At 35.8% G+C, this 72089-nt stretch overlaps 3 protein-coding genes across 3 annotated transcripts; 1 reads left to right on the top strand and 2 right to left on the bottom strand.

Annotated features, from left to right (window-relative positions):
- Positions 1 to 16730: 16730 nt before the first annotated feature.
- On the top strand, positions 16731 to 18619 carry LOC142351184 (uncharacterized). Its single transcript, XM_075403306.1, has 3 exons — positions 16731 to 16923; positions 17546 to 17696; positions 18305 to 18619. The coding sequence occupies exons 1-3, from the start codon at positions 16816 to 16818 to the stop codon at positions 18400 to 18402; spliced, it is 357 nt and encodes a 118-aa protein (XP_075259421.1). The 5' UTR covers positions 16731 to 16815; the 3' UTR covers positions 18403 to 18619.
- A 7613-nt stretch (positions 18620 to 26232) lies between these two features.
- LOC142350475 (leucine-rich repeat-containing protein 45-like) lies at positions 26233 to 28251 on the bottom strand. Its single transcript, XM_075402326.1, has 3 exons — positions 28124 to 28251; positions 27116 to 27567; positions 26233 to 26653 (listed from the first exon to the last, which is right to left on the bottom strand). Exons 1-3 carry the CDS (start codon positions 28249 to 28251, stop codon positions 26505 to 26507), a joined length of 729 nt encoding a protein of 242 aa, XP_075258441.1. The 3' UTR covers positions 26233 to 26504.
- Positions 28252 to 29654: 1403 nt separating this feature from the next.
- Positions 29655 to 54724, bottom strand: LOC142351124 (leucine-rich repeat-containing protein 45-like). Its single transcript, XM_075403218.1, has 9 exons — positions 54395 to 54724; positions 53986 to 54056; positions 48759 to 48937; positions 43165 to 43293; positions 42537 to 42649; positions 39132 to 39594; positions 36205 to 36328; positions 30553 to 31007; positions 29655 to 30091 (listed from the first exon to the last, which is right to left on the bottom strand). Exons 1-9 carry the CDS (start codon positions 54707 to 54709, stop codon positions 29943 to 29945), a joined length of 1998 nt encoding a protein of 665 aa, XP_075259333.1. The 5' UTR covers positions 54710 to 54724; the 3' UTR covers positions 29655 to 29942.
- Positions 54725 to 72089: the final 17365 nt, after the last annotated feature.

Genomic DNA, 72089 nt, shown 5'->3' with positions numbered 1-72089 from the left:
AGAGTGAAATTAAATCTCTCTATCGTGAAGTTGCAGACCCGATTTTGAAGCTGCTTTCTGCAGCATGCATGAGGGAAGACTTAAAATATGTCTTTTGTATAGGCTGCTTTCAGGTAGTTTTAAAGCTTTCTCTGATTTTTGTCAATGGAAAGCGATCTTATCTTCTTGGGCGACTTCAACCTCCCACAATGCGTAGCGCTTGAAACGTTTTTCAATCAAACATTAATAACTCAGCTTATTCAAGAATCAACGAAACCAGGAGGTAATATTCTTTACCGATTAGTAACTAATCAGCGCTCTGCGATTTCAACAATCGAAATCAGAAATGTGAACTACAGTGATCAGAAAATAATCAAATTTTTCTCAAATTGATCTGTCACGAGAAAATGAAAAGACATCAAAAACAAGAATTTATAAAATCGTGGAAAAAACTGATAGAATAAAAATTGAAAACGAACTTATTCTAATGATGACCGTCAATCAGAGCCTAAATTGCCTTGAAATAAGCTGCGAATTACTGATAGATGTTTTCTGATAGCAGAACGAGAAACATTGCCAATCAATAGAAGAAATTCTAAAATCAGAATTTGTCCGTTCTTCGACAAAGAGTTACAAGAGCTCAAAAGGTATCGTCGTTAAATGAAAAATAAATTCAGGCAGCTACATACGTATCAAAACACAGAAAATTGCATTGAGTCAATTCAGAAAAGCACAACGATTTTTCGACAAATAAAACAGCGTTCTTTGAAAAGACCATTTAAAAATCTAGACTTGAAGAAAAAGTTCAATTGTTTCAATCAAATACCCGGAATGAGATTGCTGGAAGCGTTACTGTCAGGTTGGGGTACAGACAAAGAAGTCTAGATTTTTTATAGCCGAGAAGTTCAACATCTTTCTTAAAGACAAGAAAAGCAAGATCCGAAATCGCATAGTGAACAAAACTTTGATCACGTACGGGAGCCTATTCTCAACAGAAAGATTCAACTCAAACAACCGCACATTGCTTGACAGCTTTCACTCTATTGGCGTTAATCAACTAAATCAAGTCCCTAAGCAGACGCCTAATATTTTCTGCTATTTAGACCTAATACCGAAACACTCTGCAAGGCACTTGGACGGCCTACTTTTTAACTCTCATAAACAAAAGCCTTCATCAGGGTGTTTTCCCGAAAGGGTTCAAAAGATGAATCATAAGGCCAAAATTGAAAAACAAATCTCACTAGACACCGAAATCCCAAACAACTATAGGACCATTGCAAAATCATCTTTTCTTTCTAAAGTGTTAGAAAAAAATGTGTCGAAGCAGTTGAAAAAACACTTCTAAAAGTATAGTCTACTGGACCCTCAACAGTCCCCTTAGAGAAAACTCCACTCAACAGAAAGCTGACTTTTGAAAACAGTAAATGATTTTTGCTTTGAGCGCGATAAGAGAAAATCAGTCATTGTTATAGCCCTAGATCTAATGGCGGCTTTTGACACCAATGTTTTCGAAAGTCTAGATCAGATAATTGAGAAGCGATTCTTTATAACAAGCAAATGTACAGAGTGGTTTATGTCCTATGTTACCAGTCGAAAACAGCAAACACAAGTTAATAAAATTTTGTATTCTGATTCTGATGTTCGTTATTAAGTTCCTCAAGGCTCTATTCTCGGTCCTCTAGTTTTCTCAAGGTAGATAACACCAATTGGCAACCTCCTCAGAAAATTAGTTCTGAGATATCAAATGTATGCAGACGACACACTCTTATATGCAAACATGAGAATAAATCAAGAAGTAACTGCAATGTAAGACCTGAAATGGAAAGTACACAAAGTCTTTGAAACCTGCCTTGCTTTAAAACTCAAACTAGACACAGACAAGACTGAAGTGCCTTAGCTATCAACTAAAAAAAAACAATCCAACATTGGCAGTTTGGAACTCAACGACAGCGAAGTGAAATTGAAAAAAAAGTCTGTTAACTTTTGGAGTGACAGTCGATGACTTCTTTAATTTGGATATGCAAATAAATCAGGTCACGAGTTCTTGCAGAAACGAACTAAGAAAGTTGCACAGAGTTAAGCATTATCTCTCATTAGAGTCTCAAAAAATTGCAGTGCAAAACTTTATATTGTCGCGGCTGGAATACTGCGATTCTTTGTTGGGACAAACAAATCAAGCAAATCAAAGTTTCAACGATTACAAAACGCTGCCTGTCCTTTCATAACCAATTTATGGAAACAAGAATCGTGCAAAGAATCTTTATCGTGCAAGGTATAATCTTTATTGGCTACCTATTGCTCAGAGAACCGATTTTAACATCTCAACATTTGTTCACAAAATTTTCCATGATCTTGATATACCGAATTATCTCGAAGACCTGATTTTTGATCAAGGGAAAAACAGTAGTAAACGATCAGAATGAAAAAGAGAACTTTCAGCTTACGGTCCGCGAAAATGGAATGCAGTGCCGTCCTACCTAAGCAATATATCAGATCACAAACTCTCCTTCGCAAGCAGCTCAAGACTTTTCTTATTTCCAGTGGTTACTGAAACTACTTGTCAGAAGGAAAATGGAAAATAAACACAAAAAGGTCGAGCCAAATAAACGAAATTTAAAAAATCTCAGGAGAAGAGAGTGCTCTACTATTGAAAGAGAAGGTCTGTACGGTAATTTAATTGCTCCGCAAGTTTAAAAGAAAACTTATGAAACATGTATTCTGGGTTCATCGCTTGTGTTTCGAGTTTTCATTGAAAATGCACTGACTATATCGTGTCCAGGAGGATGCATCTCGACTCTATGTAGCGATAAAATTATTGACGACTTGAAAACTTACAATATTAAAAATGTAATGGTTATGGCCGGCACTAACAAATTATTTGACAAAAACGATCGCCCAATTGAAACATCTGACCAAATGAATTTTCGAATTGAAAAATTGAAATTTCACAACTTCAATGTGAGCATTATGGCCCTCATAAGTATAAATGACCGTTACCTATCAAAAAATAAATGACTGTTACCGTTATGTGGCATGGAATTACAGGATTCATTTCGCGGAATACAAGAAATTTAGATTCGGACAGGTCTCTGCTGGTTGAGTACATCCAAATTTCAGGGACATCAGAGAGTTAGCATCTGATTTCCGAAATGCTATAAGACAAAACAAAATATGGTACAGGTAATAGTGAGCTCGTTTTTAACATTTTAAGCATGTTTTATCCAAATCGTAATAGATTCATATAACAATTTTCATGCTTGATTAAAGCGGAACAAGGAACTATTTGTTTTGGTATTGCTCGGCTTTCAGCAGAAGGCAATAACGAAGTGTTGGGTTAGAGCAGAGGTATGCAGTTATGATAGAACAAAAGCTCGGTTAGAGCTGAAGTTTCTGCAGTGCGTACAATTGCCTAACAAATTTTTCAGTTTTTGCTCGGATAGAGCTGAAAGTATTCCGATATTTCTTAAAGTTTTGCTTATTAATTCTATTTCTTTTTGCCGTATGTTTTATTATTTTGGGTAACTATGTGTGCTGTTTCCTTTTCGGCTTTGAGAATTTCGAGGCGATGAGTTTATTACCTAGCTTTATCTTCTTATTAAAAAATGAATCTGAGAAGGTATGCCTCCAGTTTTTGTTTCTTCGCTAAAACTTCAGATTAGTAGTTTTTGCCGATTGTTTGGTGGGTCCTGTCCATAGTGGTTTTTGTAACTGAAGCGAGTGGGTTTGCTAAAACTTCGGAAATAGGGGTACATTGCTTAATAATTACATTTTTGGGTTGGTTTCGGTAGGTTTTTGGTACATGGTTTTAAATTTTATTGAGGGGTGATATTCAGGTCTAATTGAAAGGAGGACACCTTTAGTTCCTTTGAGGTTCGGTCTTCTCAGTCGAATATTTTCAAGCTTGTGTATGTCGTACAATTTGTGAATTGTTCTCTTTATCATGCCATTCACAGTTTGCACATATGATGTTACGCACTCTGGATTTATATAATTGACAGAGAAAAGTTTGTACCGTATGCTTTTAGAGCATCGGACAGAATCTTCCGACAGAAGCTAAATTCGGTTATTATTTTTTAAGTACAATTTATGGTTGATTATTTATTTTTGAGAAACTGTCCGCCTAGACTAGTAGGCGCTGTTTTTAGTTTCTGCAGTTTATCAGTCATAGAATCTTGTTTCGGTTCTTGGTAAAATAAAAAAAATGATTTAATTTGCCTATTTGTGTTGTTGGTATTACAGTTTTCAGTTCTGTGTGCTCTTTTTTCACCCTCGTGCTCAATGTTTGGCCAATAAGCTAATTTGGCGCCTTCTGTGGCTTTTATGTAAGATAACTATCTGCTAACATCACGATTCGCATTGCAGTTCCGAGTTAAATTTTGTTGGTCTTTTATGAAAGGAGTATATTGTCGGATTCTTCATCAATGATGGCTTGCCCCAGGTTTATAGCTCGTGCTCATCTCCGCTGATAAAGTCGTTCTTTCCAATAAACTTTGCAAGATATTTTCTTGAATTTTTTTTATTTGGGTAATATTGTAGCAGATGCAATTATATCTACCTCTATGCGGTCAAATATTCCAGAATGCATAGTCGTGGAAACGCATTTGATATTTTGGTCTCGTCCTATATAATGGTTTAGCAGGCTTTTGCTTCCTGTCGTGTGGATTTCGCTGTCCTTGTTTCTTATCATTATTGATGCTGAGCTTTCGCAACATTCGTAGGAATTTATATCAGCATAAAAACCGAGACAGTGAAAACTCTTTTTCAATTAGTTGTTCTTTAGTCATTGTAACAGTCCCAGTTTTATTTATAGTTACCAGTACAGTCATAGTCATGTGATGTAAAGAAAAAGATGGCAATAACACTAGCAACATATACAGACAACAATATTAGCCTTAGCAACTGGCGTTCTTCATATAATTCAGCAAAATATAGCAAAAAAATGTCTCGAGCAAAAATTAACAAGTTACCGTGTCTTGCGTTGTAAATTTTCTTGAGCAGTAAATTGTTAACCTCGTCTCGACTCGTATTGAAATTTATTGTTGAGCAGTAAATTGATTGGTACAGTGTCATGCATCTACAAATTATTGCAATTCAACTGTTACGAGCCCTATCTTGTGTTTTTCCAACTCGAGAGTACAAAATGCAAAACCAATTTAAATTTACGTTTAAGAACTTTTGTATAAACAGGTCTTGGAGATATTTCTTTGTCATCGATTTGTTTTCTATCGAAATGAACTGATATTCATTTAGTGATCCCGTATTTTATGATATGTAGCAAACCAGTGCGGTTCAGTATTTTAAAAAATAAGACTAGCAAATAGTAAAACATATTGAAAATTAACGGTAAGAACATCGCATATACAGTTAAAAAAGCGAAATATGAAATTTAAAAAAAACCCGGACAGATTTTGAACCACTGAAGCCAACTCGGCGGGGTAAATTTTCATCGTCGCAAACAATCAGGAAAGCAGCCGTTTCATTTGGTACGCCAACACGGACAATGGAAATCAAACTGCTGTCCAAACTGTTTAACGTAGTGTCAAAGTGTTTACCAGAGTGCGACTCCAAACATCAGTCGAGCTAATCAGCAACCGAGCGCCGATGAGTCAAATGGAACAGTCCAATTCAGTTGGAGGGTTGAAGTGCAAAACCCGACTCAAGCAAAAAAGCAACAGGAACCGGATCGATTGTTAGCAGAAAAACTTGACAAGAAAATACAAACTTTGATAGACGAAACTAAAGCCAAGGAGAGAGTTGGCTGCAGAGTAATCGAAGATTTAGACCAGCCAGATAACTCTATGTTTGTTTGAGAACAAACTAATCCCCTCTTAGAAAAGGAACTGCCCACGCAATTACAACGTCTTAACAAACTGAAAGCATATCCATAAAACCTTCTTGCAAAGCAGAGACGATCAGCGGCAGAGATCAGATAAACTATGGACAAATATTGGCTTGAATATGAAAAAAAGTGACGCAATCAAAAATGATTAACAATTCAGTCGAGGCAAATCAGGAAGCTAAGAACAACGAGGGTAACAACACTAATCCAACTGGATAATCTTTCTCACAACCTGATCAGAACAACGCACTAATGAACAATCGAGATACAGCGAAAGCCTCTGAGACTTCTTCAGCAAAACAAAAACAGGATGCAAAATTGAATAAAACTGACGTAGACTTTAAAACAGATCCGCAAATTCAGTGATATCATTCAATCGGAAAAAAGTCAGCGCTAGAGCCAAAGATAAAAGAGCTCGAAATGCAAAAACACCTTCTCGGAGAAATACGTGAGCTAGAGCGCGAAGTAAAAAAAACAGCACTAGAAACAATGACCTACGTTATCAGCCAGCCAGTTTGCCTGACAAAACACCTCTCAACTTGGAGTTAAGAAGGGAAAGTGTCTGAGATTGGGCCGTCTCAGACTGGGACGTCAAAACCGCACGTGATCGTTCATTTAGCTGCGAGAACCAAGAAGTTTCTCCCGAAATCGGATTCAGATACACTTATTGGCGATCCAAAATCAGTCAGCTCTCGATTGAAATTGAAGAGCTTCGATGGAAACCAGCTGCAGTGGCCTGAGTGGTCTAGCATGTACATAGAAACCGTAGACAAAAGCATGAAGCCTGATTCCGAGATAATGAGCCATTTGAAGACGCTACTAACAAGCAAAGCAAAATCTGCATTTTTGTGAATTGGGTATTCTGGAGAGCTGTAGAGTGCTGCCTGCAGCATTTTAGAACAAAAATCTGGGAGGCCGCATGTAACTGTAGATGCACAACTCAAAAGTCTGCAAAAAAAACAAATCCAGTGAAGCCTCACGACTAGCAAGCCTTATTCTATTTTCGGTTATTTCATTCATTTTTGTGAAAGATATCAAAGAGTACAAAGAAATTTGTGATCTGCAATCAAGTTCAACACTGTATCTGGCTGTTAACAAGCTACCACAGACATTTAAAGATGAATGGTGGTTCTATGTTGATTGAAAGGACAAGGACTGGTCTGATCTAATCATAATTGAAAAATGACTATCAAGAATGGGGCGTTGAGAATTCCCAGCGTTTAAAAGTGATCGCAAAGAGGACAGGCGAATTGCAAAGGGAGAAAAACAATTCTCGAAGACATCAAAATTCAATGCAGTTCAATGAGTTCCAATTCAACCAATTCAATGTGTTCCAAATTAAAAGAAGCGAATTCTACGCAAAGCATTCTGTCCGCTTGCTGATGGCACCCATCGCATTTTAGACTAAGCACTAGTGAAGAACACGAATAGAAACGACCGATACCTGGCAGTCAGGAAGCGACAATTATGTTATGAATTTCAGGGACATGCAGTCAAAGATTACACGGTCAACTCGTGCGGTATAAATGGATGAACCAAAAAGCACAACCAATTGCTACACTCAGATTACCAAATGGAAGAGGGCAATCACGCGGTCAATGTAAGCACTGCTACAAAAAATCAAAGTAACGAAGCTACAAGCTTTCTTCAGATACTTCCCGTCTCAATCAAGAGTGGACGCAACCAACTTAACACATATGTTTTCGTCTACAGTAGACCGACGGTATTATTCAGTAATCAAAGCGTTCAAAAAAATCTGAGTGGCCAAGGAACGGATTTAACGCTTAATATAGCAGGCACACACGAAGAGAGAGATCTGAGGACTTAAAAAGATCCTCAAGATTAGAAGGAATACATTCAAAGGTGTACGCTCCCGGGGTTTGAACATCCATCGCTTTAATTAGGAACTACAAAATATAATTACAACAAACACAAATAAAGTTTCAGCCACTTGGGTGTACTTCCAAACAGAAATTTCAATATGATGGAAGTTGGCATCTTTCTCGGTCAAGACGCCTATTAACTGCAGAATGTATTAGACGACAAGATAGAACACGAAGTGAATCTGTCGCTATCCTGATTGAACTATGATGTGTAGTCAGTGGGCCCATGAGTGGTAAAAGAGGACAAAATGTTTGTCATTTTGCGTGCATAAAAGGCGCAAAAATAGTTACAAAATATCAATCGTGTTGGGTCAGAGAAACCTACGCTTCCGAGATAAAGGTTGTCAGTCAATCAAAACACAGCAACCATCTCAAAAATTATTAGAGAGCACCACAAAGTTTACAAGCAAGAGGTACAAAGTGGGCATGCTCTGCAGTGAATCACAACCCATTGTCTTAATTAGTTCAGTTCAGCTCTATGCACTGAAACAAAGATTTCAACGACACCCAAAGTTTTGTATCAACAGTCAATTGATAGATGTTGAAAAAGCATTCGTGGAGATTCAGAAGTCAAAGGCACTTTCGGAAAGGAATCATAATCGCAAAACTATCCAGTAATGAGTCCAAAAAAGCCTGATAAAGGTCCCCGTGTTCGCAAAGCTGCGGCAAAAGTGGTTAGCCGTACCCGACCGACTGCAGAGAAAGATCGGAAAAATCTTCAAGAAATACCAATAGCGCTATCTGTGGATACTGAATCTCTGTTTTTGCAGGTGCAAGTTCCTGAACGAGATAAAAGCTGCTTCAGATTCTTTTCGCGACCAACAGGGACAAAACCCGAGAATCGAAAACTTCTGAGTATCAACGTCATGCTTTGGTGCGAAGTGTTCAATAACATGCGCAAATCACGCTCTGCAAGGAGTGGCAATCAACAACGAGGACGAGTATCAAATTGCAGCAACGGCAAAACAAAGAAACTTTTACATCGAGAAGATTTCATCAAGTCATGAAGATTTCATCAAGTCAGTTATGAAAGGTGCATCAAGTCATTCGACACTCCTGAAGAAGCCATCTATGTTTTCAAGAAACTACAAACTATTCTATCAAAACATGGATTTTAATTGACAAACTGGATCTCCAACAGCAGTACGTGGACCGAAGAAATCCCAGAGAACTTGTGATCAACCAGCAACGCAAAGCAAGTGGAAGTTGCACGTAGTAAGGTGGGTTCATCCGAACCTGAACTCAATTGACTGTTGCTGAAGATAGTCTGCAAGTTTGCAGAGGTATTAGCAAAGACGTTGAAAAATCAATTACCAATAAGAAGATCTTGTCGCTGGTTTCCTCAGTGTTTGATCTTCTTGTTTTGTTTGCACCTTTCAGTGTTCAAAGAGACGACTCTTGAAGAGAATCTGGTCGCAAAAGAGCAACATTGGGAGAACTCACTGAAACCTATTAAAGAAGAAGACTTCCGGAAATCAAAAAACCAGCTTCCAGAAGTTGAAGAAAACAGCATCGGTACATGATGCTTATGCACATCCAGGAGTAAAGTTGAATTTCATAATTCCGCTGACAGATCGGCAAACACAATTTGTGCAGTGGTCTATCTACGTTTGCAGACCAAGAGAAACTCAGAAAACTTGGCATTTGTAGTCGGACAATGCAGAGTCGCACCGATGGGACAGCTTTCGATACCACATTAGGAACTACAAGCGGCAGCGAGACTAGATGAACATATAGTAAAAGAACACGAATCGAAAGTTCAAAAGTATAACATTTGCAGACGCTCAACTAATGTTCTGCAATGGATACACAGCTCTCATGGCAGACAACAGGTACTCGTAGCGAACCGAGTTGCGGAGATATTGGATACAACTGAAGTTTCACACTGTAATCATGTGAGTGGTATCAACAATCCAGTCACAATCGCGACAAGAACCATTAGTATTAATGAACTCAAGAGAATTGATTGGCTCACTGGGCCGCCCTGATTGAAACAACCAGATAACGAATGGCCTGAGCGGGTGAATTCAAAATTCGATTGCCGCAAATGAAACGGAAAAATCGCCTTCAAATCCACAACTGAAGAAAAAACCAATCGTGCAATGAGAAAAATTCAGCAATTTCAACCGACTTGTAAATGCAGTTGCATTTGTTCAGCGAGCAATGAGCAAAACGAAACCGGAAACAAAGATAATTGTCACTAGGGAAAAAACATCAAGAAAACCATCTTCAAAATCCTACAGCAAGAACAGTTTGTGCGAAAGGAAGAATAAAGAAAATTAAATTAGATTTCAATGCAAAGCATTCCATATGGTTACATCGTAAACATCACGTTGTCAAGTTTTTCTTGCGTAATGAAGCAACGAGTCAGAGCACAAACAATGGATCCCGTGATGACAGAGCTACCTAGAGAAAATCTGAATGCTGCAACAACTTTGGCAAAAATTGGAAACAGCTGTTTTGGCCTTTTTACAGTAAAATTTGGCCGCAGAAACGAGACCTGAAGGTGTGGTTTGTTATGATGTCCAAAAGAAGGCGTTGTGCATATAGAAATAGATCCAAAACACAATACTGGCAGTTGTCGTAACGAAATTATGTGCTTCATAGCTCGAAGAGGCGAACCGGTACAAGGGTCACTGAAAACGGGACAACTTCGTCGAAGCACCACAACAACATTTCAAAGAGTATGTCGCACCAGTATGCTCTACAAACGATTGAAGAACATTTGGTTCAGCAAGGAAGGAATCAGATGGAAATTCAACCCACCTAGCTAACCTCACTTTGGAGGAGTGTGGGAGCGACTGATCAGAAGTTGTTGGAATGCAATGTATAGAAGGTTGGGAAACCGATGTAATAACTGAAGATGTTCTCTCAACCATGTGTCTTGTTGAGCGAACAACTAATACAAGACCATGGACACCACTCAGATCTGACGCAAATAGGTTTTGGAAGCTGTTATCCAAATTAACTTTTTGCTTGGTGACAAAAACCTTTGCGTACTCTATTTACCATGCGTAGAAGAATTCATACATCATCCAAAACTCTTCCCACAAAAACAAGCCTAATGGAACCTCATGTAGAACATATTCCGAAAGGAGTATCTGCCTACTTTAAACAATGGAAACACATGGAAATGTGAATCAGACAGAAATCTGCACCAAGGTGATCTCGTTTAGCTAAGGACAAACGAAGGTAATACAAAATTTGTTGTGTTACAGAAAAACCATAGATTCTGACAGAGCAATTCGGCCAGCCGATATACTAACAAAAGACGGAGTCGACTTGAGGCCGGTTGTGAAGCTCACTCCAAGACTATCAATTGACGAAGATGTTTTCACAAAAAAGGGGCCAGTGATGTTTAAGCTGAGCAATCAAAACATGCGCAAGAAAATAGATCAGCATGAAAATTGAAAAAGCGACAACTTTTTTGTATTGGTTTTTCATTAGCCATCTTTTTAGTCCTAGCTTTAGGTATTGTTGCCAGAACAGTGTTAGGCACGTGAAATAGAGATAAAGGGTGAAATAACACTAGCAACATAAACAGACGCAACAGTATTAGTCTTAGCAACCGGCTTTCTTCGAAATAAAGCAGAAATAAACTGTCTTGAGCAATAAATGGCGAGTTAATGTGTTTTGAGTTACTAATATTTTTGAGAGTAAATCGTTACTGTGTCTTGTATTGAAATTTACTCTTGAGCAGCATTTTATTTGTTACTGCATCCTGTATCTACAAATAATGGTTCCGCAATTCATCTGTTACAAACCCAATATCTGGTATTTTATCTCGCGAGTAAGGAGACAAAACCAACTTAAGTCTAAAATTAGTTTTTTTTGCATAAACAGGCCTTGGGCATTCATCTTTGTCTTCGATTTCGTTCTCTATTGGATTGAAGTGGTTTACAAATAGAGATCCCATATTGTGTGATCTGCAGCAATCCATTCGATATCTATAGAACTAAAATTAGCAGATAGCCAAACGAAGTGTAATGCAATGGTAAGAACATACCGGATATAGATTTACAAAAAGAAACTTCAAAAAATATATATCTGGACAGGTTTTGAACCGCTAAACCAAACTGAGCGGTGTAAAACTTTCCTGTCGCAAATGATTAGGAGAGCAGCCTTTACTAGTATCTTTTCTTGAATTTGGTTATTTCTTTTTGTTGTGCCGTAATTTTTCATTACTTCAATTGTGCCGTAATTTTTTCCATTAGTGTTTGCATAAAACATTGTTGATTGCAATGATTGGTCTTTGTTATAGATACACATTTATTACAATAAGCGTTCTTCGTTAATTAATTCTCCAGCCAGTGAAAATGAGGAATCTTCTTTTTCTAGACTGATTGTATCCTCCATTTCGGAGTCAGATTTTTCAATTTTCGGTTGGATATTGGTTGCTCACTTTCTTTTTGGTGCAAAACTTCCTTTGCTGCAATTTTCAGCCTCCGCAACTGGCATTTTTGAAGCTTGGTTAGCTCGTTTGAACACTCTAGCAAGTGACGCTGGTTTGATAATTGCACATTGGCATAAATGGAGGGACTTTGCATGCGAAGTTTTAGTGGAGAACTGTTTTGAAAGTGTGTCATAAAATTGTTCATTTTTTGTTTTATTAGCGTAATCCAGGAAACTGAATATGAATGTTTCGGGATGATTTTTTTCTCCGGCCTCTTGGTGGAATTCTCTGAGGAAAGGTCGGTTATTCCTATAATTGCCCTTAACAATAATTGATATCACATTGTAAATTAATAGCCGCTTTCCACCGTGTTAGTCAGTTGCTGTATGTCCTTGTCGGTTTATGCTTGTTCACACACAAATTGGTGCTTCCGGGTCTCATTCTCTCGACGATTTTGAGACGAAAAAATCAAGTATGCAGGTAAGAAGTTTTCAAATCCTAAAACGACGGACAAAATCTCGAATTCAACTATGATGCATTTTTTTTTGTTTTTTGTGGTTCCTGAGCAATTGCAGCAGAGCAGCTTGTTTTATTACGTTGTTTTCTCTACATTGTCGCACCTAATGCTATTACACAAGCTTCAACCAAAAATACGATTTTTTAGTTGACATCGTAGTTGCTCAAGTTTTTTATTTCATCGATTCGGTTTTTAATTCGTCCAGTTTTTTCGCTGTTCTGTCTCCCGCTCCCAACGTGTTGTGATTTTTTTTAGTATTTACAGGAGTGGATTTCTGTGGTTCATAATAAGATTTTCTAGGTTTTGAACTCATCCTAGAAACGACCAAATGTTTTTTAAACCAATTTGTTGAAGCTTGTCTGAGGATTGCTTCAATTTTCGCGGTTTTCCGGTTGAAGTCCGTATTCGTCTGTGTTATATCTCACCCAGTGTATACGTGGTTTAAGTAATTGTTTCTTTCGGCCGATGCACTTTGTCTTGCGTTTTTCAATCTCGTTAGTGTTATGGTGTTAAGAGCATATTGGTCGTGTTGTATTCTATGCGACTATTAGCATGATTCTTGCTAAGTGGCGGATTGAAGGTTCAACGTTCAATGCTTTTTGTCTTGGAAAAACGTGGGCATTACAGCTAAAAAATAAAATCTCTTCAAATATCTTACTAATTTTCTTTTGGTTAAACATACAATGCTTTGTGTTATCGGGGTGTAGTTGCATTTGTCACAATGCACTTTTTCATGTCTACTAAGGAAAATTTTTTTCAGAGATTTTGCCTGAAATTTGAGTTATGATGTCTTCTATGTTTGACATTTGTTCCTTCATTATACAATGTTATTATTCAGTTAAATTGCTATTATTATTCAGTTGCTATTTATGTTCCTCCTGCTGTTCTTTTAATTTTGTCATCAACTTTGAGGATTGTTACTACCGGAAGTTTGAATTGATTTTATTCAACCTAATTTTGTCATACAACTGGTTCTTAGTAAATAAGTTTTTCCAGTTGGGTTTTTATCATTGCGCTGTAAGTATAATGAGATGACGCCCCCTTTTTCGTTTTATTGGACTGTATTCATTTTTCAGCTTATTATTGTATTTAAAACCGTTAACTGTTTTGTGTTGAATAGGTTATAATATTTACTTAGCGATTTCTGCTAGAGGTCCAATGTGTCAGCTTTACCGTCATTAGATGGTTTAGGGCTTCCTTGCTTTTATTGAACACTTTACGGCATACTCCATTTTTCATTGTTGTCTGTACGTAGTAGGCTGTTGTGTTATACTCTATTACCGGCTTTTTATTAGGTTTATGCTTTTACTATACTTAGTATATAAGTTGTATTTATAATTTTAACTGGTTCGAGATTACATAAAAATATCTTTTTTCATGTTCGAGATGTGTTATTGGTTTGAGTATTTGTGTTATTGGTTTGGTTTTTCAGTTTCATCTTTGGGCAGTTCTGTGTCTGTTTCAATTTGATATGCCAAAACATGGCAAAACCTTTTCCACTGTTCTGGGTGATTTATTTTTGGCTCTTAGCTATGTCCACAAAGGAATTGAGCCTCTGTTAAGCGAGGTTAATTTCTGCTCGCCGTCACTGATCACCTTGTTTCCGTCCAATAGAACAGCCTTCACAAAGAACAGGCATTAGAATAGGTATCACAAACTCACAGCAAAATTTGAAGCTTTTCTGACTGACAGGGAGCAAACTGTGACCTGGACTACGAAGAACGGAAATTAAATCTAGTTGCTAACATAATACTTAGTTAAATTCGACTGATAATTATAGACTCTCAACAGCAGTTTCAAACCAAGTCCACCATTTGTTTTTCTCACTTTTGTTTTGAAAGTTTGAAAATGTTATGAAAAAATTTCATACATGGTGTTTTCTCTGTTTTGAGGACAAAAATAGCAAAATGAGTAACTTAGCGCACACTAGGAGAAGTTCCATCAAATTCCCAATTAAATTAATTTCTTTTCTGTTGCTAACGCAATAAAAAATTGGCCCTACTGGTGCACATTTATAAAAATAGGAGTCAAAGTCACTAGTTAAACAATAGCACAATAAGTTTTTTGTTCAACTAAAAAAATATTGCTTAAAAGCGCGTTGCAAAAAAGTTTTAGCCAATGTGTACCTTATCATTATCAAGCATGCAGAAAGATATGTTATAGTACAATAGAAAAGTTTCCACCAATAATAAAAGATTATCTCCACATAACCCATTCCTAGCAGGTACGCACTGAGCAAACCAACACAAACAAACACATGCCCGCTAACAAACACATACAAAGAATTAAATAAACAATTGTGCGAGTGTATGTGTTAGTTTGGGTCGCTTTGGTATATACTGGACAGGCACGGTGGGTAAACCGCGGTCCTTCCGCTAAGTCTAACTGCACTACCTACGTCTGGTAAGTCTGATCAGGGCTCCATCCTGAGTCTGCACAGTCTGATGAGCGCTATACCTACGCTCTGGAAGTTGTATCAGAGCCGCGCCCAGTCAATCTGATCACAGCATTGTCAAGAGCATTGATTAGAGCATTTTTTGGTGCTTTGGCCTGGATGGTCTGAACAGGACTCTTTCTAGAGTCTTTACGGTTTGCTCTGAACCCTTTCGAAATTCTGGATAGTCGGGCCAGAACCATGAGGTCCCGCCGCAGTCCCCCAAAACAGAAACTAACAGTTAATAAACCCCGAACAGATTGTTATTCCGGTCGATGAGTGTCGAAATAACGATAAAGAGTAAATCCTACTTAATGCTCTGGGGTCGAACATATTTGTTTGCGAGGAAATATTTTTTACTGAAGTACTCAGAAGCCACATATAGAGAGAGTAACGCTCCTTTGTCCAAAAAGAATGCATTTTACTCATAATTTCTGCTAAATTAATAATTAGAGATAGTCTTGGTACCTGCAGTACGCGATCCTGAGTGGTCTGGTCAGAGATACCTTGGATCGCAACTCAACCTGGATGTATATACGATTAGCAGAATCGAGAAAATAATTTCAGTTGATTATAGTTAAATATAAAATTCGAAATAAAATTCTATATTCTTTATAGTCGAATATATAAATACAGTCGATTATAAAATTCAAAAATTCGCATCGATCTTAAATTGGTATCGAACCAATGCGTTTTCGGATGTCATTTATTTCTGATCGCTCTATCAGAATATTTTCATGCCTTTCACTAATATCAAACTAAGTTCAGATTTTTTTACGTAGCTTATGTGCTTCAATAATAAACTTTGGCAGCGACTAACTTTGGTACCAAATTGCTATCGAATTATGTGTACGTGTTTGTAAAAACTATTCTTTTGCAGAATGGGACATCATTAATTTGCTATGTGAAAATTTTTCTTGTGGTGTATCAAATTATTGCGACGAAAAAACAATCATGAACTGTTGTGATCGCCGAAGATTTTTATCTTAGACTTTGAGAAACTTTAGAGATCGCCAGAAACGTTACCAAATCAACTTCAATGCTCTGTTTGTGTATATAAATCAACACCCCCCTTCCTTTTGTATTGTAATTACTTGAGCGAGAAAATAAAATTACAGACCATTTACTTTCTAACCATTTATAGATATTATTTTCAAAAATGCTACGCAAAAACACAAAATTAAAAACGTGGTTGTCAAAAAATCCAAAACAATTTACCGATAAAATCAATGTTTTATGGTTACGTTTGAAACTGCATAGTAAAAAGCTATCTAAAGTTTCTTTTTTTTGTAGATAAACTTTTGGTTTTGTTTTATAAAACAATGGTTAAAAATATAGATTGCTTATTATTATTAATGCATTCTGTAACTATGTGTATCGTCAAAACAAAAATCGCGCCGTAAGTTATACCAACTCAGGTAAAAGTATTTAAAATGATTGAAAAATTATGTATCCACGTTATAAATTAAAATCTCTACGTTTGAGTTTTTGAATAACAATCTAACGTTTATTGAATAACGAAGCAAAGAATGCTCACAAAACTTTATAATGACGCAAATGTAATACGTTTTCGAATCATGAAGTGCATTTTCAATTAACGTGAGTCCATATTACTACCACGTGCGTAACTAGCTTAGTAATCTTAATTAATGCACGTTTTACCATTTAGTAATAACCATTTATAACTTTTATCTATTAAAAGCGTCGAAAGCAGTTTGTTGATAGTCGAGTTGATTTTTGGTCAATAAAAAACGTGATAAAAATATTAAAATGGGTGAATTTTTTGGTCATTTGACAGATACAAAATGGCTTGAGTGGAAGGGATGGTTTTGTGCCTGTTGTTGCCCTGGATATGTTTGGGGAAAGGTAGCCTATGACGTAAGTACACCCCAACATTCCTATTATTTGGGTAAAGTAAATACTGTGTACCTTATTTCACAACAATTTTCAAAAGAAGGCGGAACAAATAATCAAATACAAACATCAATTTGTTCCTTTCGAGATTGAGGTTAATAATTTGCTTTTAAAAGTTTAAACCTAAAATTAAAACATTATTGGTCAGAGGTTCATTCCCCGAAAAAATTTTGTACCCGCCCTCTTTGATAAGTTTCTTTAATAATAACGAATATAGCAGCTAGCATAGCAATATATATATATATATATATATATATATATATATATATATATATATATATATATATATATATATATATTAAAACTCAATTGAAATATATCAAACATTTATCAAAGATTGAAAACAATTTAAAATACTCTCTTCAAGCTTTATTGGAACTATGGTTATTAAGATGAGCCTCCAGCTAGATAAAATATATATCGAATAGACTACTGAGATTTTTGTCCTTTTCATTGCCAATTGACCCCTAGAATAATCAGTCTTTTACTTCGAGACATTAGTCAATTTTGGCTCATTGAGCAATGAATTTTGCTACCTGTGTGATTTTCACCCAGCATCGTTATGATAAGTGATATTTGTTTTTAGAAAATCAAGGAGGATAGCTACAGGCTCCCGTACGTCTGCTGCCCGTGCGTGGGCGCATTCTGGTACATGAAGGCTGTGGAGAGACTCCCAGACCCCTGCATCAACAGAATCCTCGCATTCTTCTGGATCGGTCTTTGCAGCCCATGCGCAGGTAAACACCCACCCCGTCCTACCTCCTCCATCCCCCACACCAAAAAAGAGCTGTAAATTAATGCTCAGTTTGAGGATTCAAAATTCGAAAAATTTCCTCTCATATCCCGACATGGAATATGATGATGAAAACCATCAGTGAGAGAAAAGTAAAGCAGCATTGAGTTTTTTAAATGAAACAACCAATTGAGGCATCGGTTTCAGGAAAAAATTTTTGGAAGAAAAGAAGAAAAATGTCATACTAAAATTGGTTGAACCCCCACCCCCCCCCCCCCCATTTTCTCATAAAAACGTACATATAGACTGATTAAAACAGCATTATTTTGTGGGTGAAGGCTTCATTTATGTACGATTACATGAGCTACCCGAATCTTATAATCAATAAGGCAGCTTGATAATTGCGTCAATTTTATTTCGAAAGATTCCTTTCATTAGCAAAAAATCTTTAAGGTTGCGTATTAGAAGCAGGTAGCTAGAAAAGCCTGGCTAAAACCAAAATCATGCTAAACAAAACTCTTCCTTAAAAAAAGAAAGATTTGCATAACAAAACTTTATTCATATTTTTTATATGTTTTCGTTCAGTTGGTTGGAACTTTGCCCCCTTTTTAGTCTACGTTGCCGCAGTCGAAGACGGAATTGACCCTGGAACCGAATTTGGCGCCTGGTTCGAATTAATGAAGAAGGTCATATGCATAGACCGGAGCTAGACACGCTCTCAGCCCACCAATACCAGTCTAGCCCACCCGCCCATAAAGCAAGATCATCAATCCGCAAATGACCTCTAAATTTGTTTGTAGCAACAAACTCACTGCAACTAAATTTATAATTCTGACTGTTAAATATCTCTATCTCAGTGACAGAAAGGCTCTCTCGCATTTATTTGTGTGATCTTTTTTGTTTCTAATTCAATTAATTCTTCCTTAATGTTCCTTTTAATTGAGCTTCGAGGACATTTTTAAGATATATTCTCATTCAGCCCCCGCTTAGTTGGCATAAAACTTTAACGCTCTGAGTAGCACGTGTGATAATAGTAACGTGCCAGATAATAACAAATTATACATCAGTGGCATAAAAATTCAGCGGGGGCCGAACAGATACAATGTTTCTACTCAAAAAATATAAGGACCAAACGGAGAATGTACGCAATCATCAATATTGAGCACAGTCAGGCAAACGTTTCTCGCCCATCAAGTTTCTCGGACTCACAATGTGACAAGATATGTAAGTAAGTTTCTGCTAGCTTTGTTCAGAGTATCATTATTCTGCAGCACCCTATAAGCTGATCTTATTTAATTAACTAAATGTTTTTTTAACTACTATTCATAGCTATTAGGCTTGATGACTATCACGCAGGACCCATTGATCACATGGTGTTTCAAAATACAAAAGTAGAAAAAATGAAAAAAAACAAACCATGAAAAAACATAGTCGGCAGATTGCCGCAATAGCTGCGAAAGAATCGACGCCGCTCAAAAAGCTAGGTAAAAAACATTCAACAATGTTTTTTAACAAATTAATAAAGCATTCAACAAATTAATAAAGCTTCTTAAAATTCATTCCGCAGAAGCCTTTTATTAGGGACCTTCATTACACATATGAGGAGTTACTTTGACCTTAAACGAGTTAAAGAGCGTCAGACGACGAAACAAAAACATAGCAGGGCAAGTCCTGACGTACATTTCAAAGAATTTTCATTGACTAAACAAATAACTAGACCTAAAACGACTATGAGTGAATTGGATAACCATCTCTAAAAAAAATCAGAACAAAAAAAGAAAATCAATGTCAAAATGCCGCATGTGAATAAAAAACCACATGCGAGAAATGGACATTTGGTTCCAACAAAAAAACTAGGCCTACAAAGAACTATTAATGAATTGTGAAAACCTTTTAGAAAAAAAACCGATACAAAAATCGAAAAAAAAACAGTAAAAATCAAAGAGAAATTGCTTCATGTGAACAAAAAAAACCACTAGCGAGAAAGCGAATTTTTGTTCAAACACCGTTTTCTCACTCTACTTCAAAATTAGAGCCAAAAATTTTCACGCTGAAAAACCACTCGCTTCTTTGCTCCACTTCCTGTTTCGGCGTGAACAAAATCACTACTCCTATTTGACTTCAAAAATCAAAAAAAATGGTTGAACAGATCTCAAAAAAAAGACAGTGCCCCAATATAATTCAAATTCTTTGAATTGTAAAAAAAACAAGAGCACCGCAATATAGCTCCGCTCAGCCCACAGCTTCGCAGCTATAATAAAATATAATGATCAACAGAACAGTAACAGTTACACTCCAGAAAAACGTCATCAGATTTAATGGACATAATCTAAAGAAATAACGTCAGAATAACGACAAGGCATCTGAAACAAAAGAACCAGCACAGAACTTCAATGAGAAATTGGCTTCTAAAATTTCTAACACCAAAAACTAAGATTTTGTTCAAGTAATGCCTAAAAACAAAACAATAACCGAACAACTATCTTCAAAGAAAAGAAACAAGCCAAGTGACAGAGAGCGAAAAATTCGTTATTAGAACCAAAGACTTAGAACAACCTTCGACCTTGTGATGAACAATACAAAATGACAAAAAATGATTGTATAAGTGTCACATAAGCGTCGCTTTATCAGAACTTCGACAATTAAAAGCCGAAGAAAAATGAAAACAATTTAACAAAAGACAATCCGAAAACTGCTTGCTATCTGAAAAAAAAATAAAAAAATAATAAAGTTTCCTGCTGCTCATGATTGCTCTGAACTCATGAAACGAGGGAAGGATTTCTGTTCCAGTTCAACTTCTTTACTAACTATTTTGACCTTACAGAAAGACATGACTGGTGTTATTTGCAAACCATTGCTGAGCATTTTCTCAAAAGTTGTGTTCTAATTTTTATTTCTCGTAGAATATTTTTTTTGCTAAACTACGTGCTTCAAAAATCAGACAAAGGTTGAAATCAATTGATGATTATTTTAGACTTCAATCGAAAAAGATTATGATTATGGATTTTATCGTCTGTTAAGTGCTGCGTTAACATTATAATGCGCTTCTTTTTTAAAATCTAATGAGACAGAATGCCGCGCTTTTTGTTCGTGAGACGTTTTAATTCAATTTGAAGGTAAATTCCATCTGATACGGGTTAAAAATTAGATCTCTGAAGTTAAGAATAAATGACTCTTCAGGTTGTACACGCACGCTTTTAGTCAGATAGTTCTTTTGCCTTCAAAGCAAAATCTTCCAAATCTTCAAATCTTCAAATCCCGGTTATTAGCTTGTAATTCTAGATCATCTTTGTTCTCAAAACTGCCTTTTAAATGTCATTTTTTTGCAACTGCAACATAATTTATTAAACTGAACGTACCACTTTCATTGTATTGAACAAATTGCTTTTAACAGCGCTTATAAGCAAAAACTTTTGCAAGTTTTTTTTAGTTCGACCCAGTTTTTATTTTTTCATTTTTTAAGTTCGAACATTGAAATTAAAAAGGAAAAAGTTAACATTTATCTAACGATGTAAATTTCTAATGCATTGAAAAAAACAGCTATTAGATTTTGACGCATTGAAAACACAATTTCGAGAAATGGAGCGAAAGCTGGTCTTCTGGCGACTTAATTGCTCTTTCTTCACTTTTCAAAAATTCATGCTATAAAAACTCAAGATTCGATTATGTTTAATTTCAAATTCTTTTAGTTCCTGGAATGGAAAATCCTTGAATCCGCAAAATATTTGTTTTTCTTACATTGAAACACTCAATTTTTAATTTTTACTGAATTCCTCGTTTTCCCCCGAAATTCTTGCTTTTTTCACTCTGTCATTTTTTGTAATCATCGTAAATATACACAAAATCTTAAAGATGAATGGCTCAGAATATTAAAGTTGCAGCCTACAAGTGGAACAATATTCTGAAATTGTGACGATCTCCTCACTTTACCACCTTTAATTGCAATTTTTTATAATTGCAGTTCATACTTGAATTAAAAGAATGCATGATACTTAATCATGCTTATTTTGAATCGCTGTGCAGTTTTATTGAACAGCTTTTGATGATGATAACTTTGAAAAAATTTACTTCAAAATTTGGGCTCTGCCACTTTTGACATTTGCTGGTTTGACTATTTTAGGATTTTGTAAAGCTTTGAACATCTAAGGTTCAAAAAATAGCTATTGAGCATAATGACTTGTAGAAAAAGGTAGAACAAATTTTCAAAATTGGCATTTGACATTGACTTCCTTTCTGGCTGTCCTTGTTACTTTTACAATGCATTCTAATGTTATCATATTGTTTGAGTCATTTATTATTGCCTTATTTTTTTGGTTGACCTGTTTGATGTAAATTCTATTACTCCACTTGATTTCATACTAACCGAACTGCTCAACAATCACTCAAAGAAAATAAATATGAAAATCGGTCAAATTTCCACCATAAAACAATTTCACAGAAAGCAGTACATTGTCAAAACTAACATTGAAATATATATCACCGCCGCACTTCGATAACACAGATGAAGAACTAAGTAAAAAAGAAACACGAGGCAACATTGAAAACAGTCACAGAAAAAAAAGTGTTTTTCCAGCCATTCTCACAAGCATTTTTTAATATTGACATTTTTTCACTCTATTTGTGTCTTAAAAAAACTTTGATCGGCCTAATTTTGATGAGTTTTGGAGCTGAGGCAATATTTGCGAAAAAAAATATGAGTCAATAAATGAAAAAGAGACCACAGGACTTATATAAGGACTTATATAATTGCTACAAACTTCGCTTGAGAGCAATTAAACAGTCATATAATTCGGAGTAAATGTGAACTATTTGACCACCTAGTACATTATATCGACCACGAAGGCGGTTTTGAGCGATGAAAGTTTCTTGGCCAACACTTGTAAAAGTGGAGTTATATGAGTTTAATATTGATTTCCAATCTTCAGCAAGATACCTGTAAAATTTCAAAACGGCATATCCCATCTTACCTTAAGGCAGAAAAATTATTCAGGAAGACTACAGAAGTTAAGTTGAATATGAAAAAATTTAGTTGAGCTCTTCAAAACAATTTTGTAGAGGTCTCCTTGAGAAAAAGGACCATTTTGCACTCACACAATTCACGTTCAACATTTTTAGATAGATATTAAGGAATGACCCTTTTATAGCAGTTTGTCATGGAGTGGACATCTAAACTCTATCGATGAAATCAAAAATTGAGACTGGTGAAATAACTTATCGTATATCGTGCCAGATCGTATATTGTGCCAGATTTTTTCATAAGTTTCAAAAAAGGTTCTAAATCGGTGTGCAGTTTTAGTCATATTAGAAAACTATACTTAATACAACTTCTAAACTGAAAGCTATTAAGCTTAAAACTAGCCATCGCTGTAATGAACTTTGATAAACTAACCCACTATTTCTTAATCACTGGGCTTTCTCGGTTTATCTCGTTTTTTTTCTCTTTTGACCTTGACCGTATTCACTACATTGCGTAATTCAATGCATAAATGAACTTAAAATCAATTCAGTTGAAACTGAGGTAAAACGCGAGTCGAACGAGAAAATCGTGACTTGTAAAACGAAAAACGTGCCAAAAGCTGAAGCAAATTTATTAAAGGAGAGCTCCTAAATGATAGCCGTCGTGAGGATGCCGGCGGTTATTGAAAAAAACAGTAAACATCAATGTCAAAATCCCGCCTGTGAAGAAGAAACTACAAGTTAGAACGTGAATTTTTGTTTAAACACCATTTTTTCACTCTACATTTAAAATTAGAAAAACACGCAGCAAAAACCACTTGCTTTTTGGCTCCACTTCCTGTTTCGGGGTGACCAAAATCCTCACTTCAATTTGACTGCAAAAATCATTAAAATTTGTGAACAGACCTTAAAACATCGCCGGAAGAATTCTGAAAGAGACTCGATGATGTCTTTGCCAACAATCAGCCCGTCGAATTGTCACTTGTTTTTGATGTCTGATGGCGGCGAGAATCAAAGAAGAGAAATGGCCATTTTGATTGATATAAAAGAATTTTAACTAAAATTTATTTAAACAAAAAAAAACAAATTCCATTTTTTTAAAATTTGTACAAGTTCAAAAACATAGAAAAGTACAAGTACACAAACATTCCATTTTTTTAAAAATTTGTACAAGTACAAAAACAAAGAAAAAACAATATTTCAAGTAATTGTGACAACTTCATTACTCACACAGACTCAAACGAGCCAAAATAAGCACTAAAACATCTCTAATTTTGAATTAAAGCAAAAAACTATAAAAAATTTCAAAAATTTGTTGTCAAAATTCAGAAATTGCTTGGTACCGAAGAATCTGTATTTAGTTTATAATAAAAGCCGCCCACGAGTATTAAGCTTAAAATTAGCAACAAATAAAAGCAATTAAAACAATAACAAACCAAAAATTGCTTAAAAAGCCTCAAAACTGGAGAACTCGTCGTAAAACTTTCAAATTTGCGTAAATTTCCCTTTAATTACCAAAAAACCTATCAAAACACTCTGGAAATGATAACTTTAGTCTAATATAACCTTTCAGACTACATTGAAATTTCAAAACATAGCTGTCAGATTGCCAGAAAATAGCGGCAATAACTTTCGTAGATCTTCAGTCTCAAAAAGATAGTAACAGAAAGAGACCAAAGAGAAATTTCTCTTTGTTATATTTTGAGATGTATAATAGCACCAATAATAGCACCAGATGGCCAATAATAGCACCAGCTATCGCTGTGCGGCTAATGAAAACAAAAAAACAGCCCAAAAAGCCGCACATGAACCAAAAAATGTTTTCAGATCGACTTTCCTCTCAAATCGAACTAGCCAAAATTTTTTCAGATCGACTTTTCGCTCTCTCTCTCTCTCTTTTTCTCTTTCTCGCTCTCTCCCCTCTCTCTGATTCCTTCGCTCTTCAAATTTGTTCACAAAAAACTTTCATTTTTTACTCACTCCCTGAACTTTGTTTTCTTGCTCGCTCACTTATCAAAACATACCCAGCAGATTGCCGGAAAATAGCCGCCGTTGATTCCAATAAGCATGATTGGGATTGAAAGAATAGAAGATATTGAAAAAAAAAAAGATTTTTGTACAAAAACATTTTTTAAGTCCGATTTATTTTGATGGCATTTCGTAGTTGAACATAACGTACTTCTGTTTCTTAGAGAGAGGCTACAGGGGCTACTATCAATACCAATAAGCATAAGAGATGGTAACTAAGACTTATAGGAACGACGTTCAAATAGCGGGCATCTAAAATTGGGCTTTATGGGTTTATCCCGTTTCTACTTCTGACTTCAATTTTTTATACTGACTCTGTTCATTTTGAATTGCTTTGCTGAGCAACTGATGTTCAAAATCACTTTTAGTAGAATGAGAGAAGAGAGAAACTAGCCTAGAGAAGTCAAAAAGATATCACGCAAAATGTTGAAAAAGCGGCAAAATGAGGTAAAGCAAAACATTTTTTTATTCGACGAATAGGAGCGCTATAATAGCCGGCTAAGATGAGGGCGGCTATTAAAAAACAGAAAACCGTAAAGCCTCCTCTTCGAGTCTTAAAAAAAGACAGCGCCCCAATAAAATTTAAATTCTTTGAATTGTAAAAAAACCAAGAGGACAATATAACCTCAGCTTTCGCTTTGTGGCTATTAATAGATGCATATGCTTCCTTTGCGAGGAATTCCCGCGCAGATGATTTCAAAGGTCGTAAAACTTTTCATCCCAGGCCATTGAAGTAGATTCACGTCCAGTGACGCGGATTGAAGGCCATTGAAGTGAATTCCTATTCCTAAGTTACGAAGAGCAACCAGAACTGCGATTTTGCAAAAAGGTCATTTCGATTATTGGACATTCTTCATCTACCACAGAAATGTCGCAAATATACAATACGAGCTACAACCAATAAGTCAAATTGAAAACGATATGAGAGTTCGGACTTTCAATGAATGAGAGGTTTAGTCTAGAGAAGGTAACCAAAATAATAACACAACACGTTTTTCGATGTGACAAGACGCTTGGTGAATAAATTATCCAGCTGTTTTAGAAACCAAGTAGGCCAGAAAAAATAACTCTGTCATCTCGGCAAAGGACAGATGATATCTGTAATATTTCTTCCTGGAGGATATGCCGTGAGTGCTTGAAAGCCAAAACCACGAAAACATTAAGTACTAACGCCAGGCGAATTGCTCTCAAACCACTGCTGAGCAGGTTTGTTTCATCAGTAGCTAGCTACGTCATAAGGAGGCTAGCATTAGCTTAATTGCGCGTTTGGGTTTTTCCTGTTCATCATTTTTGAGGATGAAAAGTCAGATGATCAGACGCAAAAACAATCAGACGACGAAAAGTTGGTAGAACGAAAAACGCATTATAAAGACCAGCAGTACGAATAAAATTGCTATAAACCAATTTTCGTTCGAGAGCAATTAAACATTTTTCTATCCTGATAACTGTATGTATCTCGTAATAGCAATCCACCTCGCTTGTTCCCAAAGATTAGCGGAAATACGCTATGATCATATGAACAGACAGTATCAAAATATTCAGCAGCTAAAACCGGACACTCAATTTTTGTTCAATCAAAATTTATACAATTCACTAGTATATTACAAATACATCTAACACTAAACATTTACAAATTTACACAAACTTCTCCAAGCATATTTGACATCAGTTTAGGTTTTAAATGTTAGTGGCTTTCAAATTTAAATGGTCTTCAGAGCTGCAAATTTTCAATATTGTTAGGTCACATATCATAACTGGAAGTGCTCTCAAACCCTAAACGTTTTTGTAGCCTCATTCTTGGTCAACTGTACATCTCAAACTGGTCGTTTTACGCCGATTTTGTTGGTTGTTGACAATAATTATGAATGGCCGACTGGAGCATGCTTATTCGCTGTCTCTCTTCGTCTTTCATTCTGCTAATTTCAAACTCCAGTGAAGAAATTTGATTCTGTAGAGCTGTGATTTCGTTCGCTTTTTCTGAAACAAACGTTGCATCTCGTATTTAGCCACAAGATTACTTATTCATTTTTTAGTTTAATTGTATAGTCACTAACATGAAAATTCGCTATAATTAGGGATATTTTATAATAACTGGTAAAACTATTATCATCTTATTCTTGCAAACACTGAGCTCCTTCGGATCTTCGATTTGGTCAATTCAAAGGTCCACCCAATCTAAATTGAGTACCCCCCCCCCCCCGCACGAGAAAGTATTGCAGCCTTATAATGGTACAACTACAATGGGGGGGGGGAGGAAACGAGATTTTGCTCTACTTCAGTGCCATCATCAATAATTGGAGCATCCTGAACAACACATTATAACTCACTGACAATGACGAAGTTGAAACTGACGTTGCTCAACCAAGCAGAACCAAAATAAACCAGCGTATAACCAAATGAAAGAGCATTTTAACCAACCCATTTGTTCCCTCACCTAACCTTGAACTTTCTTCTCCAATATTGTATTCTGATGTTTCACCTCCTGATACGAGGCATTCTCCGATTCAAGTCTAACGATCTGATTTGTGAATTCAGTTTTTGTTTTCATAACAGCCACATTCACTTCAGTCGCTTTATTAGCAACTTCCTGCGTCAGTTCCTCGATTCTGCGCTTCAACGACTCATTTTCCAACGTCAGTGAATTTACACTAGATTGCAACTGATTTGCTTGACTAGTTTGTTGGTTAGCGTAAGTTATTGAATCTTCTTTTGATTTGTTAGCCAAGCGTAATTTATCCTCTAATTGGCGATACTTTTGTTCTTCTAAGCGCACTTTTTGTCGATTTTCGGCTAATTGGTCTTCGAAAGCAACTCTGTCCTGAACAGACTGAGACTTCACGCGACTGAGTTCATCTTCAGCCACATTTTTGAGTTGCTCCAATTTTGTTATTCTAAAAAAGGAACTGATAACTCAAATGTTTCCTAGATGCATTCAAAATAGGACCCAAGATTTTATCGAAGCAACTGGCGCTCATTAAGTGCTCAATTTGCCATAAAACTTACGCAAGTGGTGCTATCAAAAATTGGGATCTTTTCAACAATTGCCCCCTTTTGCAAAAAGGGTGGCTATTCTTGAATAAAACTCAAGCGAGCGATTTATTAACCAATCAGAGACCACTAATAACTTTTCACGTATGCGCATACTATGTTATACTGAATAGAATAAAAAAAATAATAACAACAAATTGTTTCCATCAGTCAATAAGTAGCTTTTCACAATTACCTGTACAAATACAATCACATATTTGACTGTGGGAGAGCACTATTGGGCCGATGGCCCGTTCTCAAGTGTCTCGTTCAGTTTATCTGGATGAAAGTGATTCAAAATGAAGAAAGAAAAAAAAAGAAAAAAAGAGGAAGCACTATTTTTCAAGGTACCATTAAACCTAGTGAAAAACATTATTCTGGTTATGGAACGCCTTTGAGTTGTGATATTAAAACTCATACAACAGTCCGACTATGTCCTCATTACCCAAAATATAATTATCTAGAAATTGATGACAGAAATTTTTTGTTTCGGCAGTTGACATGCTTTCAATCTTTTCTATTATTTCATCATCGTAACCTAGAAGCATTCTTAAGACCCGACTTATCCTAACTATTATTGAGTTATTGAGTTACCTTGAGTTATTTTGTTTTTAATCAACCGCTTGTTTTTTTAAGGCAATTTTGCATTGAGAAACCCTTTGAAATTGGTGAAATATTACATTGTCCCCTTATGTCCCCCTACTTCTGACTTCAATTTTTTATACTGACTCTGTTCATTTTGAATTGCTTTGCTGAGCAACTGATGTTCAAAATCACTTTTAGTAGAATGAGAGAAGAGAGAAACTAGCCTAGAGAAGTCAAAAAGATATCACGCAAAATGTTGAAAAAGCGGCAAAATGAGGTAAAGCAAAACATTTTTTTATTCGACGAATAGGAGCGCTATAATAGCCGGCTAAGATGAGGGCGGCTATTAAAAAACAGAAAACCGTAAAGCCTCCTCTTCGAGTCTTAAAAAAAGACAGCGCCCCAATAAAATTTAAATTCTTTGAATTGTAAAAAAACCAAGAGGACAATATAACCTCAGCTTTCGCTTTGTGGCTATTAATAGATGCATATGCTTCCTTTGCGAGGAATTCCCGCGCAGATGATTTCAAAGGTCGTAAAACTTTTCATCCCAGGCCATTGAAGTAGATTCACGTCCAGTGACGCGGATTGAAGGCCATTGAAGTGAATTCCTATTCCTGAGTTACGAAGAGCAACCAGAACTGCGATTTTGCAAAAAGGTCATTTCGATTATTGGACATTCTTCATCTACCACAGAAATGTCGCAAATATACAATACGAGCTACAACCAATAAGTCAAATTGAAAACGATATGAGAGTTCGGACTTTCAATGAATGAGAGGTTTAGTCTAGAGAAGGTAACCAAAATAATAACACAACACGTTTTTCGATGTGACAAGACGCTTGGTGAATAAATTATCCAGCTGTTTTAGAAACCAAGTAGGCCAGAAAAAATAACTCTGTCATCTCGGCAAAGGACAGATGATATCTGTAATATTTCTTCCTGGAGGATATGCCGTGAGTGCTTGAAAGCCAAAACCACGAAAACATTAAGTACTAACGCCAGGCGAATTGCTCTCAAACCACTGCTGAGCAGGTTTGTTTCATCAGTAGCTAGCTACGTCATAAGGAGGCTAGCTTTAGCTTAATTGCGCGTTTGGGTTTTTCCTGTTCATCATTTTTGAGGATGAAAAGTCAGATGATCAGACGAAAAAACAATCAGACGACGAAAAGTTGGTAGAACGAAAAACGCATTAAAGACCAGCAGTACGAATAAAATTGCTATAAACCAATTTTCGTTCGAGAGCAATTAAACATTTTTCTATCCTGATAACTGTATGTATCTCGTAATAGCAATCCACCTCGCTTGTTCCCAAAGATTAGCGGAAAATACGCTATGATCATGTGAACAGACAGGATCAAAATATTCAGCAGCTAAAACCGGACACTCAATTTTTGTTCCATCAAAATTTATACAATTCACTAGTATATTACAAATACATCTAACACTAAACATTTACAAATTTACACAAACTTCTCCAAGCATATTTGACATCAGTTTAGGTTTTAAATGTTAGTGGCTTTCAAATTTAAATGGGCTCCAGAGCTGCAAATTTTCAATATTGTTAGGTCACATATAACTGGAAGTGCTCTGAAACCCTAAACGTTTTTGTAGCCTCGTTCTTGGTCAACTGTACATCTCAAACTGGTCGTTTTACGTCGATTTTGTTGCTGGTTGACAATAATTATGAATGGCCGACTGGAGCATGCTTATTCGCTGTCTCTCTTCGTCTTTCATTCTGCTAATTTCAAACTCCAGTGAAGAAATTTGATTCTGTAGAGCTGTGATTTCGTTCGCTTTTTCTGAAACAAACGTTGCATCTCGTATTTAGCCATAAGATTACTTATTCATTTTTTAGTTTAATTGTATAGTCACTAACATGAAAATTCGCTATAATTAGGGATATTTTATAATAACTGGTGAAACTATTATCATCTTATTCTTGCAAACACTGAGCTCCTTCGGATCATCGATTTGGTCAATTCAAAGGTCCACCCAATCTAAATTGAGTACCCCCCCCCCCGCACGAGAAAGTATTGCAGCCTCATAACGGTACAACTACAATGGGGGGGAAACCAGATTTTAGATTTTGCTCTACTTCAGTGCCATCATCAATAATTGGACCATCCTGAACAACACATTATAACTCACTGACAATGACGAAGTTGAAACTGACGTTGCTCAACCAAGCAGAACCAAAATAAACCAGCGTATAACCAAATGAAAAAGCATTTTAACCAACCCATTTGTTCCCACACCTAACCTTGAACTTTCTTCTCCAATATTGTATTCTGATGTTTCACCTCCTGATACGAGGCATTCTCTGATTCAAGTCTAACGATCTGATTTGTGAATTCAGTTTTTGTTTTCATAACAGCCACATTCACTTCAGTCGCTTTATTAGCAACTTCCTGCGTAAGTTCCTCGATTCTGCGCTTCAACGACTCATTTTCCAACGTCAGTGAATTGACACTAGATTGCAACTGATTTGCTTGACTAGTTTGTTGGTTAGCGTAAGTTATTGAATCTTCTTTTGATTTGTTAGCCAAGCGTAATTTATCCTCTAATTGACGATACTTTTGTTCTTCTTCTAAGCGCACTTTTTGTCGGTTTTCGGCTAATTGGTCTTCGAAGGCAACTCTGTCTTGAACAGACTGAGACTTCACGCGACTGAGTTCATCTTCTGTCACATTTTTGAGTTGCTCCAATTTTGTTATTCTAAAAAAGGAACTGATAACTCAAAATGTTCCCCAGATGTATTCAAAATAATTAGGACCCAAGATTTTATCGAAGCAACTGGCGCTCCTGAAGTACTCAATTTGCCACGAAATTTACGCTAGTGCTCCTATAAAAAATATTCCAAATATGCGACTTGTAATGTAACAAAAAACGTACGCATGAAAAGCTATATAAAACATAGCCAGCAGATTGCCGGAAAAAAGCCGCGATAGACGCTTGTGGCGTTACGTGAATTGAAACAACTATAGAGATAAAATAGACGGATCGACCACCAGTCCTTTAATAGACCACTAGACTTTTTGGGTTAGCTTCGGACTGTCATTTTTATGAGACACATAAGCTATATAAGGAGAAAACCCTAATAGGGCTTTTGACAATTATGATCTTTTCCATTTGTGCCCCCTCAGCTTAGTGGGCGCATATTATTTGCAACCCCCAGATGCACGAGCAATATATATTTTTTTTTTTTTGGGGGGGGGGGGGGGCACAAACGGAAAAGATCCCAAAATTAATATTCGAAATCAAAAACTCAAGACTCTAATATTCAAGAATTAGGGCATATGTTTGGCACTACTTAGATGCACACTATTGACCTTTAATGAGTAAATGTTCATAAATTTAAAGTTTCATAAGTGAGCTCAGAAGTCATTTTTTGAGTGAGGTAAGTCATTGAAAAAGTCAATTCAAAGAAGTCACGGTACAACGAAACAAAAATCTGTTGGACGAAGTAAAAAACAAAGCAGGACAAGTCCTGAAATACCATCCAAGTAAATGAATGAAAGTCAGACCTAATGAACCTGACCAGCAGATCAATTGAACAATCCCAGCCAACAAGACAAAATCTCAAAAGTTGAGAAACTAAAAGAATCAAACAAACTAACCATTGCAAAAACCCTTGAAGCTTTTAACTTGAAGGCCATATATGACTCATTTCAAAATACTCATTAACTCAGTCAAAAACCTTGAAAGAAATGAATCTGCCACTAAAAGTAGATAAACTGGACAAATATGACAAAAGCATCAAGAAACTGAGAGAATTTAACGAAAATTTCAAAAAAGGGCTATAAAAAGGTCAAATTATATTTTTTGACTCTGGAGTTCTATTTTGCAAACCGTCTACAATATTTAAAAAGTTTCGTTGGCCAGTAAAGATAGTTAAACTCAGAGAATGACAAAAAAAATCAAATTTGAAAATAATCGAAAATTTTAAATTGCAAGCTTTATTTAAAAAACTCTGTACAAATGCAAAATTTGAAAAATGGAAACTATTTTATTGCCCATAGAAACTATGTAGTAGCATACTAGCAAACCCTTAGGAGGTTCCCAGGCTACTGAATAAAAATTTTAAAAACTTAAAGAAAAAAATTGCAATTTTATAAAAAAATTGGTGAAAGGTATTAAAATGTTGAATACAATTCCATGGCCAAAAAATATTTTCCATAAACTGTTAGCAAACCCTAGATGAGGCTTTTTGCCCCCTGGGGCTGGAAAACTTGAATAATGACAATAAATGTCAGAAAATATGAAAAAAACCAAGTTTTATTAAAAAAAATTGGTAAAATTCATGAAATTAAAATGTTTAGAATCACTTCATTACCACTAGAAACTATGCAATAACCTATTATTAAACCCCAGAGAAGCTTTTTTGACATCAAAGTGAAACAACTCAAAAAATGACAAAAATTTTCAAACAATTTGAAAAAATTTGTAAAAATTACCGTGTTTATGTTTGGAGTAGCAAAAGATATAGCGCTTAAAGTGGCGGTAGAAAGCAATTACGTCTTGCAAAGAACCCTTATCAACTTTAATAAACCTCAATTTCAGACTGTAACAAAAAATCAAAAAAATGACAAAAAAAAGTGCTAAAAATGTCATTATTTTATGCTCAAAAACTCCCAAAAATGACCTTTTAACCTTGAATTACGGCCTTCCCAGAAGCTTCACCACTCTGAGTAGCTGAGGGACTACTAAACGCGGGCCTCTAATGAAACTTGACGCCCGCTGAGCTTTACCTGTTTATCCCGTTTTGAAAGCTCAGTCATGAAAACAGGTGTGAAAACATCTTACAAAAATAAAAAAACGTAGCAGGACAAGTACTGAAATACAATTCAAAGAATAGAATAAAAACTCAGAAATACTTTACCTTACCAGCAGGTCAATCGAACAATTCCAGCCAGAACACAAACAAAGTCATCTAAAAAAATTGAGAAACTAAAACAATCAAAACTAAACAAAATATACTCATTGCTAAAACTCGAAGCTTTTTTCCCTTCAAAAATACCTATTTCAACAATACGTTCAAAATCAAATTTTGTTTCTGAAATCGGTCCAGTATTATATCTGCAAGACCTGAAAAATATTCCTTGGCCCTTGAAGATCGATGATTAAGTCAAAAATGACAAAAAAAATTTAAGAAAAAAGAAATCAATTGCAAATTATTAGAAAATGTTTCTGAAAATCGTGATATAAATATCTTCAGAATCATTTCTATATCTCTAAAGGCTTTCCAGGAACCCAATTCCAAGTTTTAAAAAACTCATTGGCTCATAGATCGATAGGCAATAATTTTTAGAAAAAAATTTCAAACTTCAAAAATAGAAATTCATTCTATTAAAATGTTGAAAGCCATTCAATTGTCACCTAGCAATTAATAATTATTTAATAACAGACTAGCAAACACTGGATGAGGTTACCTGTCTACTGAGACAAGGAAAAATAAATAAAATACAGATGTTTTGAAAAAAATTAAAAATTGCAAATTTTATCAAAAAACTTCCAAAAGTCGAAAGGTTCAATTGTTGAAAACAAATCCATTGAAACTAAAAACCATGCAGTACCTTTTTAGCAGAACGTGGAATAGGTTTTCTCGCACTTGAGAATGGACGAATATCAAAAACTGACAAAAACTTTAAGAAACCTTAACCTTAAAAAAATAGCAGATTTCGAGAAATAGCTAAAAATCGAGACACTAAAATGTTAAAAACCATTCCATTGTTACTAGAAACTATAAAGTGCCCTATTAAAAAACCTCAAAGGAGATTGCCTGGTCCTTGAAGCTGGAAAAACGACGAAAAAACTGGGAAAGAAAATTTTCAAAAACCTGAAAAAAATGCGAATTTTGTCAAAAAAAATGCTAAAATTTGTGATATTCAAAAGTTGAAACCTATTCCATGGCAACATAAAGTAACTTATCATCCAACCGCTAATGAGGTTTTCTGGCCCCTGGGACTCATAAAACTTGAATAATGACAATAAATGTCAAAAAAAAAATGAAAAAATTGCAAGCTTTGTCAAAAAATGCTAAAATTCATGATGGCAAAAAGTTGAAAACCATTCCATTACCACAAGAAACTAAGCGGTAATCTATCATCAAACCCTTTATCAAACTCTAGAAGAGGTTTCTCGGCACCAAGGGCTAAAAAAACTCAGAAATGACACAAACTTTTAAAAAACCTGAAAAAAATTGCAAAAATTAGTATCCTTTCGTGAGTTTGGTGTTTGTAGTACCAAAACTTATAGCTCAGAAAATGGTCATAACAAGCAACTTTGTGTCGCAAACAACCTTAATCAACTTTTAAAAATTTCAACCTAAGACCAATTAAACGAAGAAACTCAAAAAAAATCACAAACATAACCGACTAAACGTCGGAAGAATTGCTCTTGAACGACTAGTGGGAGCTCTAATCAATTGCAGCCTGCTTCAGTCGGGGGGGGGGGGGGGGGGGAGGGGTAGCCTATATGGGACTAAGAAGTTCTATAGTGGGCTTCAAATAACCACATTAGAGGTTAACATATACCACTACTAAGATTTAAAGTAGAAGAAATGACACCAGTTTCGGCGCACTTTTTATTTGACTTTTAGTATTAAATTGCCGCCAATTGAGTTCAGCTGCTTGAAATTGTGACTGAGAGAGAATTTTAGATCACGCGAAATGCAAAAAGTCAAGGGCGTAAAAGTCACTCGAAAAGTCAAAACCGTCAAGCGAAAATTTTGCATAAAAAAGACACACACGTTTACAATAATTGCTATGAACTGCTATGAAATGTTTTAATTGCTCTTGATTGCAGTTCATAGCAATTATTGTAAACGTGTGTGTCTTTTTTATGCAAAATTTTTGCTTGACGGTTTTGAATTTTCGAGTCACTTTTACGCCCTTTACTTTTTGCGTTTCGCGTGATCTAAAGTTCTCTCTCAATCACGATTTCAAGCAGCTGAACTCAATTGGCGGCAATTTAATACTAAAAGTCAAATAAAAAGTGCGCCCAAACTGGTGTCATTTTTTAACTTTAAATCTTAATAGTGGTATATGTTAACCTCTAATGTGGTGGTATATGTTAACCTCGCAAAGTCAAAACCGTCAAGCGAAAATTTTGCATAAAAAAGACACACACGTTTACAATAATTGCTTTGAACTGCGTTCAAGAGCAATTAAAAACAAAAACTTGCACCATTTTGAGCCCAAAAACTCCTAAAAATGACCTTTTAACCTTAATTTAAGGCCATCCCAGCAGCTGCACCACTATTAGCACTTGAAGGACAACTAAAGCCCACTTTGGGCCTCTAATGAAACTTAATGCCCGCTGGGCTTTACCTGTTTAACCCGTTTTGAACGATCGAAGTCATTGAAAAATGTGTGAACACATCTTGAAAAAAAACACACCGCACCAATACAATTCAAATTCTTTGAATTGTAAAAAGACAGAGCACCAAAACAATCCAATTCTTGGATTGTAAAAAAATTAGGAGCGCTATGATAGCCGCCTAGAATTGAGGACGCGGCTATTAAACATGGTGTTTTTACTGCAAAAAAAAAATCAAAATTGTGTTATTTTTTGCATACCCATTATGTGATTTTCAGAACTTACCAATGAAGCGACCCGAAAAATTGTTTAGTAACTAGAGCTACCGAGGACTACAACTGTACAATTTTGCTTTTAAAGATTTGTGTAGCTCAATATTCTACATTCATCTGTTGTCTCAGAATTTGTGAGATATTTGCGTCAATGATGCACTTTTGTTGGTCTCCACAAAATATATCGATCGGCCAAAACTCACTTAACACAAAGAAGCAAGCTAAGCTTCCTTAAACATTAGGTAAATTTTGGTACACTGAGTATTTTGGCAGATATGTTAACTATTTTGTCCTGATGGCGATGACGTAATGAAAAGATTAACTTGTCTTTTAGAATTCGGGTCTGCTCTTCATGTTCCTGTTTCAGTCGGAACATCTCACGTTCACTCGAGTCCTCGATGTCTCGCACCGTTTCACGACATTTCTGCTTCTCAATCGCAAGTTGCTCTAAAAATCAAAAAGAACAATTATGACAAATTTATATTAAAACCAAGAGACGCCAGGTGCAAAAAAAAGTCAAATTGGTCGGGCAAACTTATTTGATCATGAAAAGAGTTTTCTCGGCAGCAACATAACCGACTGAGTTTGATCTAATTTTTCTCAAAGGACAAGCGGGGGCGGGCGGGGGGAGTCAATTGTGCCTTTTTTCAACCGGAGAGGGGGGTATAGTCACAAAGGTGCCTAAAATAATGAAAATAGCAGTAGTGCTTATTAGCTTACTATTGTCCACACACTAGATTTAAAACACCTTATACCAGGTAGATCGCCAAAAAATAGTCGCTATTGATTCTCACAACTCCGCTTGTCATTAAAATGAAAAGAAAAAATTTGATTTGGTTATAAAATTTTTTCGAAGTTCGGGATAATTCAATTCGAATTTGTTGTACTGCAGACTCCTGTTTCTTGACGACAGGATACACAGATTAGTATCAACGCCAACAAAAACTCAACCTAGTAGTTGGGACAAATAAGACAAAGTTCAAATACCGGGCCCCTAAAACAACGCTTCATAAGTTTCGATATTGCTTTCATTTTAAACGTCTTTGCTGAGCAACTCCTATATAAGTTACTTTGAGCAGGATGAGAGGAAAGCACAACTAGCCAAGAGCAATCAGAATATATTTCATGCAAAATAATGAAATGCCGGCAAAATTAGATGAAGAGCAACGATTTGTTGGACGTAGCAAAGTACAGGAAATCAAAACCAGTTGAGAAATTGACGGCTGTTATTACAAATATAACCAATTTTGGCGACAAGAGAAACTTAGCACTCCACTGCATTTTAGATTCTAATAGGAGCATAATGAGGTTGAGGGAGTAACAGATGGACAAACCTACAACGTGCCGCTGAAAGGTTTGCCCGAGGAAAAAATCTAATTGCATTTTGAGACATTTTAACCCACCAAGTACTGAAAATAATCGAAAACTAGTATGTGCCAATCTATTGTTATCTATATCCATTGCGTGGATCGGTTAACAAAATTCCTGGTAAAAAAATGAACATTAAAAAATGGAGTTTTATTGTTAAATTTTTTTTGAAACTAGCTCGCAGTGCCGAGAACAAATAGTTCAATTATGAGTTAAACAATACCTAGGTCTACAGGTAAAAAAAAACTTTTTTTTGGAGCAAACGCAATTTGTTTGACGTTGTAGATAATCGGAAGGAAATTGTAGTCTGTTGAGAAAATGACAGCAGCTATTACAAATGTAACCAATTTTGGCTCCAAGTGAAACTTGGCGCTCCACTGCATTTTAAAAGAAAATTTTCTTGCAAAATTTCAACTTTTATGTTTTACATTTTTTTAACCTCAAGAGTACCCGCAGTAAAATATATTGTATATTAAAACATTTCAATCCTGCAGATCACTTAAAATAAATGTTTTATTCATGAATCACTTTATTTATTATCCAAACATAAGTAACATAAGTTTTAAAGATAGAGTTTTCTAGTCTTTTTTCAATTCACTTGGGTAAGCTGTGACAGCCGTGAGCAATGTTTCGGTTTGACATTTAGGGAACATTGTGCAAATCGTGACTTAAGTAAAACGAAAAACATAACCGACTAAACGTCGAAGAATTGCTCTCGAACGACTAGAAGGAGCTCAAATCATTTGCAGCCTGCTTCAGTCGGGGGGGGGAGTCTAAATGTGCATAAGAAAATCAATAGTGGGCTTCAAATAACCACATTAGATGTTAACATATACCACAATAAAATTGAAAGTGAAAAATGGCACCAGTTTCGATTTTTCATTTGACTTTTAGTATTAAATTGCCGCCAATTGAGTTCAGCTGCTTGAAATTGTGATTGAGAGAGAACTTTAGATCACGCGAAACGCAAAAAGTAAAGGGCGTAAAAGTGACTCGAAAATTCAAAAGCGTCAAGCAAACATTTTGCATAAAAAAGACACACACGTTTACAATAAATGCTATGAACTTCGTTCAAGAGCAATTAAACGTGATCAAAAGGTAAAGTGAAATTAAAAAAAGGAGAGTGCCTAAATAATAGCCGTCGAGAGGCTGACGGCGGCTAGTAATCAAGTTACAAAGTCACTTCGAATATGGTCAGATGAAAAACAGCAAAGGCGAATTGCTCTCAAACGACCGGTGAGCGGTTGGCTTCGGTAGTATTCAGCTTGGGAGAGTTGCTAGCATGGCGGGAGCGAAGTGGTGGTGGGGGGAGCGGAATGTGGCTGGGGTCAAGCGATGGGGATAGGGTTGGGAAGGCTGGACGTGAGGGGGTCCAAACCACCAGATGGACTAGGGGCATGTTGGGGGTCACACTTTCAAAATTACGAACCGCACTTAACACAATGAAATTGTCTCCTCAAAACAGTTGAGGTGAATCGCAATCTTAGTGACTGGTAAGGCTCTAAGAGCCCTTAAGGCCCTCAGTGCGTTACCTCAGGCGCCAGACGAAAAATCGGTCAAGCGAAAAATCGCATTCAAAAAGGACCACAGGACTAATATAATTGCTACAAACCTCGTTTGAGAGCAATTAAAAAGACCAACAGGACAAATAATAGCCACAAATATCGATTGGGAGCACCTGCTGCCAAAAGAAAAAATTTGAATCTCAGCACAGCTCCACATGTAAACCACAAGAACTTAATTCTTTAAAAACTTTGCCAACGAGTCATTTTGCGACAATGCTTATTAGCAGCCGGGTACTGGCCGAGAACGATGGTTATCACTTGCTTAAATTACAATCTGCTATCGTTACAATTTCGGAATGCAACAAACTAGCTCTTACCATCTAGCTGTACAGTTTTCACTTTCATTTCCGTTTGCATTCTGGACTGCGTTTCGTTCGCTTCTCTCAATTGTATGTCCAAATTATCATTCTTCCTATTCAAATCCGCAATTTTCAACTCGAAATTTGCCATTTCAGCTTTACTTCTAGTCAAATCTTTAACCAATCTCTGCTCATGTTCAGTCCTATCTTCCCGTTCAAGCTGTAAGTCCGCGTGAAATTTGGTCAGGCTTTCTTTTGATTCGACATGCGCTCGATCCAATAGTTTTTGATACTCATCTATTCTCTGATTGGCTAATGCCAGTTCCGATTCAACCAATCGCAGCTTAGAAACAGCTTGTGTGTATTGGGTTCTACGTTGTGCTAACGATTCTTGCAGACGTCCAATTTTGTTGGCAAGTTCGCCACAATCCTTTTTGTACTTGGATTCACTCTTTTCGACTTTCCCGAGTAATTCCTTGAGCTGAAACATAAGATACAATAAATTGATCACAATTAAGAGCTCCAGTAGTCTTAAGATCTATGATCTCTGCAGTTCCAGATTATAGAGCGCCAGCATTTGCCGTACACAGTGCCAGATTTCAAAACTAACAAAGTGAGTACCAAGTTACTCTGAGAAGTAAAAAAAAAAACCGGGAACGGCGTAGTGGTTCCAGGTGTGAGCCATCAATAAATATAGCGCAAATAAGCATTGCCAAAAACATGCACAACATTAGATAAAGAGCCTTCGTCTATATTCGAGCTCTCTGAAAAACATAGCCGGCAGATTGCCGGAAAACAGCCGCCGTTGACGGACATCGGGATTGAAACAGAAAAAAAGATAAATTGACCGCATTTTTCTGCTTTTTTTTCAGTGTCAAAAAGTGTTGTAACTTGGAGTGCAGTTTCAGTTGGATTCTAAACTTATACTTAATTGAGCTTCTAAACTGAAAGCTATAAAGCTTAATACCAATGTCAGCTAGCAAAGACTCTATGAACTTTGATAACCTAATTCTCAATGACCGGAGTTTATCCCGTCTCTTTTGATTTTGATCTTTTGACTTTGACAGTATTCACCACATTGCGTAATTGAATGCATAAACAAATTAAAATCCATTCAGTTGAAACAGTGAGTGAAGTAAGTCAGAAGTCAAACGTGAAAGTCTTGCCTTATGTAAAACGAAAAATGTGATCAAAAGGTAAAGTGAATTAAAAAAAACATAGCAGGACAAATCCTGAAGTACAATTCAAAAAATTTTCATTGAAAAAACAAAAAACTAGAACTAGAACGGACTATGAGTGAGATCGGAAAACCATTTCTAAAAAAATCAGATCAGAAAAAGAAAATGAAAATCAATGTCAAAATGCCGCTAGTGAGCAAAAAAACAGTAGCAAGAAAGGGAAATTTGTTTCAAACAAAAAACAAGGCCTGGAATGGAATATTGAATGCGTTGGAAAAAAAATTTAGAAAAAAAATCTGATAAAAAAATCGAAAAACAATGGAAATCAGAGTCAAATTGCCGCATGTTAAAAAAAATCCACTTGCGAGAAAGCCAATTTTTGTTCAAACATCGTTTTCTCACTCTGCTTTTAAAACAGAGCGAAAAAATTTCACGCAGCAAAACCACTCGCTTTTTCGCTCCTCTTCTTGTTTCGGCGTGCCCAAAATCACTACTCCAATTGGACTTCAAAAATCATGAAAATGTGTGAACAGAAAAAAAAACACAGCGTCCCAACACAAATCAAATTCTTTAAATTGTAAAACATAGCAGGACAAGTCCTGAAATACAATTCAGTGAATTGTGAAAATTTATGAATTAACAATCATTTGGTTCGCTTTAAAAGGCAAATGAGAGCTGTTAGTAATGAGACTAAGCAAGAAAACAACACATGAACAACAAAACAAAGCAAGACTAAAAATTCAACTTTTATTTTTTTGAGAAGACAGGATCATCATCAAAAAACAACTGCTATGAACTCAAGCTCCCAACTATATTCCTCTATTTCTCATGAGCAACTTTTCATTAAATGTCGATGAGTCCTCTCACTAATAATATTGAATGATAAGACATAACAAAAAAAAACGCAAAAAAAACTCGCTGAAACTTTTTGACAACACTTAGTATAAAAGTAAAAGAACGCAACAGCTACTAAAAGATACAATTACATCAATTAGTTGAGTCCTCAATGACCATCGTTGAGAACTGTCAAAATGAGACAGCAATAAGTACAACAAATACTAGCAAAACTAACAAGTTTAAAAAAAACGAACAAGCGTATAAATCAAAAAAAAAGCAAAAGACATGAACTGAAATGACTTGCTTTAATTGCAGATTTCGTAGCAATCAACAAGACCTGTTAATAATGAGACTAGGAGTTAAGACGACAAAGTTGAAAAGAAAAACTCACAAAACTAAAAAAAAAAAATCGATAGAAACAATTACTGTCAAAGTCATAGAAAGCACTAGCTTTGAACAAAAACGATTAAATTGATAAATTTACCCCTTATTGGCAGCATCAGAGACCTGTCCCCAATGAGATTAAATGATAAGACATGAAAAAGTACAAACACTTGCAGAACTCAAAAATTCACTCAAAACTTTTGAGAAAAAGTAGTGTCAAAGTCATGAAAACCACTAGCTATCAACTCGAGCCATTAATTAGGCCCTTTTGAGCCTCACTAGCAACCAATCAGACCCTTCATTGATAATACTAGGAACACATTGATTGGTAAGACAGCAGCTAATTTTTTTTTTAAAAAGGGGCAAAATCTAAAATTCACTTATATTTTATGACAACAAATAGAGGCAAAGTCATATAAAGTTTTAGCTGCTCCTTAATGAATTCAAGCAAAGGCAAATAGGCACAACTACAACACACATGTACCGTCTTAAAAGCACGGAAGGAAAGGAAACTCTGAAAACAGAAGTCAAATTGACGCACATGATAAAAAATCCATCTCAAAAACCGCCAAATAGTTCGAACACCAGTTTCTCACTCCACTTTAAAGGTAGTTTGAAAAAAGTCACACTTCAAACCTACTTGATTTTTCGCTCCCTTTTACTATTTCGGTGTGACCAAAATCACCACTCTAATTTGACTTCCCACTGACGTGAAAAGGCCGAAAAAAAGTGAATAGATCTTAGAAAAAAAGACAGCGCACCAATACAATTCAAATTCTTTGAATTGTAAAAAGGAGAGCGCCTAGATAATAGCCGTTGAGAGTCTGACGGTGGCTATTAACAAGTTCAATGTGCTTCAAAAGAACAGTAATGTAACAATGTTTGTTCTGGTATTGTATCAATCTCAGCTTCTTTACTCAAAACAGCCAAAGTTCCTGATTGATATGCAGCAAAACCTGATACACGATAGACTAGCACAGCGTGTATGTTCAAATTATTTGGACTTATTGTTAACATTGTTAACCTGAAAATCCTTTTCAGCCTGCAGATGATGTACCTCTCTGGCTAGTACCTGAGTCTTCACCTCGAAGTCTTCTTTGATGACTTTGGTCTCGCTGTTCCTTTTCATTGCGTTCTCTAAAAGGAAAGACTACCTAGCAGACCAGATTCGTTTTCCAGATGCTATCTGTAAAATGGCTCATCACAGATCGGATCAAGTTAAAAAGTATTTTTTATCTTGTGATTATCTCGCGTATCTCACGTGTACGCCCACATTTGTCATCATCATTATTGCTAACAACTCATCATTTATACTGAATTATTAGTCCTCGAAAGCAGTGCGTTTGTACAGGGTTAGATGATCCTTCTTGGAAGTCACTGAATGTCTTGGGCGCTCATTGACAACCGCTTAGGAGTTCGAGATGTTCAGCCAGAACTTCGAGACTTATACAGAGTAGCGTAATCTTGCTTAAAACACTCACTTGCACATTTTAAAATGCCGAAAGTCAGCAGTGCCAGAAGCTAAAATGCCAAAATTGCCAGAAGCTAAAATGCCATTTCATTCTAGAAATTGTTTCAGTTGCCCTTAACAGAGGAAACAGTTTTTGATATTCAATAGAGAATTCAATTATATCGATGTCACAAATACTAACCAATAGCCTTGAGCAGATCGTCTGGAATGTTATTTCCACACAGCTCCAGTGACATCAGGCTCTGGTTGAACGGAATCGAGTTGAGAAGTGCTCTGGCACCAATGATTCCGATATTATTCCAACGCAGGTCTAAATAGACGATTAGTTATTCAATGAATTTTTGTTTAACTTAAAAAGAAAAACATCGCCGATAGCAATCAACTCTCCACTAGAGCTTTGTGTCCTTTCTTCAATTACCGTTTCACTTGAACAGATCATTTTTAATAAACAATTCCCACTATTGAATAATTTTTTATCGCCATCAATGGTAATGAATTCTTTTTCAATTAATCAGAAAATACTTCATCTGCAGATGAATTTCTAATTTAATGCGTAACCAACACCAACAACTTCGCGCAAAAATTCGCCCTTCACCACTAACTAAAATCATTTATTTACAAGGGTTATGTTACAAAACAACACCACCCAAACACGTTCTCAGTTGACCGCGATGATATGATTGGTTATGAGTATCAAAGCACTTGCAAGTATATCAACACTGACCTCTTCTTATCTGAAATCACAAGCGAAACAATAAGAATTTGTAACCATCGAAATTTTAATTCTGATCTCTTTTTGAAGACATCATTTGATAAGAATCAATGAACGACTGTACAAAGAATAATAAACAGAAAGAAAAGTAAATATGTAAATATATCCTTTTTTTCGATGAAATGATCGCTGTATAATAATGCACATCTTCCAAAGTGTTCTCTATGTACTAACACAGCTACACATTAACAAAGCCTATTTTGTCTTGCTACGTTTGATGTAAGTTTTCAACATACCTAAAGATTCAAGGCAGTGGTTCTGTTTGATAACAGCACTCAATTCACTGGCACCTTCATGTGACACTTGGTTAGATCTGAGGTCCAGGTGCTTCAGACACCTGTTGGCCGCTAATCCCTGAGCCATTACCCCGAAGGATGCGTCCCACATTCCAACTCCGTTCCATTCCAAGACTAGCCTTAAACAGAGTATCCTTAAAATACTATCATTTTAGGAAGTGGTAAATATTAAAATTTCATAGCTAGTAAGTTATTCTGGCCGTATCAGGGCGGATTACCCAATTTCATTACACCCAACTTGCTACTTCACCCAATGCTAAAATATGCAATACCAGACTATCATAAGCAGTCATTAAATATTATAATCCGAACAGTTAAGTACTAGTCGCCGCGTTATTATTTTGGTTATAATTAAAATAATTGACACGTTATTATTTTGTTATAACTGGGTTTAATGGTATTGGGTACATTTTCATGAAACATGCAGACAATTCAGGTGTTATAAGATAAAGATTCTTTTTACTCAACTGCCCTTCAATTTCGCTTCTACAAACGAAAATACAATTAAATTACAGATCTATAATACAAGATTGTTATGTAAGCAGTAGTAGTCCAGGATTAATCATCGGCAAAGGATATGCAATCATCTGGTAATCATGTCGTTGAAAGACGAGGATTAATGAATATCTTGAATTAAATCAATTTTAATATCTTTTTTATCGCACAGTGCTGAATAAAATTGAAGCAACATATGCTACTAATAAGAACAGAGTTCACAGTTGACAATATACCAAAAGATACAGAAATGGGGTTAATGGAGTTGCTAATGCAACATAAAACATTTTTTGAGAAAAATTCATCTGCTTAGCTTACTTTCGATGCGATGCCTTATTTGGATACAGACCTCATTATATATGAATCCATTGTAATATTTAATATGTATAGAAGTCATTGAGAGAGTAAGTTATTTATGGCGCAAAAATTTATAATGCAGTTCAGCTTCAAGGTAAGTCACTTCAACCTAACATCAGATTTCATTTCACACACAACAAAACAGTAGTGACAGCGAGTCATGAACCTGTGCGTCACAGAAAAAACTATGAAAAACGAAAAAGCGCGTCAGACGAAGAAACAATAAACATAGCAGGATAGGTCCTGAAAACCATCCAAAAAATTTTTAAATTCGCAAAACTGTCCATCAACAATTACCTTTTTAAAAGCTTGAGATACAAACTGTTTTCATTATTAAGGACAAAAAAGCGTAAAAGAAAACCGAAATTTAGAAAAGCGAAGAAACTTCATTTCTAAAAAAATGGTTTAAACACTACATACCAAAAATTGATCTTTTCCGTTTGTGCCGAACGGAAAAGATCCGAAAAATCTTTTGCTAAACTTCTGCCAACCACGCAAACTTAAAGAGCCACTAACTGCCTCTGTAAAAAATTAGAAGTATAGCATCAGGGACTAACGTCTGGCTATTTGCTCTCAAACGACCTCGAGTGGTTGTCTTCGGTAGTTTTTCAGATTTATGGATGCAGCATTAAGGGGGGGGGGGGGAGCTGAGTGAGGGTGAAGAAGGGGGATGAAACTGCACGAGGGTGATCCAAATCGCTAGGCAGGAAGGGTGGACGGGGAGTGATGAGTGGGAGTTTTGGGGGATTGATGGTGTTTCAAACTAAGAATCGCCCTTCATACAATGAATTCATGTCTCCTCGATGGTTTAGTTGAACAACACACCCAAGGACTAGTAAGGCTTAAGGCTCTAAGAGAGCTCAACAGTCACATAATGCCCTCCGGGCTCTACCCGCCCATCCAATTTTTGGACGACGAAAAGTTAAAGCGTCAGACAAAAAAATCGGTCAAACGAAAATTGGCATGCGAAAAAAATGTCATGCAAAATTCCGTAAAAATGCACGAATAAGTGAAAAAAAGCTGATTCGAATTTAGTGTTACCTTATATGGCCGATAAAAAGACCTTGAAATAATTTTAGATGATCTAAAATCACAGAAATAGGCAGAAATTTTCAAAAATGGACAAAATATGCCAAAATATGACCTAATCACATACCTTTCTTTCACAAAAGCAATCCAAATTAATATCAAATAATTACAAAGGTCGCCAAAACCACATACATAAACCAATTAAACATAAGCCGATTAACGTCAGAAAATTGCTATCAAACCACAGGAGGGAAAATATAATGAGATGGGGGTGTAGCCAAGAGAACATTTTACGAGTCGAGAAACAAAAAGAATCGACAAATGTGGAGTTCAAATCCGCGCTTTCCCCATACCAGTCTGAGAATTTATTTACTATACAACTCCCGCTGTAAAATTTCTTTATTACTATCACTTTTTTTGATCGGAACAGATAGCTTACAATCGCTTTTTTCTTCGGGGCATGATTAATGTCTGAATGAGAGATCACGCAAAAGTCAAAACGTCCAACGTGAAAGTCACTCGACAGTAAAAGAATGAACTAAATCAACATGGCTGACATAGCTGGAGGGTAGCTGCCGTTGATCCCACTGACCAACGTTGGGATTGAAAGAGAAAAAAGATAGGGTGTGAAAAATCGTCAAAAAATGCAAAAATTTGTTCACAGTTTCATTAGATTCCAAAGACATGCTGAACTCAGCCTCTAAAATAGATGACAATAAGCTTAAAAGAAAATCCAATAGCAGATTTGACATCATTAGATTTGACATCGAAGTCATGACACAAATAATTATCGCACGATCCATAAGTCATCCACTTTTGTTTGCTCTCTCCGCAATATGCTGAGTTATTCAAATAGTCCATTGTCGTAATCTGATCTTGTCCCACAAATCCAGGCAGTGGATCTTTGTTGTATTCTCTCGATGTTTTTCACATCAGGTTTGGACGGATACCAGACCTGGGATGCATAGGTAATTACGGACTAGATAACAAAATTATGCGTTTGGTTTTGTAGACGTTATCACTTTTGGAAGAGTTTTTCTGTTTAGATAATAGTCGATTTCCACGAATTTGTCGAACCCTTTGCAGTTTTCAGCTCATCCCAGAGTGTAATTAATTACAACGCCAAGATCTTTTTGACAGCGGACGAATTCTATACAGTTGCTTTTTTCCAGTTGCTTTCATCGTCTTGAGTTCGGAGCAACAGCATTTTCGATTTTGCTGTGTTTATTTCGAGTCTTTTTCGGAGCTCCATTAATCAATTTTTGAAGCGATTCCATTGCTTGTACTCTGTATTCGCTCAACACTTTCAAGTCGCCAGCATATCCGAAATAATTTTCCGATCATGCTTTGTTTGGCGGATTATCGATGAACATGAGCGGCCCAATTATAAACCCTTATGGTACGCCCGAAGTGCTTCCTGATTTGCTTGATATGACCCTTCCTACTCTAACCCTTTGTTCAGGATCTGGTAAGTAACTAGGAAGTAGCTGCAGTAGCTTACCACCTACTCCAATTTTTCTGAGCTTCTGAATCAGTTTATTATGCGACAATATCAGAAGCTTTGCAGAAGACCACGAAAAGGGCTCCGATTTCCACTGCTTCTTCCAAGTCAAGCTTTCTATAGATTTCCTCAAAGCGTCAAGTTAGATTAACAGCTGCAGCGCAACAAACTCTTTTCGATTAAAGGATACAATCTTTTGAATAGCACTCTTTCAAATATTTTGGGAGGCGTTATCAAGCAGTGCAGTTGGACTGTAGTTTGAGATGTCCGCGTGGTCTTTATATTGGTGGATTGGTGCTATAATGCATGATTTTCAGCATTTCTGATAGCAACCCTTATTTACACATGTTTGAAAGATTGGTTAATTGACTTGGAGTGCCGTTGCATTCTTCAAGACAATATTTCCTTCGTCCGGTCCGCAGGCTTTTTACTGATTAGATCCGTCATGACTTGTTCTACTTCTTTTTCACGATTTTGATATGGTTTAAGGTGACCTTTGGATTTCCTTTTTTCCCATTTGCGCTTTTTTTGTTAAAAACATTTGAAAGTTCTCTTTTGTCGGAGTCTGTCTTTGCCTACTTTGTCGCCTTCTCGCCGTCGACGTTCAAGTTGAAGAATATTTTATCAGGTATGCTTTTGCGCAAGAGATTTCAGACACTTTTGCAGATCTGACTTTCTTCTGAGCTGGAAAAGTTTTTCCTCATACAGCCTGATCTGTTTTCACTAGTTCTTCAATTTTCTTCTCTATTTTCTTTATTTTGATCAACAATGAGAGCTTTCCATTTCTTCGTTTCACGGTTCGAGGATTTTGAGAAAGTGTGTGGTTGAAGCCGTGACCCAAGGTGCGAGTTTTCCTCTGTGCGATGTCACGCGAAGAATGAGAACAACTCTTTTTGTCCAGCAGGACCACTTTTACCAGCTCGTCAACATTTCTTTAACAGTAAGGATGGAATAGATTCTCTGACATGTGCAAGTTGAGTTTCCTCAGTTTACTTTTTTATAAGCTTTCATTTTCCGGGGTGGTGAGACGCTTACTGAAAAATCTCCCGCTATATTTGTGTGGTAAGCATGGTGGTCAGAGCACTTTTGTTGTTTATAGAATACATTTTTTCCAGTTCGTCTTTTTTTGATAAGAATCAATGAACGACTGTACAAAGAATAATAAACAGAAAGAAAAGTAAATATGTAAATATATCCTTTTTTTCGATGAAATGATCGCTGTATAATAATGCACATCTTCCAAAGTGTTCTCTATGTACTAACACAGCTACACATTAACAAAGCCTATTTTGTCTTGCTACGTTTGATGTAAGTTTTCAACATACCTAAAGATTCAAGGCAGTGGTTCTGTTTGATAACAGCACTCAATTCACTGGCACCTTCATGTGACACTTGGTTAGATCTGAGGTCCAGGTGCTTCAGACACCTGTTGGCCGCTAATCCCTGAGCCATTACCCCGAAGGATGCGTCCCACATTCCAACTCCGTTCCATTCCAAGACTAGCCTTAAACAGAGTATCCTTAAAATACTATCATTTTAGGAAGTGGTAAATATTAAAATTTCATAGCTAGTAAGTTATTCTGGCCGTATCAGGGCGGATTACCCAATTTCATTACACCCAACTTGCTACTTCACCCAATGCTAAAATATGCAATACCAGACTATCATAAGCAGTCATTAAATATTATAATCCGAACAGTTAAGTACTAGTCGCCGCGTTATTATTTTGGTTATAATTAAAATAATTGACACGTTATTATTTTGTTATAACTGGGTTTAATGGTATTGGGTACATTTTCATGAAACATGCAGACAATTCAGGTGTTATAAGATAAAGATTCTTTTTACTCAACTGCCCTTCAATTTCGCTTCTACAAACGAAAATACAATTAAATTACAGATCTATAATACAAGATTGTTATGTAAGCAGTAGTAGTCCAGGATTAATCATCGGCAAAGGATATGCAATCATCTGGTAATCATGTCGTTGAAAGACGAGGATTAATGAATATCTTGAATTAAATCAATTTTAATATCTTTTTTATCGCACAGTGCTGAATAAAATTGAAGCAACATATGCTACTAATAAGAACAGAGTTCACAGTTGACAATATACCAAAAGATACAGAAATGGGGTTAATGGAGTTGCTAATGCAACATAAAACATTTTTGAGAAAAATTCATCTGCTTAGCTTACTTTCGATGCGATGCCTTATTTGGATACAGACCTCATTATATATGAATCCATTGTAATATTTAATATGTATAGAAGTCATTGAGAGAGTAAGTTATTTATGGCGCAAAAATTTATAATGCAGTTCAGCTTCAAGGTAAGTCACTTCAACCTAACATCAGATTTCATTTCACACACAACAAAACAGTAGTGACAGCGAGTCATGAACCTGTGCGTCACAGAAAAAACTATGAAAAACGAAAAAGCGCGTCAGACGAAGAAACAATAAACATAGCAGGATAGGTCCTGAAAACCATCCAAAAAATTTTTAAATTCGCAAAACTGTCCATCAACAATTACCTTTTTAAAAGCTTGAGATACAAACTGTTTTCATTATTAAGGACAAAAAAGCGTAAAAGAAAACCGAAATTTAGAAAAGCGAAGAAACTTCATTTCTAAAAAAATGGTTTAAACACTACATACCAAAAATTGATCTTTTCCGTTTGTGCCGAACGGAAAAGATCCGAAAAATCTTTTGCTAAACTTCTGCCAACCACGCAAACTTAAAGAGCCACTAACTGCCTCTGTAAAAAATTAGAAGTATAGCATCAGGGACTAACGTCTGGCTATTTGCTCTCAAACGACCGTCGAGTGGTTGTCTTCGGTAGTTTTTCAGGTTTATGGATGCAGCATTAAGGGGGGGGAGCTGAGTGAGGGTGAAGAAGGGGGATGAAACTGCACGAGGGTGATCCAAATCGCTAGGCAGGAAGGGTGGACGGGCAGTGATGAGTGGGAGTTTTGGGGGATTGATGGTGTTTCAAACTAAGAATCGCCCTTCATACAATGAATTCATGTCTCCTCGATGGTTTAGTTGAACAACACACCCAAGGACTAGTAAGGCTTAAGGCTCTAAGAGAGCTCAACAGTCACATAATGCCCTCCGGGCTCTACCCGCCCATCCAATTTTTGGACGACGAAAAGTTAAAGCGTCAGACAAAAAAATCGGTCAAACGAAAATTGGCATGCGAAAAAAATGTCATGCAAAATTCCGTAAAAATGCACGAATAAGTGAAAAAAAGCTGATTCGAATTTAGTGTTACCTTATATGGCCGATAAAAAGACCTTGAAATAATTTTAGATGATCTAAAATCACAGAAATAGGCAGAAATTTTCAAAAATGGACAAAATATGCCAAAATATGACCTAATCACATACCTTTCTTTCACAAAAGCAATCCAAATTAATATCAAATAATTACAAAGGTCGCCAAAACCACATACATAAACCAATTAAACATAAGCCGATTAACGTCAGAAAATTGCTATCAAACCACAGGAGGGAAAATATAATGAGATGGGGGTGTAGCCAAGAGAACATTTTACGAGTCGAGAAACAAAAAGAATCGACAAATGTGGAGTTCAAATCCGCGCTTTCCCCATACCAGTCTGAGAATTTATTTACTATACAACTCCCGCTGTAAAATTTCTTTATTACTATCACTTTTTTGATCGGAACAGATAGCTTACAATCGCTTTTTTCTTCGGGGCATGATTAATGTCTGAATGAGAGATCACGCAAAAGTCAAAACGTCCAACGTGAAAGTCACTCGACAGTAAAAGAATGAACTAAATCAACATGGCTGACATAGCTGGAGGGTAGCTGCCGTTGATCCCACTGACCAACGTTGGGATTGAAAGAGAAAAAAGATAGGGTGTGAAAAATCGTCAAAAAATGCAAAAATTTGTTCACAGTTTCATTAGATTCCAAAGACATGCTGAACTCAGCCTCTAAAATAGATGACAATAAGCTTAAAAGAAAATCCAATAGCAGATTTGACATCATTAGATTTGACATCGAAGTCATGACACAAATAATTATCGCACGATCCATAAGTCATCCACTTTTGTTTGCTCTCTCCGCAATATGCTGAGTTATTCAAATAGTCCATTGTCGTAATCTGATCTTGTCCCACAAATCCAGGCAGTGGATCTTTGTTGTATTCTCTCGATGTTTTTCACATCAGGTTTGGACGGATACCAGACCTGGGATGCATAGGTAATTACGGACTAGATAACAAAATTATGCGTTTGGTTTTGTAGACGTTATCACTTTTGGAAGAGTTTTTCTGTTTAGATAATAGTCGATTTCCACGAATTTGTCGAACCCTTTGCAGTTTTCAGCTCATCCCAGAGTGTAATTAATTACAACGCCAAGATCTTTTTGACAGCGGACGAATTCTATACAGTTGCTTTTTTCCAGTTGCTTTCATCGTCTTGAGTTCGGAGCAACAGCATTTTCGATTTTGCTGTGTTTATTTCGAGTCTTTTTCGGAGCTCCATTAATCAATTTTTGAAGCGATTCCATTGCTTGTACTCTGTATTCGCTCAACACTTTCAAGTCGCCAGCATATCCGAAATAATTTTCCGATCATGCTTTGTTTGGCGGATTATCGATGAACATGAGCGGCCCAATTATAAACCCTTATGGTACGCCCGAAGTGCTTCCTGATTTGCTTGATATGACCCTTCCTACTCTAACCCTTTGTTCAGGATCTGGTAAGTAACTAGGAAGTAGCTGCAGTAGCTTACCACCTACTCCAATTTTTCTGAGCTTCTGAATCAGTTTATTATGCGACAATATCAGAAGCTTTGCAGAAGACCACGAAAAGGGCTCCGATTTCCACTGCTTCTTCCAAGTCAAGCTTTCTATAGATTTCCTCAAAGCGTCAAGTTAGATTAACAGCTGCAGCGCAACAAACTCTTTTCGATTAAAGGATACAATCTTTTGAATAGCACTCTTTCAAATATTTTGGGAGGCGTTATCAAGCAGTGCAGTTGGACTGTAGTTTGAGATGTCCGCGTGGTCTTTATATTGGTGGATTGGTGCTATAATGCATGATTTTCAGCATTTCTGATAGCAACCCTTATTTACACATGTTTGAAAGATTGGTTAATTGACTTGGAGTGCCGTTGCATTCTTCAAGACAATATTTCCTTCGTCCGGTCCGCAGGCTTTTTACTGATTAGATCCGTCATGACTTGTTCTACTTCTTTTTCACGATTTTGATATGGTTTAAGGTGACCTTTGGATTTCCTTTTTTCCCATTTGCGCTTTTTTTGTTAAAAACATTTGAAAGTTCTCTTTTGTCGGAGTCTGTCTTTGCCTACTTTGTCGCCTTCTCGCCGTCGACGTTCAAGTTGAAGAATATTTTATCAGGTATGCTTTTGCGCAAGAGATTTCAGACACTTTTGCAGATCTGACTTTCTTCTGAGCTGGAAAAGTTTTTCCTCATACAGCCTGATCTGTTTTCACTAGTTCTTCAATTTTCTTCTCTATTTTCTTTATTTTGATCAACAATGAGAGCTTTCCATTTCTTCGTTTCACGGTTCGAGGATTTTGAGAAAGTGTGTGGTTGAAGCCGTGACCCAAGGTGCGAGTTTTCCTCTGTGCGATGTCACGCGAAGAATGAGAACAACTCTTTTTGTCCAGCAGGACCACTTTTACCAGCTCGTCAACATTTCTTTAACAGTAAGGATGGAATAGATTCTCTGACATGTGCAAGTTGAGTTTCCTCAGTTTACTTTTTTATAAGCTTTCATTTTCCGGGGTGGTGAGACGCTTACTGAAAAATCTCCCGCTATATTTGTGTGGTAAGCATGGTGGTCAGAGCACTTTTGTTGTTTATAGAATACATTTTTTCCAGTTCGTCTTTTTTTCTTCAACAGTTTGCAGTCGTTTTTCTGATAGAACCATATCAAGATTTTTTCCATCATTGCGTGGCAGGATTTGCTCGAGACCAATTAGTTCTAGTTCTGCTGATGATTCATATTCGTCACCTTAGAGCTCAGGCTCAGCCAATCTGTACCTTGGAAGTTTATGTCGACCGTGAGCAGCAGATTTGTGCAGCCATTTGAAGTGAAGAGTTCTTTCAGTTGTCTGATGACTTCTGCGAACTCTTCAGCTGGGATTCTATAAGGACTTTTTTTTTGGGGGGGGGGGGGATTTCTAAAGCAGAGAAGGGACTATTTATATGATGGTTTCACATACATTGTGTGCTGCCATGTCTATGGATAGGCGTCATAATAATCGCGTGTGACAACATACATATATAAATGTGGCAGTAATACTTTAGTCGAAGGGTATCATTTGCAAATTAAGTACGAAAGTATTCAATAATACCGGTTTGAGGTAAATAGAGCTTATAAAAAAATTAAAGCTAAAGTGATTTAGAATCGACATTCGTAAATATAGCAACACTTAAGAGGACAGCCTCCTTTCTTCGACTCTGGTTGCAATAATTATGAAGGATACGGCGATTGATTTCGCTACCAGGTAATTGCAATATTCAAAATAAATATTCAAATTAAAATCAAACTTACTTCTCGACTTTCTGGTTGTGTCGCAACAATCGGCCAATAACTTCAGCAGCACCTGACCTCAAATTATTGCCCTAAACAAAGGACTTTGAGTTGCTATTTTTGTTGTTACCACACAGCTGAGAGTAGCGAGTTCCAGATTTCTTTAAAATAGGATTCAGAAAGCATAAGGTCTGCTTAGAATTATTCGAATCGATTTAAGTAAGCTATGGAAGCTTATCCTAAGGATACTTGAAATAGCTAAGGAGGAAAAGCAATTCGAACGATTACAATATGGGCTCTTGTAGGCTGCATTGCAGTACAAAATATTAACTCAAGAGCAGAATCAATCAAATATTGCAGAATTAATCAAATATTAACTCAAGACATTCTCCAATAACCATTCTCGCGAACACAATTATACACATCTAACCTTCAGAAAAAGCGCTTTAACAGATTTATTTTCAACTAAGCCGTTCAGAATATGCTTCGCGCCGTCATCACCCAGAACGCAGTCAGTGAGATCCAAAATTGATACAATTTCGGTTTTCGATAATAGAAGACCTAGAACAGAGCACGTTTCCAAGGTTAGAGAGCAGCCCCGCAATGTGACAGTTGCCTCTGTTGAATCACCGCATTTCCTCAAACTGTTAGCAACGCTTTCCTGAATTGTTATTTCAAGATCAGAACAAAATTTGACGTACAGGGAGCTAAGTGTTTCACTCCTCATTTGACCTGAAAAATCCATTACTTGAAATTAATTGTCAGACAAACGGCTTTTATAGCAATCTATCTATCTAATAGCATCAAACTGAAACAGCTGAATCATTAGAAATTTCCAGCATCAAAACCACAGCTTTTCAGCGTTCTATTATTTTCACGGATTTTGATGTTTCTTTCACGAAAAACTTATAATTCGTTCTTTCATTTTTTGCAACAGCTAACATGCAATTACTTATAATGAGGCGTGCAGCTAAAATTATATCGTCCATTCTAACCTCTTATAAAGCTCTTCATGGGTCAACTTAATTGCCTTATACTTCGACCATTAGCTAATCACAGCAAAGAGTTGAAAGATTCACGAACAGTTTGTCGCACAGTGAATTAGATGTTTTACCGTATGCTCTTGCTGTCGTTGTAGCTTCTAGACAACTGGGTTCAGCTTGTTATCTCAGCGGGATTTTATCTAGCGGTTTTAAAATGTTGATGGGTTGAATTTTATTTGTTGAATGCGTTTGTTTATTTCCTGACAAAGAATCACATAAAGACAATCGCGTAGAGTATAAATAGGGCTAAAACAAATAGGGCAATTGGGTTTCTCCTATTAGTTGCACCAATGGTTTCTGCAGAGGATACAAGCAAATTGAGGAGGCTGGTCATGCGGATATTTGTAACTTTCTGAAAGCGCGATAGGGCAGATAAGATATGGCACATTCAACTTTCGGTGAGTTGTCGGGTTGAGGTTCCGGGGAATTCTGCAGGTTTCCCAAAAGTAGAGCCTCTAAAAGAAAGTTATTTTGTTTTAACGATGATCTATCTAGCTTAGAAGGAATGGGTGATTTGAGGTCCATCATTGGAGAAAAGAGATTAAAAATTTTTAACGGGGGTGTGATCCACCCAATGAACTGAACAGTGAGCCCCTACTATGAAACATCACAGCATCGTATGTAATTTTACCGCAAAATTACATGATCAGAGCATCGTCAAACAGAAACAAGGCCCTATAACTCCTTTAGAGCTGCGCCATACAAGTTAATTTGTTATGAATCTAGTCTACCCTCCAGCACTATGGCACTGCAAGAACTATCAACGTCAGTATGCCCTTTGGAACTATGTCAACCTCTGAGGCAAATGATAGCGCTGCGCAGAAGAGCAAACCTAATTCTCGTGCGTATGTACGTTGTAGCGTCAGAGTATTATTCCTTTTCTTTTCAGCAATTTTGCTAGCTGGTTGTTTTATAGTTTGTTTGTTTGTTTTGAGGATTTTCAGTTATCACCGAAGGGACTATTTCCCTAGAGTCACACATTAAAATTTTGTCCAATTCTCTCTGCACATTCCGCAGTCACAATGAAGCTGCCATGTGCAGATATTTTAATCGCAAACGATTTCATTTACAAACTTCCCCATTTCCTTCAACACACGTTTTTTCAATCCCTTGAGGCTGAGAAAATCTATACATTTGTTCAATCAATTGACTATTTTGCCTGTATTCAAAACGAATTCGCCTCTCGCTTCTGGTTTTTCGTAAGTTAAACAGTTCTTTGCTTCTTCCCAGAAGCTCGTTTATTTCTGGGAATACGATGTGTTTGCGGTTGTCGTTCTTAAGTTAAGCAAGTTTAGGGATATCATTCAACTGGATACACATAGGAAGGGGTAACACAATCAGTATCCTGAGTTGAATGATATATCGTTCATGGCATGAACCCAAGATCCAAGTTAAGGCTTTCTATTGACATTTTTCCAGTTTGATCATTTCTGCTCTTTTGGTCTGCGCACAATTAAGACCATACATTAGGACTGGTAACACCAGCTATTTACACAAACTTGGTTTAGTGAATGGTTTTATTTCTTTCGCAACATTCCTCGTAGACTACATGACACTTTGTTCGCTTTTATCAGCCTGTTTTTATTATGACATGACCAGTTCAAGTTTCCACATACCATTACAATCAAATCTTCTACTTGTGTTTGTTGGTTCAACATTGTGTCAGATATTTGGTACGATTCATTCTTTGCTCTGAAGGTTAGATTCGTTCATTTGTCTAGGGCTAAGTCCATTTTACTCTCTGCTAACCATCTTCCGGTCGAATTCCAGTCTTCCTTTACTACTATAGTGTGCGTTGCGGACGGTCTTGCTCTCGCCAAGCGGGAAAACACGAGCGGAACGAAGCAAACTTTTTCGACGTCAAATATTCGTTGCTCGTATATGAGGCACTTCAAGATATTTATACGCTTCTACGGAGTTTTTTAGGCATGACTGGAGAGAAAGGTTAAAGATCTTTATGTCGAAGGAAGAACAGCTGAAATTGGACCCCCGAAGGCTATTCGTTTTAATGTCTAATCTCGGGTTTTCATCAGTGCTAGTAGTTTTGGGTATGAAGGACCCAACTTGAAGCGACTGAAAACCTACCTCATACGTCATACCTCAAACCTCCTGCATGATCTTAGCAAAGGTGTCTTGGATAGTTTGGATGTTGGTTTCCTCGTCTGTGAAGACATTTCGTGAGTTTGGTGTTTTTTTGAAAAAAGTTATGGCGTGGGGTGATCTTACAACAGTTTTCAAACAGTTTTGTGTCTATATCAGTTTTGTGAAAATGAACCATGATAGTCACTAATAGACCAAAATGGGTCACTGGGTCACGACCATTCTAGCAGCGTAACTTTTATTAAGTTTGCTATCTAATTAAAGCAACATTCGGAGATTTGCACCAAAAAATTAAAGAATACACCTGAATGGTGAGAAATGGAAAATAATTTTGGTAAGGTGGGGCTGATAAGATCAAATCGGCGCTTGCAAAAAAGGATGAAAAATAGCTTTTATCCAAATTATTTTTGAAAGAACTCTCTATTAGGCTATTGTCTAGAAAGAAATGGAAACATTGATGTTTAGAAGGAAATGGAAACATCGTAAGCAGCAATTTAACTATCCATCTCGGTTTTGTTAAAAACAATCTTACCAATTTTCTACCCTGATTTTCTAATTGTTTAATAGAATTTTGTAATCAACCACTTAAATTAGGGGGCCAATACAAGTTCATGTTGGTGAGAAAGAAACCTCATATCTTCATTGTGACTTAAGGGTTGCTTGAGTGCAAAAATACCAATCATAGCAGTGGATGCTGATTTCTCCCCGTTTGAGAAGTACTTTCCCAAAAGTTAATAATTTGAGCCATTCATTGAAATGGAAGCTCATAATAGGAAGTCTTAATCAAAAGGAATGATTTTTTAATCTTATACGTTATATAAATTTGTCCAAAGATAATGGTGCCATCAATTCATGCTCACAAGTATTCAAAAATTACAATGAAAGTAGAGTCATATTGATGTTGTTTAATTGATTGGAATTTAACTACCGATCTCGATTTCGTTGAACTTATCTTACCACCTTTCACCTTTATTGCACGAATTTTCTGATTTTTTGATAGAAAACTGTTATCAAGCTTTTCAAAGTACAAGTTTGTGAAAAACAAATCATAACTTCAATCTCATTGTGACTTAATCGTTGCTTTGAGTGTAATCTTCACAATCATGTACTTGAGACAGACCTTGCAAGAAAAGTTCAAAATTTCGAGCCATTCGTTGAAATGGAAGAGCATAATGGGAGGCCTTAATCAAAAGGAATAATTTTTTTACCTTTTACGTTAAACAATTTTGTGTAAACGTAATGCTGCCATCAATTCATGTTCACCAGTATTCAAAAATTACAATGGAATTAGAGTCAAATTGATTCTATGTTTTCAGTACTTTCGAAAGTTTCCTCGATAAACTGTATGTGCACCATGGTAAAAATTTTAAAGAATAGAAATTTTTGAACAGCTTCTTGAAAACAATTATTGGTTATTAACTTTGTTTGCTTGAATGCCAGTAAAATTTTTTCCGTTTGTGCCTCCCCAAAGCCCATAATAAAATGCCATAATTTTACATAACTATTTAAAATGTAATGTCACGTGCTCTGTAACTGGCGGTTGCATAACGTACTGTGGCGCACAAATGGAAAAGATCCGAAATTTTTTCAATATGCTGTTTTTTATCAATAATCAAGCTTCAACGGAAGCGGTGATTTGAGGTCTGTTATTTGATAAACAAAATAATAGGGAATGGTTTTTATCGATACAATGTTCTCAACTAGTTTTGTGTCTTGATCGCAAAAACAAACAAGAATAGTGTTATTAAACCAAAACTGGTTACTGTGATTTACCGTTCTGATAGAAAGTTTTTCGTAATTTTAATATTTAAATAAAGAAACAGTTGGATTTTTAACCCGAAAATTAAAAACACCTAAATGTTGAAGAACTAGGAAATAATTTTGACCAGAAGAACCAATTATTTAGTCATGAGAAAGTGGGACCGATGAGATCGGTTCAGCGCATAAAAAAGATAGTCATCAATTTTTTTGTTAAGAGGATTGTCTATTAAGCCGTTGTTTAGAAAGAAAAAGAAAATTGGTCAGCGGGAATTTAACTATCCATCTCGTTTTGTTGAAACTATCTTACCATTTTTCTCCTTTATTACACTAATTTTCTGATTGTATAAAAGAATACTGAAATCAAGTTTTTCACAGTCCAAAATGATGAAAAACAACTCCATTCCTATTGTGACTTATAGGTTGCTTTGAGTGTCATTTTCCCAATCATTGAGATGGATCACAAAGCACGATTTCGCAATATGATATACTTGTGAATGAATTTCCAAGAGAAGTTAAAAATTCGAGGTGGTAATAACAATAAGAGGTCTTAATCAAAAGAAATGATTTTCCCAACTTATCCTATACGTTAATTGTTCTTGTGCAAAGGTAATGTAGCCATCAATTCAAAATTGGTATTCAAAAATTGGTATTCAAAAATTACAACACAATTAGAGTCAAATTGATTCCACGTTTTCAATACTTTCGAAAGAATCTTCGATAGACTTTATCTGAACCAAGCCTTCCTTGTTCAAAAAGGTCATTTTTAATTTTTTCACGGTGAGAATTTTAAGGAAGAAAATTTTGAAACGCTTCTTGAAAACAATTATCTGCTTTTAACATTGTATATCAAAAGCTTAAAAAATGGTTAAGGTCAGGAAGTTGCTGTTTTGATTGAATGCCAGTGAAAAATTGGAATCTTTTCCGTTTGTGCCTCCCAAGCTTAGTGGGCGTATTTTATTTGCACCCCCTAACGACGTACGGTTCATATTTTACATAATTGTCTACTATGTAATAGTGTACTGGTTGTATTTCAAGATCTGAGCAAAATTAAACGTACAAGGAGCTGAATGTTTCACATCTCATTTGTTCTGAGAAATGAAATCTCTAAGCAGACGGCTTCTGTAGCAACTTCATTATCTAACCGCATCAGTATAAAGTAACGGCATTTTTATCAAAAAATTTTCCAAAAGTTTTTACATAATGATTTACTATGTAATGGCACCTCTTCATTAACTGGGGTTGCTTATCGTACTGTTGGGGGGGGGGGGGGTACAAACGGATAAGATCCCATATTTTTTCAATATGTTATTTTTACCAATAATCTAGCTTCAACTGAAACGGTGATTTGAAGTCTATTATTGGGTAAACAAAATTACAGGGTAAACAAAATTACAGGCAAACGTTCTCAAACAGTTTTGTGTCTTGAGAGCAAAAACCAAAAGAGGACAGTGGTTACTAGACCAGAACTGGTTACGGCGATTTACCTTTCTAATAGAGTGATTTTCATAAGTGTTCTGTCTTGAAAAAAGAATCAGGTGGATATTTAATCATAATATTAAAAAGAGCACGCCGAAAAAGGTGGGGTATTTCCCATTATAACCCCCCATGAAAATATAGCCCCCCCATTATGGTATATTTACCATAATTTGGGGGGGGGGGGGCTATAGGTTATCTGACCACTAAGCTGGGGGGGGGGGGAGGGGGGCTATAATGGGAAGGACCCAAAAAGTGAAGAACTAGGAAGTGGTTTTGATAAAAAAAAACCAATTACTTAACCAAGTTGGGACCAATGAGTTCGGTTCAGCGCTTATAAAAAGATACAATCATCAAATTTTTTGTTAAGAGAACTTCCTATTATGCCGTTGTTTAGAAAGAAAAAGAAAATGTTTAAGCAGGCATTTAACTATCCATCCCGATTATGTGGAACTATCTTACCATCTTTTTTACACTAGTTTTTTTTTATTTTGAAATCGAATATTACTTGTTTGATAATCAAACACTTAAATTAGGGGGCCTATCAAAGTTCATGTTGGTGTGTAAGAAAACTCATATTTTCATTCCCTTTGGGACTTATGTGCTGCTTTGTGTGCAGTAGTCCCAATGATAGCGGTGGATTATTCAACTTGAATTCTCCCCGTTTGTGAAGGACTTTCCAAAAGAGTTGAGAATTTGAGCCATTCGTTGAAAATGGAAGAACATAATACGAGGTCGAAATCAAAAGCAATTCTTTTCTTACGTTATACGTTAATTAAATCTGTGCAAACGTAATGCTGCCATCAATTCAAGTTGACAAGTGTTCGAAAGTTGCAATGAAAGTAGAGTCAAATTATTTCCTCGTTTTCAATACTTCCGAAAGGTTCCTCGATAAACTGTATCTGAACCAAGCTTTCATGGACCAAAAAGTCATTTTTTTAAGTTTTATACGTTGAGAATTTTAAGCAATAAATAACTTTGAACGGGAAAAATTATCAAACGATTAATTGAAAACAATTATCAGTTTTTAACTTTGTATATCAGAAGCTAAAACAAGGGATAGAGATCACGAAGTTACAGTTTTGAATGAATGCCAGTAAAAAATTGGGATCTTTTCCAATTGTGCCTTCCCAGCTTAGTGGGCGCATATTGTTTGCCCCCCCATCCAACTCACGTGCCATATTTTTACATAATGATTAAGTTTGCAATTGCACGTGCTCTGTAACGGGCGGTGCATAACGTACGGGTGGGCACAAACGGAAAAGATCCAAAATTGCATTCAAAATTGTTAAGAATGTTACCACTTGTTTTCTGAAATAAGGTATTTTTAAAAGAATAAACCTTTGTTTGTCAACTATTACTCCGTTACTGTCAGATTTCAGCTATTCTGATGACTAGGCATTAATATTTGATATAATGAAACTAAACAGATTTGCAAAATTTGGTACGAATATCAATTATGTCATTTTTTGGAGCTAAAACGAATCCATAATTTTCTGGATAAATTTTAAAAGCTAAAAGGAACCCGTTTTAAGTGTATGTTTTTAGAATTAGCGTAAAAAACTCAAAATAGTAAACTAATTTAACAAAACTGATTTTGCCATCAATAGTTTCTCTCAACAAATTGTACAAAAAATGGTTTTATGAGACGTAATTTCTGTATGTTGGATGGTATTTAAAAACTTCTAATTCAAAATCGTTCTGTCTCTAATAGATATTTTCTTTGATAATATTTGGCAAGTATTCGATTTGCATGAACAATGAGTTTGAAAAGATTTTTTGCATGTTGGAAGACTTTTTTTGCATGTTGATTTTTCGGTTCGTGTACCATGGAAGAAAGTTGATTCTAGGTTCTAAGCGCCATGGAAGTAATATATTGTTTTGGATTTCTGTGTTTAGAAAATTAGACATTATAATTTTTATCGTTTTTTATATAGTTCATCAGTCCATTTGTGTGTATCTGACTTGTCAATATCCTTTGTTAGATTAGAGAAGAACTTTGGCACTAGCAAGCTATCGAAGCAGTCTGGTCAGTTTATGGCCAACGCTGAAGCAAAAAAATTTTGCGAATGTTCCATTTCGGGATTTAAGAAAAATTCTCCGGAAATTTTAATCAAAAAATCCTTGGAAATGTTTGAATGCAAAATAATTTCCAAAAAGTTATTAGTTGATTTGATAAGTAATTACTAGTTTGTTGCAATTTTTTTTTGGCTGGTAATTTTCTTCTGTAGATTCTACACAATTTGCTGTGAACAGTCTAGCCTATTGTATAAGAACAACTTTGATAACTTTGGAGTAACTTGATAACAAGAATTTTGTTTATTAGTACCACTTTGTGATATTTTCTGCTAGCGCCCCCCCCCCCCCGCTTAGTTAGGCACCCCCCATTTATAAATGTGTAAACATATTGTTAAAGCTAAGTAATCTTATACGTGAACATATATGAGCAATATGCATTTACTAAAAGCTAGCACAGCTATGGTTTGAAAGTATCACTTATTCAACCAAAATTTGTTGCATATAACATAAGCATCAATAAAAATTTCTGTATTAGATCATTTTTGGTGTTATCGGCTACAATAAGAGCTTGATTTCTTAAAATTTCTTAAGGAAATTATTCTAAAAGTGCCTTCAATCTACCTAGACACTCTTGTTTCAATGAAATGCAAATATCGCTCTTACAATTCACAAAAACTTAGATTTTGGGGGTGCAAATCTAACGGCTATATAAGGCTGGGGGGCGCTAGCAGAAAAGATCCCCACTTTGGTAGACTCCTTTGAACCCTACAAGGCATTAAAACTTGGTGGCGGAACAAATTTGTCAAATAAATGGCTCGACAATCATATTTCGATTATGAATAGTAGACCAGTGTCAAGATTTATCAAGAACTCTAGTGGCGGTTCTTACTTCAAAAATTGACACCTCAAAACATTTCCTTCTGTGTCCAATAAAATTGAGGGGCTACCAAATTTCTCGGAGTGGCTAGCAAATTATCATTTGTTTCCGAGAGAGCAAGATCTTTTTTATTCATGAGCACTGCTTTCGATGTTTGATTTATATACCGGCAATTATTATAAAATGCTGAGTTTTTTTAACCGTTTGAAATGTAGTTAACCTTTTCTTAATTTTTTCTTGGTTAGATGAGATTATAGAAATCTGAAATTACGTTACCCGAGGGTATTTGCTGTGATCCAATGACACTTAAGCTATCTCAGTTTCAAAGCAAAGATTATGTAAAAATTTTGCTTAATTTTCTTTATCAGAAAGGTCGGTCTTTTTGCTAAATCCGCGCGCGTTTGAAGCTCACGTGGAATCCAAATCAGTTATAACTGATTTAGATTCCACGTGTGCTTCAAACGCGCGCGGATTTAGCAATAAGACCGACCTTTCTGATCAAGAAAATTAAGCAAAACTTTTACATAATCTTTACATAATCTTACATAATCTACGAAAGTAGATTAGTTGATAGGAAAAAACAAATGTCCGAAAAAAGAGACTAAACCAAATTCCTCTGTATATATACAGAGGAATTTGGTTTAGTCTCTTTTTTCGGATATTTGTTTTTTCCTATCAACTAATCTACTTTCGTCATCGATTTCAGATTGAGAAAACTCTTATGTTTATTTATATGACGCTTTTGGTTTTCCTTCACTCAATATTAGCTACGGTATACAACAGACTTCGTTAACATGTTGCAGCAATTTTGCGCGCTGTAAAATATTTATTTCTGGTAACTATACACATTTCCAGTGCCTCCTAAATTTGAGCTACGTAGTTGCGCATTTTGGATGAGCAACAATTCTCCGATGGAACACATGGAAAGTTGTGCCTTTTCCTGCTGTATATGACAATCTATAAAATCACTTTTTGTTTCACTTCTTACAATAATTAATTTCTTACTGTTGCTCTCAAGTATTACTTAATGAAAAAATTACAAAACGATGTCCCCTTAATTTTTTTGGCAGTTTATTTCGGTATTCAGTGACATCAATATATCGGCTCGCACCTCATTTATTTCTAATACCTGTTAACTTTTGCTGGGATACATTGCAGTTTTGGTGTAGCCAAAATTGGATGTTTTCAATAGAACTGTTTTTTTAATTTTTAAATTTTGTTTCTAATTCTTTTCGTGACTTGATGTTTTTATCCCAATTAGCAAAACCGAACCTGAGTAAAACAATCAGAAGTAGCAATATTATCGTCTTCTTATACTGGCGTTATTAATTTTTAACGTCTTCATTGATCAATAGAAGAGCCATGACTAAAATTTACTGAGACATTTTTGGTTAATGGAGTCGGTTGTTATTGATTGGAAAAATATAGTTAATTAATCGTTTCGGAGATGTTTTTGTGAAAAAAGTTGGTTTATCTGAATTATGGAAAACTCGTCTTGCAAAATAGATCAGTCTTTAACAGTCTCGAAGAATAAAATAAAATGTTTTGATTAAAAAATGCATTTCTTACCATTTCTCTGTGTTCAATTTTCTATCTGTTTGTATAAATAGCTTTTGAATTAGGGCTGATATCATTTTGAAAGGCAACATCTATTCTTAATCCATATGAATTTTGAACTCTTGATTTTAGTAATATCTGGTGGGTAATTTCTGGAGAATCTCATAGTCTGTCTCTAAAACAACTGAAAATTTGGGGTCTGAATAAACATTAACAGGATGCAGGAACCGATTAAATAGTGTTCGCTTGCCTTCAAAACTGCCACCGCACCTTCAAATATATATGCTACATTTTTCATTGTGTCGTCTTTATTGTAAATTCTGAAATCATATGACAATATACCTTTTCACTTTTTAGGTTTCTGACCTAAAACTAGGCCTACTCCCATTGATTAGGAATCTATTTGCATATGGAGCGAAACTTAGTATCAAATGTGGCTCACATTTTATGTACACTTATAATGTTTTTAAAATTACTGAGTGGTTTTTTTATGATTGACTTGTCAATCAAAATTTATGTCAGATGATGTTAAAAATCTGGAACAGTTTGAGGTCTACGTAAATTTTTTTAATTTACATGCTACGAGCTCTTAGGCAAACTAAGACTCTCATTAAATCATTTTGAATGTTCTTTGTTCAGTGGAATATCCTGTTGCTCTCAGATTTTACTTAATGATTTTACAATATCTGTTGCTCTCAGATTTTACTTAATGAAAATGTTAAAAAACGATGTCCCCTATTTTTTTCTTGACAGTTTCTTTCGGTATTCAATGACATCAATATATTGTCTACTAACATCTTTTCTCAGGCATTGGTTTTTATTGGTGTCGGTTGTCATTGATTGGAATCAAATAGTTATTTAATCGTTTTGTTGTTAGTTTTCGGAGATGTTTTTGTCAAAACTGTTTGTTTATCTGAACATTGGAAAACACATCTCGCAAAATGAATCAGTCTTTAACAGTCTCGGAGAATAAAATCATTTTCTTCATAGGTCTTTTGATTATTAAATTTATCATTTTTTACCATTTCTTCGTGTTCAATTCTGTATCTGTTTGTATAAACAACTCCTGGATTAGGGCTGATATTATTTTGAAAGGCAACATCTTTCTTCAGTCCAAATGAATTTTGAACTCTTGTTATTAGTGATTTCTGCTGTGTAATTTCTTGAGAATCTCATAGTCTGCCCTCAAAACAACTGTGGTCTGAATAAACATTAACAGTATGCAAAACCCGATTCAGTAGTGTCTACCTGTCTTCAAAACAGCCACCGTACCTTAAAACACATATGCTACGTTTTTCATTTTCTCGTCTTTATTGTAAATTCTAGAACTATATGAAAATATGTCTTTCCCTTCTTAGGTTCTTGACCTAAATTTGGGCCTACTCCGACTGATTAAAATCTATTTGCATATGGAGGTGAAACATACTATCAAATATGTCTCAAATTTTTGTTCGCTGCTACTGTTCTTAAAATCACTGAGTGATTTTTTTTGTGATTCGCTTGCAACTTAAAGTTTGTATCAGATGTTGTTAAAATCTTGAGCGATTTCATGTCTATGTGTAATGTTTGCATTAACATGCTATGAGATTGTTAGCAAAATACGACTCTCAATACATCAGTTTGAGTGTTCATTGTTTAGTGGAACACCCTAAAAACTATTTTTTAATGTTTTTGATGTTTTGAAGTATTTGGATTAACATGAAAATAAGTTCCTGAGGGTTTTTATCCGAACAAAATCTCATAGGAAGAAATAATTGTGCTGGCATAGTGGACTGTGCTGTGAAGAAATGCAAAATTAGGAGTTCATTTGTGGCGTTGGTCTTGGTCTAGAATAAAATAAAAATTTTAATTAGTGTTTTATTTTGTATCGTTCCTTTTCCGCCTATCTAATAGGACAAAAAGATAGCAATAGTTTCGTTTATGTCATTCTTATGGCTATGACTTGTAAATTTCTGAACCTTGAAAGGAACGTACATTTAATGTTACCCTAATTTCTGAGAACTAACGACGAATTGAATTGTTTGGAGAGCTTGTTTTTTAAAAAAAAATTGCGTCAGACAAGTAAGAGTATAGATAGTTTTGAAATCACTCACACAATGCAGGAACCGATTAAGTTGTGTACGCTTGTCTGCAAAACAACCTTGGCACCTTAAAGCTCACGCGCTACAGTTCTTATTTTAGTCGGTTTTAAATGTCGCTGCTATTGTCGCTTTAAATGTAAATTCTAGAATTATATGACAAAATTCTTTTCCTTTCCTATGGTTCTTGTCGTAAAAGTGGGCCTACTTCAATCAACATCTATTTCAGATGTTGTTAAAATCTGGAACGGTTTGAGGTCTATGTATGTTTTTTTATGCACATGCTAGGCGCTCTTAAGCAAACTAAGACTCTCATTACATCATTTTGAACTTTCTTTGTTTTGTGGATTATCCTAGAGGACTATTGGTTTTATTTTTTTGAATCTTCTAAGTAATTGGAATAATATGAAAATTGAGGTTTTTGCCGACCCAAATATATAAGAAAGAAGCACGTCTGATGGCGTAGAGGCAGTGCTGTAGAGAAATGCAAAATCAGGCGTTGACTTGTGGCGTTGGTCTTGGTCTGAAAAAAAAAGATGTGTAACTAGAATTTTGTTTTGGGTTCTTCTTTTCCACCCAGCCAAGAGCAGAAAACAGAAGCAAGAGTTTGATTTGTACCTTTCTAATGGCTTTGAATGGTAGATTTCTGAATTTTGAAGGCACCGTATACTTTAAAGTACCATGATTTCAGAGATATAACGACAGACTGCATTGTTTGGAGAGCTTGTTCATTTAGAATTGCGTCAGAAAAACAAGAGTATAGGCTTCATTAATTCGCGAAAAAAATACGCAAAAACTATATAATACATTTTTTCAGTTTGACGGGAAAAGAAGGTTTAGAGGTCTGTTATGTGACCGTTTGAAAGCCAAACGTTACCGCGTTAGACCAAGCTCATTTGGTAGCTCATCTTCCAAAATATGAGCAGCTGTTTTCCGAAACAAACATGTCTTGATAGCTTACAATATGTTCATAAAAACTATGAGAAACAAGAGGAAGACCACATTATCAAATATTCAACATCAGACTCGTTCAAATACTCTTTGAGAGATCAAATTTTTACGAAAAAGATTCGAAAAAGTACAATAACACAAAACTTATTGCAAATGATTGACGCTGTTCAAAATTTTTTATGTCGTTTTTGTTGCTCTCAGGTTTTATTCAAGGGAAATTTTACAAAACTATGTCCTGTAAATTTGCCTGGCAGTTTGTTTTAACATCTTTATTGAATAAGAGAAGAGCCATGATTATTATTTTCTCAGACAATTTTGTTTGAAGAAGTCGGTTGTCATTAAATGGAACCTTAAAGTTATTGAACCGTAGTGTACGCTTTCCTTGAAAACAACCTTGGCACCTTAAACCACATGCACTACCTTGCTTTTTGTGTAGTCTTTTCTGTAAATTCTAGATCTATATGACAATATTCTTTGCCCTTCCTAAGGTTCTTGACGTAAAAGTGGGCCTACTCCAATTGATTAAGAGTCTGTTTGCATATGGGAGGGGAACTTGCTTCAAAAATGGCTCGCATTTTATGTTCGCTGATAGTGTTTTTTAAAATTACTGAGCAGTTTTTTTGTGATTGGCTTGTCACTCAAAGTTTGTGTCAGACATTGTCAAATCTGGAACGGTTTGAATTCTACGTAAAATTTATTCATTTACATGCTATTAGATCTTATACAAACTACGCTTCTCATTACATCAGTTTGAATGTTCTCTGTTTATTTGCACATCCTCACAAAACTATTCATTTCATGTTTTTTGATTTCTCTAGTTTTTGAATTGTTAAGAAAATAGGTTTTTAAGGCTTTTGTCCGACCAATATCTCATAGAAAGAAAAACTTGTGCTCGCTTAGTCTACAGTGCTGTGAAGAAATGCAAAATTAGGAGTTGTTTTGTGGCATTAGTCTTGTTCTAGAAGAAAACTAAAGATTTAACTAGGGTTTTGTTATGTATCGTTCCTTTTCCGCCTATCCAATAGGAGAAAAAGGTAGCAATAGTTTGATTTATACAATTTTAAAGGCTATGACTTGTACATTTCTGAACCTTGAATGACCTCTACACGTTAGAATTTCCCAATTTATGAGATGAAACGACGAATCGAATTGATTGGAGAGCTTGTTCTTTTAAAATTGCGTCAGATAAACAAAAGTATAGATTTTATTAATTTGCGAAACAAAATTACTTGAATTCTGAGCAGTTTTGTTTTCCGTTTGACGGGAAGGGAAAGTTCAGAGGTGTGTTATGAAGACTTTTTAAACCTCATACAGTAACTCATTCTCCTCAAAAATGAGAAACTGTTTTCCGAAACCATCGTACCTTGATAGCTTACAATGTGCTCTTGAAAATTATGAACAAGAGGAAGACCACGTTATCAAATATTCAAATTCACTCACGTTTAAATACTCTTTGAGAGATCAAAATTTAAAAAAAGCCTTGAAAACTATAATAGAAAACTTATAGCAATTGATTGATGGTTTTTATAATTTTTATATCGTTTTTCTTGCTCTCAGATTTTACTCAGTCAAAATGTTACAAAACGATGTCCCCTAATTATTCTTGGCAGTTTGTTTTCGTATTCAATGACATCAATATATTGGCCCCTCATTTATTTCGAATACTTTTTTTACTTTTGCTGGGATGCATTGCAATTTTGGTGTAGTCAAAATTGGATGTTTTTAATAGAGGTGTTTTTTATGATACTGAACAGAGGAGACAGCGGGTCATTGATGGCAGAGAAGCGAAACTTTTGTTTAAACTTTTAAGTTTTGTTCAAAATTCAATTAGTGACTTCCTGTTTTCATCCCAATTATCAAACAGAACTTTAATATACCAATCCTTGTTTAATGGAGTCGGTTAACATTGGAACCGTACAGTTGTTTAAATATTTCGTCGTTCTTTTTTGGCGATGTTTCGTATAAAAATTTTTCATTTGTCTGAAATTCGGAAAAGTCAACTAGCAAAATAGATCAGTCTTTAACTGTTTCAAAGAATAAAACAATTTTCTAAAATAATATTTTCTTACCCTTTCGTTGTGTTCGAGTTTGTATCTGTCTAGATAAAAACGTTTTGATTTACAGGTGATAATGTTTCGGAGGGCAACATACTTCCTCAGTCCAAATGACTTTTGAACGCTTGATATTAGTGATCTGTATTTTGTTGAGAACCTCTTAGTCTGCCTCCCAAACAAACAAAAATTAGTGGTCTTAACAGGATGCACAACCGATTAAGTAGTGTCGGCTTGCCCTCAAAGCAGCCTTTGCACCTTAAAAAACACGCGCTCCTTCGCTCATTGTGCCGTGTTTATTGTAAATTCTAGATTTATTTGAGAGTATCTTTTTCCCTTCCTCAGGTTCCTGACCTAAAATTGGGCCCACTTCGATTGACTGAGAGTCTGTTGGCACATGGAGGGGAAACTTAGTATCAAATATGGCTAACATTTTATGTTCGCTAATGCTGTTTTCAAAATCACTGAGTGGGTTTTTTATGACTCAAAATTGCTTGCCACTCAAAGGTTTTGTCAGATGTTGTTAAATACTGGAAGGGTTCAAACTGTATGTACAATTTTTTCAATCGCATGCTGTGAGATCTTGAGCAATCTACGACCCTCATTACATCAGTTTGATTTATAGCATATATCCTAACAAAACTATTGGTTTTATATTTTTTGAAGTCTCTAAATAGTTGAAATATTATGAAAATAAGTTTTTGAGGCTTTTGCTTGACCAAAATCTCATAGGAAGAAAAACCTGTGCTTGCGTAGAGTACAGTGCTGTGAAGAATTGCAAAATTAGGAGTTGATTTGTGGCATTGGTCTTGGTCTAGAATAAAAACAAAATTGTAACTAGGGTTTTGTTTTGAATCGTTCCTTTTCCGCCTATCCAATAGGACAAAAAGATAGCAATAGTTTGATTTATGTCATTCTCATGGCTATGACTTGTACATTTCTGAACCTTGAATGGAACGTACATTTAATGTTACCCTAATTTCTGAGAACTAACGACGAATTGAATTGTTTGGAGAGCTTGTTTTTTTTTTAAAAAATGTGTCAGACAAGTAAGAGTATAGATAATTTTGAAATCACTCACACAATGCAGGAACCGATTAAGTTGTGTACGCTTGTCTGCAAAACAGCCTTGGCACCTTAAAGCTCACGCGAGAATTGAATTGTTTGGAGAGCTTTTTTTAAAAAAAAAATGCGCTAGTTAAGTATGAGTATAGATAGATTTTAAGATCATTTACACGATGAAGGAACCGATTGAGTAGTAAACGCTTGTCTGCAAAACAGCTTTGGCTCCCTAAAACTCACGCGCTACTATTCTCATTGTGTCGCTTTAAATTTGAAATCTGGAATTATATGAGAAAATTGTTTTCGCTTCCTATGGTTCTTAACGTAAAAGTGGGCCTACTCCAATTGATTAAGTCTGTATGCATATGGAGGGGAAACTTAGTATCAAGAATGGTTCACATTGTAAATTCGCTGACACTCTTTTCAAAATCACTGAGCCATTTTTTAGTCATTGGCTAGCCACTCAACGTTTGTTTTAGGTGTTATTAGCCTCTGGAACGGTTTGAAGTCCGTGTACATTTTTTCATGCTATAAGATATTAAACAAACTACAATTTTCATTGCATCACGTTTTTTTCCAGTTGATTTGATATTGGTTCATTTTGTTTTCTCAAATGGGACTTAAACAATATCGTCTCTGTTTGAATGATTGTATCGTCAATTTATGTGATTGCTTTTTGTTAATTCCTAATTATAGGCGGAAAGTGGATTGTAAATGTTCGGATTAAAAGATTGGGATTTTGCACATTCTGGAGCCTCTACATTCAACTATGCAATTTTTTGTTCGATTACGTTACCTACAAATTGTGCGGTTTCTTTGGATAATATTTTTTGGTTATGAGCCGAACAAATTGTTTTCAAGCATCCGATTGATTCAAGCGGCCCAGAGTATTGGTAGTATCGGTTTCTAAAGTAAATCAGATATCTAATGTCTATTACATTTTTAACATAATTCATCATAGGTAGTATAACAATTGGATTATACAATTTTGATCCTATTTTTATATCCGTGCCTATTTCTTGAGTGATGCCAGATTTACCCAATTGTTCAATAATACCTAATAGATTTTAGTGACGTTGTAAAAGTACCTTGTCATAAACTATCAGACCTAATCTTATTCGTAGAAAGCAGACAAGAAAGTTTAGCTTCTTTT

This window comes from Convolutriloba macropyga, chromosome 12 (genome assembly GCF_964194025.1).
Source record: "Convolutriloba macropyga chromosome 12, txConMacr16.3, whole genome shotgun sequence".
Classification (NCBI taxonomy): domain Eukaryota; kingdom Metazoa; phylum Xenacoelomorpha; order Acoela; family Convolutidae; genus Convolutriloba; species Convolutriloba macropyga.
The sequence above is the reverse complement of the archived record's forward strand: the minus strand, read 5'-3'. Positions and strand labels throughout refer to the sequence as shown.

Coding starts and splice junctions, on each gene's coding strand:
- LOC142351184 (XM_075403306.1), top strand. CDS start 16,816: ATGGGTGAATTTTTTGGTCATTTGACAGATACAAAATGGCTTGAGTGG. Junction 16,924..17,545: donor GGGGAAAGGTAGCCTATGAC/GTAAGTACACCC, acceptor ATTTGTTTTTAG/AAAATCAAGGAGGATAGCTA. Junction 17,697..18,304: donor TCTTTGCAGCCCATGCGCAG/GTAAACACCCAC, acceptor CCCCCTTTTTAG/TCTACGTTGCCGCAGTCGAA.
- LOC142350475 (XM_075402326.1), bottom strand. CDS start 28,251: ATGCTTCTAGGTTACGATGATGAAATAATAGAAAAGATTGAAAGCATG. Junction 27,568..28,123: donor GAGGACATAGTCGGACTGTT/GTATGAGTTTTA, acceptor TTCCTTTTTTAG/AATAACAAAATTGGAGCAAC. Junction 26,654..27,115: donor ATTGGAGAAGAAAGTTCAAG/GTTAGGTGAGGG, acceptor CGTTTGTTTCAG/AAAAAGCGAACGAAATCACA.
- LOC142351124 (XM_075403218.1), bottom strand. CDS start 54,709: ATGGATTTTTCAGGTCAAATGAGGAGTGAAACACTTAGCTCCCTGTAC. Junction 48,938..53,985: donor CACAACCAGAAAGTCGAGAA/GTAAGTTTGATT, acceptor ACTCTGTTTAAG/GCTAGTCTTGGAATGGAACG. Junction 30,092..30,552: donor ATTGGAGAAGAAAGTTCAAG/GTTAGGTGTGGG, acceptor CGTTTGTTTCAG/AAAAAGCGAACGAAATCACA.